Source organism: Cucumis sativus, unplaced genomic scaffold (genome assembly GCF_000004075.3).
Source record: "Cucumis sativus cultivar 9930 unplaced genomic scaffold, Cucumber_9930_V3 scaffold41, whole genome shotgun sequence".
Lineage (NCBI taxonomy): Eukaryota > Viridiplantae > Streptophyta > Magnoliopsida > Cucurbitales > Cucurbitaceae > Cucumis > Cucumis sativus.
Genome location: NW_022279549.1, coordinates 313,808 through 385,896, shown reverse-complemented (window position 1 = coordinate 385,896; position 72,089 = coordinate 313,808). Strand labels below are relative to the sequence as shown.

General features: G+C 35.4%; 6 long non-coding RNA genes across 7 annotated transcripts; 4 read left to right on the top strand and 2 right to left on the bottom strand.

Moving 5' to 3' along the window:
• Positions 1 to 7,774: 7,774 nt before the first annotated feature.
• Positions 7,775 to 8,434, bottom strand: LOC116405908. Its single transcript, XR_004218992.1, has 2 exons — positions 8,381 to 8,434; positions 7,775 to 7,993 (listed from the first exon to the last, which is right to left on the bottom strand). It is a non-coding gene; the product is annotated as an uncharacterized LOC116405908 (long non-coding RNA).
• Positions 8,435 to 32,680: 24,246 nt separating this feature from the next.
• LOC116405905 lies at positions 32,681 to 34,009 on the top strand. The gene is made up of 4 exons (XR_004218989.1): positions 32,681 to 32,917; positions 33,018 to 33,095; positions 33,184 to 33,234; positions 33,954 to 34,009. It is a non-coding gene; the product is annotated as an uncharacterized LOC116405905 (long non-coding RNA).
• A 4,013-nt stretch (positions 34,010 to 38,022) lies between these two features.
• Positions 38,023 to 39,890, bottom strand: LOC116405903. Its single transcript, XR_004218987.1, has 3 exons — positions 39,651 to 39,890; positions 39,487 to 39,546; positions 38,023 to 38,256 (listed from the first exon to the last, which is right to left on the bottom strand). It is a non-coding gene; the product is annotated as an uncharacterized LOC116405903 (long non-coding RNA).
• Positions 39,891 to 50,269: 10,379 nt separating this feature from the next.
• Positions 50,270 to 51,582, top strand: LOC116405904. The gene is made up of 3 exons (XR_004218988.1): positions 50,270 to 50,558; positions 50,644 to 50,694; positions 51,520 to 51,582. It is a non-coding gene; the product is annotated as an uncharacterized LOC116405904 (long non-coding RNA).
• Positions 51,583 to 56,986: 5,404 nt separating this feature from the next.
• LOC116405906 lies at positions 56,987 to 57,610 on the top strand. The gene is made up of 2 exons (XR_004218990.1): positions 56,987 to 57,274; positions 57,361 to 57,610. It is a non-coding gene; the product is annotated as an uncharacterized LOC116405906 (long non-coding RNA).
• Positions 57,611 to 60,537: 2,927 nt separating this feature from the next.
• On the top strand, positions 60,538 to 64,834 carry LOC116405889. Of its 2 annotated transcripts, XR_004218968.1 has the most exons (6): positions 60,538 to 60,650; positions 62,235 to 62,308; positions 62,429 to 62,489; positions 63,409 to 63,462; positions 64,556 to 64,655; positions 64,775 to 64,834. It is a non-coding gene; the product is annotated as an uncharacterized LOC116405889 (long non-coding RNA). The 2 variants fall into 2 exon arrangements; XR_004218969.1 differs by lacking the exon at positions 62,235 to 62,308 and having other exon boundaries at positions 60,543 to 60,650.
• The last annotated feature ends 7,255 nt before the right edge of the window (positions 64,835 to 72,089 follow it).

The window sequence follows — 72,089 nt, the reverse complement described above, 5'->3', positions numbered from 1 at the left end:
ACCAAAATGTAACACCTTAAACTTAGGATTTGGAATTCGTATCTCCAGCATTCTCTGCATCCCCTGCGACCTGGCAGCATCATCCTTACTATTCTTAAAAACTTATTAGAATGAAATTCCTCTTCACAAACCAACACGAAATCTTTCAGCATGCTTTTCCTCACTCACATGCATCCTAGGAAAATTTCCAAGAGGTCACCCAACATAGAATTTCTTCAAGCTAAGCACGCTTAACTCTGAAGTCCCTATAATCGAGCCACCGAAAAAAAAAGGTTCACATTGTTGGTATAGGTATTAAGTTTTAATTCTTTTCAGTCTTTCTTAACATGACTTTCATGTCCTCAAGGTGCACCTTGTCGGTATACTTGTCGATTTCTCTCTTTTCTCTCAATTCAAACAATTCGACTTATTCCATCACAATGTTCTAAGTTTATTCCATATGAACTAGCAGGGAAACCTAATGGACTTATATATCATGAGCTCCAACGATTCAAGATTAACTGGTTAAACTCTTTTAGACCGAGTTAATCAACATTCGTAAACTAACGGGTCATTCCACTAAAGTCTCGCAGTTGCACTCCCCTCACTATAGATATATTCTTGTCCATTTAATATAACCATGATCAATAAGTTAATCCTTCACATGTTATTCGTAACCTCGAATGGATGAAATTACTGTTTTATCCTTGAGACTACATCTTATTTCTTAAGTCTCATTGATCCACTATTGAACAATTGGTTTAAGGTCCAACCTATAAACTTAATCCCTCTCGGGCTAATGTGAGGGTGGGGCCCCTTGTTCAAGACTTGGATTCAGTGCTTAAGAGAACAACCTATCTACTAACCCTAAAACAGGTAGAAATGAATTTTGTCTTGCATCCTATGTTCCCAGCCATTCATCTGATCTTACCCTTGAAATAGGAGGCTTATTGGGAGAACGTTGATGAGATACCCTCACCTATGCAGATGTAACCCTAAAACAAGTAGAAGTGAATTCAGTCTTATGTAAGTACTTTACAGTGCTTAAGAGAACAACCTATCTACTAACCCTAAAACAGGTAGAAGTGAATTCTGTCTTGCATCCTATGTTCCCAGCCATTCATCCGATCTTACCCTTGAAATGAGAGGCTTATTGGGAGAACGTTGATGAGATACCCTCACCTATGCAAATGTAAGGATAATCTCATGTGAACAGGAGTTCATAGTTAGCTTAGGATTAAGATTAAGCTACCTAAGTCATCAATAAACGAAATAGTCAGTTCTAAACAGTAAACGGTGTTATAACGTAAAAGTGACTATTTCATGGATCAGTCTTATGTAAGTACTTTACATAGGATGCCCCCACTTTCATGTCTCTACATGAACAATTTAGGATCACCTCGTTTGTACTAATTACAAAGCGGGTCACATCCGTAGTTTCTCTAAATAAGGCACTATAGACTATTTAGGCTATACACTCGAACTTGATCCACGTTTATGTCTCGACATAAAGTTCAAATGTATTAAAAAATAGCATTAAGACTTAGTTTATTGGATTTAAGATTATAATTTTAAATTTTTCAATAACGATTTTATTGAACTGAATATGATAACAAACTACGAGTTTTAGGACATAAAATCCCAACATATGTATTTTTGCCTCTAATAATAATGTTGAAAGATGTTTGTTGTCATTTCATATGGGTGATATCTCTTCTGGTTGGACATAGTCAGGTTTTGTAATGGGTGACTTTAACGCTATCAAAATGCATTTTGAGGCTTTTGATAGGTCTTCTGTTCCTATGGATATGGAGGAGTTCGATATGGCTATTTGCGAGGCTTATTTAGTTGAACCTACAGTACAGGGTAACTGGTTCACCTGGACTAGAAAGGTTCATGGGTCTGGTTTGATAAAACGGTTTAATCGTATTCTGGTTAATGGTGTTGGATTACCGCATGCCCTTCGGGTATTTCTGATCACTCCCCTTTTATTTTATCCCAACTTTTAGCAGAGACAGTGGGTAGTTTCTTTTTGTTTCTTCAACCATTGGGTTGAGGATTCTTTGTTTATTGATGTTGTCTCTTCGATTTGGAGTCACCATGTAGGAGTTTCTCTGATTGTGAGTTTCGTGAGAAATTTACATAACCACAAGCCTACCCTCCATAGACAGTTTGGTAAGCACATTTAGAGCCTAAGTGAGGAGGTTCGTATTGCTAAAGAGTCCATGGATAAACCTCAGAGAAAGGTTGGGCAAAATCCTATGTCTGATGTTTTGAGTCGCCAAGCAGGTCTTGCCATTGAGGCCTTTTGGACGGCTGTTAGATTGGAGGAAGCCTTCATGTGTTAGAAGTCCAAGAGGTTTGTGATTTGCCTTAGAACTTGTGTTACCTCCTCGATGTTCTCCATTATGATTAATGGCTCTTTCAAGGGTTTTTTAATGGGAGGAAAGGTTTGCGGTAGGGTGATCCTTTATCTCCTTTCCTTTTTATCATGGTGATGGAGGTCCTCTCTCGTATGTTCAATCGGCCTCCTCCGAGCTATCAGTTTCACAGGCATTGTGAGAAGGTTAGCTTAACTCATCTGACCTTTGCTAATGATCTTATGATTTTTTGTACTGCTGATGATTCCTCTCTGAGTTTTATTAACGAGACTATTCGAAAGTTTGGTGATCTCTCGGGGCTATTTACTAATCTTAGTAAAATTTCTATGTTTGTTGTAGGGGTTAATAGTGATGATGTTTATCGTTTGACTACCAGTTTGGGTTTTGTCCTCAGGCATCTCCCTGTTCGTTATCTTGGGCTTCCTTTACTTTCTGGGAGGTTACGACCTACTGATTGTGCTCTCTTATTCAACGTATTACTAGTCAGATTCATTCTTGGTTTGCTAGAGTTTTATCATTTGCAGGTAGATTGCAACTGGTTCGATATGTGCTTGATAATCTTCAGGTTTACTAGGCTAACGTGTTTGTGTTGCCTGTGAGTGTGCATCATGAGGTTGATAAAATCTTGAGGTCTTATCTTTGGAGGGGTAAGGAGGAAGGTAGAGGAGGTGTTAAGGTGGCGTGGGCTGAGGTGTGTTCCTTTTAGGAGGGTGGTCTTGCTATTCTTGATGGGCCTTCTTAGAATGTTGTGAGTACTATGAAGAATCTTTGGTTGTTGCTGACTAGTTCGAGTTTTCTACGGGTTGCTTGGGTGGAGGCTTATATTCATAAAGGAAGGTCATTGTTCGAGGTCGATTCTTGTGTTGGTCGGTCTTGGTGTCTTTGCGCTATCATGTGTAAACGAGATAGTCTAAAAGAGCATGTTCAGATGGAGGTTGGGGATGGTAGGCATTGTAAACTGTGCCTGGATCCGTGGTTGCAGGGTGGTCATATCCTTCAACAAGTTGGTGAGAGAGCGCTTTATAATGTAACGAGTAGATAGGAGGCTAGGCTCTCTAAGTTTATTGGTTCGAAAGGGGAGTGGAGGTGGTCGAGGGTATCTTTGGATTTGATTAATTTATCGGATAGGGTTCAAGTTGTAAGTTCGTGTCCTAATGTTGGTGATAGGTGGGTTTGGGTTCTTGGTCGTCATAGTGGTTTTTTGATTGCTAGTGCATGGGATACTATTCATCCTCGTAGTGTTAAGGTTCGTTGGATAGGTTTCTTGTGGGGTGGGGATTGAGAGTCTCGTTATCATTTGTTTTTTCATGTCCTTTTGGGTGTGATATTTAGTCTCGGGTCCTTTAGGTTATGGCTTCCTCTCACAGGATTGGGTATTGGGGGGTTGAGTTGTTTGGGGTTTGTCATTAGAGTATTGGTAAGGGTGTGAGAAGGAAGTTGTGGTATGTTCTCTGGTGTGCTACGATTTATTTTATGTGAAAGGAGCATAATCATTGTCTCCATGGTGGTCAAGCTCGTGAGCTCATTGTTCTGTTTCAGCTTATTCCATATTGTATCAGTGCTCGTGTTGTTTATTTGCGTGAGGATGCTCATGGTATTATTTAACTTGTTTTCTTTTGATTTTTGTTTTATCTGCTTGTTCTCGGGCTGTGGGGTTGTTTGGACTTTTTATGTTTTTGTTGCTCTTAATTTTGTTGGGTTTATTATTGTTCTTTCTTTTGATACTTTGGATTCTTCCTGTTTTTGTGAGCATTGTCCGCTCTTGTGAGGTCATCCTTGTTGTATTATGATATTAACTTTTCAAAAAAAAAAAAAGATAATGCAATTCAACTTTAGATAGAAACATGATTCGAATTTTCATTTCAAGAAAATACAAGGGGACAGAACTCAAGGATTATGTGGATCACAAAACTTGAATTACTAGAATCTAAATTTCCATATGTTAGATATCATTAGAAGCAGTTAGACCAAAAGTTAATTATCAATATGTTAGTTCACAGGAACTGCATAATCAAGCACATAAACATCCACATTGTCATTCATTGTAGGCAGCTTTGATACACAAAAAATATGGATATTTTCAGAAGTTCAAGCATACACAAAAAACATATCCTTGTCAGAAAATAGCCAACTAAGAAAGAGAAGTTCAAGATTTATATACAAAGTGCAGCTGCAAAAGGACAAGCAAGATGCCAGAATCTATATATTATGCAGTCGGATATTAATTGGCAAGTACTAACAGCAAAGGTACCAAAATAAAACTGTATCAATTTATCTTGTCTAAAACTAAACAGTATATGTAAATCTTGCAAACAAACAAGTTTTTTGAATCAAAACTGTCAAAAGATTTTGATTCAAGTGATATGTGGATTGTGATCTTTTGTGTCACCCATCCATTCCTCCTGTTTTAACCATTTAAATCAATAAATAATTTTATGTTCAAACATAAGTTGGACAACCTTTGTTAAAGAACTGCTTCCCACAACAAATAGCATTAACCACCCTTTTTTAATTCAACAGATGGGAATAGAGATCGAATCTCTGATTTTTTGGTCTAAGGTACCTTTCCTAAACTTGTCGAATTCCATTTTCTACACCAACTTTAGAACGAGTATATATACATCAAGTAATTTCATGTTCAACTCAAAATTGGACAACCATAGTATTACTCCAAAGCAAACAATACTAATTGTTCCATTAAATGTTTTTTTATAGCTCTTGATTGTCTCACTTTTTTGTATTTTGAATTTACAAGCCTCTTTTTTCTTTCTTTGGTATGAAAGGTGGCAACTAGGCCTTGCTAGAACGAGTGGGGTAACCTTTCTATGGTTCTACACTTAGTTTCGAAGTTCGAAGTTTTCCTCCTACAGTGGATCATCGCTATTGATTCTTCTACTGTTAATTCGACCTCCCACGAATTCTCTTCTTCTAAGGATTCACTTTTCTCTAAGGCTATGCACTCTACTAAAAAGCCTTGATCTTCTTCCCCCAATGTTTTCATAAACTTCTTAAGACAGACCCTGACCTTGGTTAGGCTCGGATCTCCTTGGATTATCACCTTCTTCCCCTGATATGTAAATGTTAACATCATATTCTTCCAATCCACTCCAGTCGTTCCCAAGGAATACAATCACTGCATTCCAAGTATGGCAACTACCCCTCCCAACTTCAAGGGTAAAAACTCATTCACTACCTTCTAGTCTCCCAGCATTAACTCAACATCTTCACAAATTACCTTCCCTTTGACTACAGTGCCCGAGCCCAAAATAACTCCATAATTCGACGTTTCTCTTATACTCAGTTGCAACTCTTTCACTATTTTTTTCTGAAATGAAATTGCGTGTGACTCCACAATCAATTAGTACTATAGGCACCTTCCCTTGTATCATCTCTTTTACCTTCATTTTCCCTAGGTTGGATAATCCCACCACATAATTAATGGATAATTCCACCATCACTTGACTCTCCTCTACGATCTCAGGGGCATTCAATTCTTTCTGATCAATTCCTCCTTCTTCAATAATTTCATACTCCTCGCCTTCTTCCTTCACAACAATCATTCGCAATTCCCTTTGCTCTTTCATCTTGCATTTGTGGTCATGAGAATATTTCTCATTACAGCGAAAGAACAATCCCTTCTTTCTAGATTGAAATTCAGCATCAAATAAGTGCTTCGTCTGTCCCTCTTTCCGTACTTCCTCTTTTGTTGTTCCTCGTAGAGTAATAGTTCTCATCGGCCAATTCATTCCTCCTTTACTTTCTTCTGTATTCGCAATGGTATTAGGCTTGGTGCTATTATGGGAGTTTATCACCTTTTCTCCAGAATATCTAGAAAGATTTGCTTCCTGACATATATCTTCCTTGTTCTCTACCTTTTGCGCGATTCGTATCATTTGTTTTTTTCTTGTCATTTTGGGTGGGAGATTTGGTCGAGGATCCTTTTGCTTATGTCATCTTCTCATAGAATCGGTTATTGGGGGGTTGAGTTATCTTGGATTTATAATCAGGGTATTGGGAAGAGTGTGAGGAGAAAACTGTGGCGCCTTCTCTGGTGTGCTACAATTTATTTCATTTGGCAGGAGCGAAATCATCGTCTTCATGAAGGTGCTATTTGGGAGCCTATGGTTGTATTCCAGCTCATTTGGTCGTGTATTAAAGCGCGTGCTGCTTCTTGGTCGGATGGTGTTCATGGTCTTATTTAATGTTCTTTTCGTTTGCTTGTCCCCGGGTTATGGGGTTTCTCTTCTCTTTATTAACTTTGTTGTCTTTCTCTCTTCTTCTTGTCCTTTTAATGTTTGGAACACTAGTTGGTTTCTTTTGGTTTTAGTTCTTGTTCCCAAGATGTGGGGTTGTTTTGGGTACTTATGGGTTGTTTTGTCTAACTACTTGTTCTGTGAGTGTTGTTCACTCTTTTGTCTTGACCTCAGGATGTGAGGTCCACCTTGTTGTTGTATAATATTATCATTACCTTTTCAAAAAAAAAATCAAACTCAATGCTAAGTTTGACTGCTCCCTTCGAAGTGACAACAAGCCTCATTTTCGCCCTACTGTGGATCGAGGAGGATTCCTCCTCTTTTCAAAGCCCTCAATCAAACTTGACGTTATGTTTAAAACACTATGGTCTAGTTTTGGTTAGGCCAAAAGCGATGTTTTCCCCCAAAAGCTCTAATAGCTAGGGAACTCAACATGTTCTACTTGACCTAACCAACTTGACTCTGTATTTTTTATGAGCTTTTTTTAATGCATATTGCATATGTTTTTTTTATAATTGTTGATTGTCTCACTTTTTTATGGTCTGCATTTACGAGCCTCTTTTCTTTCTTTGTTATGAACTGCGGTAACTAGGCATTGCTAGAACCATGGGGTAACATTTCTATGGTTCTACACTTAGTTTCTAAGTGTGATTGCTCACCTCTAATTTTCAAAACACTTAATTTCTAAGCACATACAATGTTCACCTAGAAAAAAATGAAAATTGTTGTACTTAAGATCAAAACTAAATAGTTATGAAATAAGACATAAGAGATTTGATTTTAACAACCTTCTCGTTGTACTTGGGATCCACTCTGGCTTTGTGCTGGAAAATTGGTTTGGAGCTGATCATAAGCTTTCGGTTGCTCTTCTGTAACCTTTAGATACTCTTCAAAGCTATAAGCTTTGCTTCTGACGAAGAATCTTCTACTATTACAATACATAAGAAAATTCTATTTCATAAACCATGTATCATAATTGAGGCTGATAGAATGATTATTCTATAACCCTACCGATAGTTTCATTCTTAACATTCATAGACACGATGCATGGCAGCTATCCAATTCTATTTCATATTCTCGAGAATGGCTCGGTTTAACAATAATGTTAATTTTTGTTTTCTATTTTAAAATAATAACGCTGCTTACTAATCTTTTTTTTTCCATTTGGCATTCTACTTTTTCTACTCAGCTTTCTTTCCCTAGTGATAACAAATAATACGGGTGATAAAAAACTTAATCACTCACTTGTTTCAGCCACCGAAAGCCCTTCTGCTTTAGAAATAGAAATACGGGTGATACGGGTGTGCTGTTCATTGAACTCTCAATTTCATCAAGACCAATTTCTCACTCAAACATGGTCTTGCATTCTCTAGAAACGTCCTACAAACAAAAATGAAGAACAAAAAATACAATAAGGTCTATGAAAAAATTACAAAGGAAAATCTCAAAAACTGATATGTAAGTCATAACAACCTTAAGTCCTCTTATCATGGGTTAAAATGCACGTAAGGTTTTTCCAAGAGTCCGAGCAACCAGCATGTAAATAAGTTAAGTCAACTAAATTTGCTATAAATTTACTCGTATTAACATTATCATTGTTATAGACTTGACAACTTCAAATTTATCAATATAAAATATGCTTTAACAAAACGTACCTTGAGGTTCCTCAAACCTTATTAAAAAAGCAAATAATACAACAATTTAACAAATTTATAGTGCATATTATGTATATCAATTGATCACAACAAAATAAGATCGAACAAATACCCATGAGTAATATTTAGCCACCAAATGAATAATGATGAAAACCTGAAAACAAAATCGAGAAAAAAAGGGAACAATTCATCAACAAAACAAATTTAGGGGACTAAAAAATTGCTTACCTTATTACACACTTCAAAATATTAAGAAAAGTGGAGGGAAAAAACCAACCAATAATCAACAAATAAACTTCAACACAAATAGCCATAAATTTTCTTCTTTAAAGGTATCACAAATAAGTCCATCAGTAATACCAAAATAAAAAAGGGCAACGTGCAATTGAATTCTGCAGTCGTAAAGCTATGCTAAAGGCAGTATGAAATCAAACTTGAGCACTAACAAGAAAATTTGCAAAACAAAAATTACTAGACATCATTAACTAAAGTACCAGCACAACAATGAATGTGTAACCTCCGCAAGAGCAAACCCGAATGGAGAAGAACATGAAGAAATATATAAATAGAAGAAACATAAAAGACAAACATGAAACACATGGAAATATACAAAGGGGATAAATAAAAGTACAATTATAAAGTGATGAAGCACAAATATAGGTATCAACAGAACCAGAATACAAGTCTTACCCTATCTCGACTGTCGAGGAGTGTTAACCAACCGTCGGAAGGTTGGTTTTATTTTTTAGAAAAAGTTAATGTTGTCTGAACTCTTTTCCAAGCCACTAACCAGCCCCTCCTTATCTATGATCGACGATCAACTCCTCAACCTCTAATTACATTTAAAAGAGTGATGCGAACATTGTGTGAAATCCCAAACCTTTGATGGATCCCACCATCACTCTCTTTCTATCCCCTTCAAAACCTCATTATTTTCAAGAGAGGCCTCAAAGCTTTCTTCCAATTAACATAAAAGAAGAATGAAAGAGAAGGAGAGAAAGGGAAAGTGGTTCAAAAGCTATGGAAAAAAAAGTAAAAGAAAATGGTCTACTCATTGGCACATCTTACACAGCGAGATATTAAGAAAAAAGTTATGATATGGGTTGATGTATCTTTTTCAGGTAAAAAATAATTAAAAGCTAATAAATGCATAACATAAATTAATTACAACGTAGAAACGAAAAAATTACTGTTTGAGAAGGTGAATATTTTGGTATTTTATAAAATATCATGCACACGTGCAAAAAATTCTATTTGCTAAAATTTAAAAGAAAAAGTAGTTTTGCCATTTTTCAAAATGACCCATAAAAATGTTGCTATATCTCTTATGACAAAGAGTGTGCATCTACTGTACATATTCGACTTGTTTTTGTTCGTAAAATTGGATAAGACTGCATTATATTGAAATAATTACACTAATGACACTTTTAAAACAATATTGATAGAAAATTATAATTTAATTAGCGTTATTAAGTCAAATGAACATGGTTTAAAAGTCTTTCTAAACACAATTATTGTAGTTATTTTTTAATTTTAATTCATTTATACATCTTTGTGCATATGTGTGTGTGTGCATGCGTGTGCGCGAGTGCGTACGTGTGTGTGTATGCACGTGTCCACGTGTGCGTGGGTGTGAGTATCCACGTGTGCGCGTTTGTTCGTGTGCGTGTGCGTGTGTGTGCGTATACGCGCGCGTGCGTGTGTATATGACTAGGCGTGTGAGCTTTTTCTGCTTTTCTTCCAATTTTAAAATAATAATTTAATTATCTTGATATTCAATTCATTAAAATTATTTTGAGATAAGGTTATTTTAATATAAAATCTATCGTTGAGATTCTAAAATTCTAAAAAATAATAATTTAGTAATTTTGAAATTCAATTTGGTTATTTTGAAATTCAAATTCAGTTAGGTTATTTTGAAATTAGTAAGATTGAATAATGTTATTAAAATGTTGAATCAATTAGTTGAGTCCCGAGATTTTAAGAGAAAAGTTATGATATGAGTTGATGTATCTATTTCAAGTAAAAATTAATTAAAAGTTGATACATACATAACATAAATTAATTATAACGTAAAAACAAAATAATTATAGTTGGGGAAGGTGAATATTTTGGTATTTTATAAAATACCATGCACGTGCAAAAAATGTTGTTTGCTAAAATTGAAAAGAAAAAGTAATTTTGCCATTTTTCAAATTGACCCTAAAACGTTGGATTTTTTGTATTCCCTTGGGCTTTCTTGTTCAATATTTAGTCAAATTGCAGTATACATAAAATTTGCATTTGTTACGTCATAAGATTTCATTCACTATTTGTGTCTGTATTATTTTATATTTTACAGGAGACTCCGTTTGAGTGTTGAGCTAGTAATGAGAGGGACTACCGTTGACCCCAAAATTACAAGGTTTCATGTTGCTTACTGGATCATTAATGATTTGTCTCTATCTTTGGCTCATCGAGTGGTGGAGTTGGAACCCCCTGAAAGTGTAGATTTAGACTCTCTACCGTTGTCAAGAGCTGTTAAGTATGCAAAAATGGCCTTGAGAAATCCTATAAACTCTCTAAACAGGAGACATTCTAGTGTAAGAAGAAATGCTCAAGTCCTTGAAGAAATTGAGACACAACTCCAATTCCTAGCATGCTTTCTCCCTAAGACTATGCTGGTCCTAGTCGGGAGTGGCATTTACATCCCAGAAAGACACACATGTATCACCTCGTGTTGGCACTTCCATTGCAATGCACAACTCTGACATATATAGTGCCGACATTTCCTTCCTTAAGCTTGAAAAAAGGTGATTTGATGTCCATAAAAAATTAACAGAGCAGTTAGATATTTTCTAATACGTATCTCACGTAATTTGATTGCTCATTGATACTGCATTACTGTGTCAAAGACGTGTTGATGTAAAATCTTTCAGTTTTGATGGATCTTATTACAAGTTTTCAACTCTTCTTAGCACGACTTCTGACAGAACAAAGGTTTTATATATCTTTACACGATCGCATATCACATATGAACGATCGCATATCCCATCTGAAATATCGATCACCCCTGGCAAAACAACGTTTAGATATTCTACACGATTGTTTGCTTAAGGATAACACGATCATTTTGTAACTATTTTTTTTTTATCCTTTTTTCTTTCTATACTAGAATCAGAATCAATTGTTTGATGATATTAACAACATGTATGATGATCTTCGTGATGATTCTAGTCATCACAATCTGGACAAGAATGATGACCATCAAAATAACAACATTGATCATCCATGAGAATCCATCTGTTCAAGAGTCACATCTTCAAGAATCTACTGTAGAAACTCAACAGTTAGTGTTTAATTCATTAGTTCCGCTTTGTATTGTTTAAAATTTCTTAGATTATAAATAAACAACAATAATTTTTTTTTATGTGTAGGGAACAAAAATGAACAACGCCTCAACATCAAGAGCACTTAGCAGTGATATTAGCATAGATGGCAGAGATGCACATTTGATATTAACTATAAGTATATAGCAGAAAATATGGAAGGTCATACTCAACAGAAACGGGACTGCTAGAAATGATGATTGAAAATCTTCCGTTTGTAAGCCAACCACTTCCACTTTGTGAGATGCTACCATTAACTACTGTCAAAGTCTTGCATTAGTTTAATTGGTATGTGTGCCCTAAAGGATAAAAGCTCTTGGCAGTGAAAGACTTTACAAAACCATTCATCAGTTTTAATTTGAAAATTCCAAAATACCAGTACATTACAATATTTAGAATCAAAGTTTAAATAAAGAACTAAATATGCTTTTAAATTAAAAGATTCATAGAACTTACTCTTGTTGACGTCTCTGAATCTATAATCCACCGAATTGGGGACACCACCCGTTGGAGACCTTCCTATCTTCGAAGATGAGATTGGTTTGTGGAAAACAATTGGAATGAAAAAAAAATTTAGAGAGAAACTATGTAACACCCCCAATTATCAAAGGTATTTCTCTCAAGCTAAATTTTTTAAATTTTATTAAGATTTTAAGGAATTTGGTTGTGGTGTGGATTTAGCAGAAGTGAAGGGGGTTTTATGAAAAAATATACTAATACTAAAGGTTAAATAATAATAATATATAATAATAATAGAATTAATCTTATTATTAATTTAAAATATCAATTCTTTATTGATTCACGTGCAACTCCATCTCTTTCTCCTTCACTCTTCCTCTTCCCCGTGCCACGCGCGCCTCCTTACCATTTTTATATTACTCTTGGATGTCAGCCGACCACACCGTCACCGAATTCTTCGTCTCCGTTGAAGCCGAAACACCATTCGTCGTGAGTTCGAACTCTCGGCATCGTGTCTTACCTCTGTTTTCCAGCCAAGCTGTGATTCATTCGCGCGTAGCTCCTTCGACGTTCGCGCCACCACATTCTGCTCCAGGTGACGAGGAACGTCACCGATTGACCTATCATCTCACCGACGTTGTTACTTAGTTGAAGCAGCCGTCGACCAGACCTACATTGATTCTTGAATGTAGCGTTTGAGTTCTTTGGATTCACAACTAAATTGTAGATTTGTTGGAGTTCGATTCGCCAAAACTTTGGTAAGCTAGAATTTACATTGAGGAAATTAAATGAAAGAAAGTATTGTGAAAGTAATTGAGTTCCATATTCTTATTATTAGGTTTCCTTCGTTCGAGAAATTTGAGTAACATTAAAGTAAGGGGTTTCTATTACTGGACTCTTTGAAAATTTTGAAATGTGTTGACTGTTTGGATCTCTAGACTTAGTATGGTTTACCAATATATGTAGAAGTAGATATGATGACAAATGTATATTATGCCAGACTGGTATAGAAGTAGATACGATGGATAATGTATTTGTAAACTGAGAAAGGTGTTATGTATATATATATATATCTTGACTGTCTGGTGTGTTGTTATAGTATCAACTAATTTTGTGATAGATTGAATAGATTGAACGTAAGTGTGTTAAGTTGGATTGATGATATGATGGAGTAGTTTGACTATACTAGGAATGGATTGATTAAATGTTTATAACGGACTAAGGGAAAATTGTTAGCTTTGTCGATTGGGTAGTGTGCCTTGCAGGTGTCCTACGAGATCACCACCTGTTGTGTATTCTTCGAGAGCACTAGAATGACATGTGCATTCTTCGAGAGCAATAGACTGACATGTGCATTCTTCGAGAGCACTAGACTGACATGTGCTTTCTGCAGAGCACTAGACTAATATTTGTGTCCTTTAGGGCATTGGACTTATTATGTGTATTCCTACATGATCACAAGACTTTTAAAGTGCAGGGCACCTCCAATAGGAAGTTAACAATTTATTTTTCTTCTAACAAGATCAGTAGTGGGTCTATTACTGGGTATGTTTATACTCACCCTTTTATGTTTAATCTTTTTCCGCGAAACTGCCATAGGGAAATGTCCTTCAAATTGCTTCTACTTTATATTTTTTTTATTTTGGTTTTCTTTAGTAATTGAGACTGTTTTGGATTTCATGATTGAACGACTTTTATTATCGATACTTTTACACTTTCAAAATTTTATTTGAAATAGAGCCCGAATAAAAACTCTTTAATGTTGTTAAAAAATATATATTTTTTTAAATTATAAAGTCTTATGGTGATAGAATTAAGTCATGCACAGCGGAAAAAGAATCGAATTTCTACCCTAATTGCCACAATTAACATGTAACCATAAACTAATCAAATTAGGGTTTTAAGAAGTATTACCTTTGAAGCTTACAAAAGGTTTGATGTCTTCTTACCAATTCTACCCGAGACCACCACTAGTACTCAACTGCTATCCTCTAGACAAAGAACCGGGTTGTGGGACCCAATTTTGGTGTAGAAAGTAATGGAGATAAAATGAGATTGGAAGCTTTCTTTTTTCTTTTGTTGAGATTATGAAAATGATAAAAGAGGCAAAAGTCCTTCAACATTTGAAAACATCTCTATTTATAGCCTAATTACATGCAAAAATGCATGCAATTCAATTGCCAAATCTCAACACCTAATATTCCACTAACAATTAGTGGAACTTAGTGGGCTAGGTGTCTATATCTCATATAGCCACATATCCCACTAAGAGTTAGTGGGATTATCCAACAAAATGTTGGATTTTCCCACTAACTTAGTCCAAGGGTAAAATGGTCATTAGATTTTTCTAGTCAAAAGTCAAACTTTGACTTTTCTAAGTCAAAAATCAATATTTTGACTTTTACCATTTTGTCCGTCTTGACTAATTCCAACCTCCCGAGCATGAATCCGCATTCATTTTTCCAAAATTCAAATCACATTTGAATATAAGGCCGGTCAAAGTTTGACTTTTCAAAGTCAAAAGTCAACATTTTGACTTTTTACTATTTTTGACCAATTCCGAGCTTCTTAGTATGAATCCGCATTCATACTTATAGTATGTAAAACATAAAACTCTATTTCTAATTAGAAGACCGACGATTATATCACTGTATATGTCGGTTTTCCTTTCTTCTCCCTATTCGAACAATTCGACTTATTTCATCACACTGTTCTAAGTTTAATCCATATGAGCTAGCAGAGGAACCTAATGGACCTATAGATCATGGGCTCCAACGATTCAAGATTAACTAGCTAAACTCTTTTAAACCGAGTTAATCAACATTCGTTAACTAACGGGTCATTCCACTAAAGTCCCGTAGTTGCACTCCCTCACTATAGATATATTTTGTGTCCATTTGATAAAACCATAATCAGTAAGTTAATCCTTCACAGGTTGCTCGTAACCTTGGCTGGGTCAAAATACCGTTTTACCCCCAAGATTACATCTTGCTCCTTAAGTCCCACTAATCCACTATTGAACAATTGGTTTAAGGTTCAACCTATAAACTTAATCCCTCTCGGCCAATGAGAGGGTGGGCCCCTTGTTCAAGACTTGGATTCAGTGCTTAAGAGAGCAACCTATCTACTAACCCTAAAGCGGGTAGGAGTGAATTCCATCTTGTACCCTATGTTCCCAGCTATCCACCCGATCTTACCCCTGAAATGGGAGGCTTATTGGGCCAACGCTGATGAGCTGCCCTCACCTATGCAGATCTAAGGATAATCTCGTATGAACAGGAGTTCATAGTTAACTCAGGATTAAGACTAAGTTACCTAGGTCATCAATAATTGAGATAGTCAGTTTTAAACAGTAAACGGTGTTATAACGTAAAAATGACTAATTCATGGTTCAGTCTTATGTAAACATTTTACATAGGATGCCCCCACTTTCATGTCTCTACATGAACGATTAGGATCACATCGTTTGTACTACAAAGTGGGCCGCATCCATAGTCTCTCAAAATAAGGCGCCCAACCTTTATTTCATATACTATAGACTATTTAGGCTATATACTCGAACTTGATCCACGTTTATGTTTACACATAAAGTTCAAGTTTATTCAAAAAATAGCCTTGGAACTTTGATTTATTGGATTTAAGATTATAATATTTAATTTCTCAATAACAACTTTATTGAATAGAATATGATTTACAAACTACGAGTTTTAGGACAAAAAATTCCAACATATGGTTAAAGGATGAATCTAGTCTTAAAGTAATAACTTCAGCTTAATTAAAAAAATTAGGTCGTTACAATCTATTTTGTAGAAAAGAAAATCATCGATTTTATTTTGGTTAAGAAAAGCTGTTTTTCTTCTACATATTTATAACTCTCTTTCTTTCATTGAGTAGGAGACGGGGTAGAAGAAAATCATAGGATTCTATTAACTTAAAAAATATTAAATTAATAGAAGTTTCCAATCAACTAACTAATTAACCATTAATCAATTAATTAATAATTAATTAAATCATATTTAATTAATATTTCATTTAAATCTTATTGAATGAATATCTCTCCAATACCTTATAGTTTCATATTAATTTAATTAAATAATATTAAACTAAACTATTAATTAATTCTTCAATTAATTAATAACTAAATTAAATATTTTATATTTAACTTAAGTTAAATTTGAATCATATTCAAATATAACTTTATCTCATAATTAATAATTTTAATATGAAACAAATCCACATTAAATTAATATTTGAACTCATTCAAATATTTTATCTCATAAATTAATTTTGAACTTTATCTAAAATTAAATTTATATAATAAAGTTTCATTAACATATAAACTTTATATTATAATGTAGCACTATATATTATACTAATTAAACTAATTTCCAAAATAAATTTGAATATTTCAAATTAGAACCAATATAAATAAATCACATTACCATTTTGTATCATCCATTATTTTGTATTCAGTCATACTAATTGGATCAACCTAATACATAAAACAAATATAGAAAAATTAAAAAAAAAAGCATGCACAAATAGAGACAAATAGACATTGATAGCTATCTATCTCTATCTATCTGAAACAAGCACACATAAATTTTTATATTTCTCTATTGGATGGACAAAAATAGAAGTCTATTCATATCTACCTAAGATACAAACATTAAAAAAAAAAAAAAAACCTTACCAATAAAATTCTTGACTTTTCATGTTATTCTAAATGCAACACGTTCTCAGCCCAAGAAATCAAACAACTCTTCATTGTAAAAGTAGCTTTACTTCTTTCATCAAACCACTTTTGCAATACATCTCTAATTGAACTAAGCATGGTAGCTACAGGTAGTTCTCTAAGATCTTTAAAAACTAAATTTACACTGTCTACACAATTTGATGTCATCATTCTATATATGAAATTCATTATACCTGAGATAGATTCAACCAATTTATCAAAGAACCTTGGAATCAACATGTATGATTTAACTGTGTCACCTTTTAATATATTTACTATGTGTTCTTTTGCCTACCAAGCTTTCTGCTAACTTATATTAACTCCAAGATTTGTACATGCCTTATGCACAATTGCTTTTGGAATGAAACGATCAGTAGGCATGAACCTGAACTCATCTATCAAGCAACTGTCAATTACTGTTGAAGAAGCTTGCATGTGACAACTAGTATTCAATGAACAGTCATGTTCATAAATGTATTTTCATAGCATCCACAACTCGCTCTTCTTATCGTGTAATTGATAATGGTAACTGATCGTGTAATTCCATGTAAATTATCGTCAAAAACTTTAAACTATCGATCTTTATAATGAAGTACATAATTCTTACATTAATACTTAAATTTTTTCGTAACGACCCAACTTTTCTAACTAAGTTGAAGTCATTAATTTTGACAAAGAGACCGTGATTGACACAAAATATAGTAAAATTCACTTGAAAATCATACGATCAAAGAAAACAAACTTAAGTTCGGGCCCTACTTCAAATAACCAAAACTTTAAAAGTACTATTTACAAAACAACAATTCGTAAACTCAGTTCCATCACAAAATTTTTAAACAACCTCATGTACAAAGGAAAAACAAAAACATAAAGCGAAAGCATTTGAAGGACATTCCCTTATAACAAAAAACTAGTATTCAATGAACAGTCATGTTCATAAATGTATTTTCATAGCATCCACAACTCACGCTTCTTATAACGAGATGTCCTAATAAACCATTTGCACTCTTCTAGTAGGCATCTAAATTCAAGAGACCTCAAATTTGATATTGTAGTTCTAAATTGAAAGTTGTTATTCACTTCTATTATGCCAAAACACTTTGAAAGCACATGCTATTCATGTGCACGTGATATTTTTTTTTTTAATTTCTTTGTCCCTCTTCCGCTGTACAGATGTAATATAGGGGGTCTATCAGATTCCTCCTCTTTTCAAAGCCTCCAATCAAACTCAATGCTAAGTTTGACTGCTTCCTTCAGAGTAACGACCCTCATTTTCCCCTTCCGTGGTTTGGGAGGATTCCTCCTCTTTTTAAAGCCCTCACTCAAACTTGATGCTATGTTTAGAACGCTAAGAATAGGTGGTCTAGTTTTGGTTAGGCCAAAAGTGAAAATTTCCCCCAAAAGCACTAATAGTTAGGGAACTCAACACATTCTACTTGACTTAATCGACTTGACTCTCTAATTTTTATGTGCTTTTTTCAATGCATATTGCATATGTTTTTTTATAGTTGTTGATTGTCTCACATTTTTATGGTTTGCATTTACAAGCCTTTTTTTTCTTTCTTTGGTATGAAATATGGTAATAGGCCTTGCTAGAACCGGTGGGGTAATCTCCTTATGGTTCTACACTTAGTTTCAAAGTTTGATTACTCCCTTCGAAGTGACAACAAGCCTCGTTTTCCCCTATTGTGGATCAGAGAGGATTCCTCCTCTTTTCAAACCCCTCAATCAAACTCAATGCTAAGTTTAACTGCTCCCTTCGAAGTGAGAACAAGCCTCGTTTTCCCCTATTGTGGATCAAAGAGGATTCCTCCTCTTTTCAAAGCCCTCAATCAAACTCAATTAGAGTAAAAAGGAAAAAATTTCATCTCGGGTGCGTGTCCCTCACACGTGTCTCTCTAGGATTTCCAAGTTCTCTCACTCGGCTGGTGAAGGAGGCGAACGGCTGGTGAGTGCTGCGGTTAGCAAGGGATCAAATTCGAAGGTAATTCGTTCGGTTTTGGCAGATTGAATGTGAAAACTAATGTCATTTGGTATCCATTTCAAAATTTATTACAATTGATCAATTGAACCATTACGAATGATATTCGTTTTGATTCGGGAGAAGTAACGTCTGTCCAGAAATTGTTTAAATCGGTTTCCAAGCTGAATTGATTTGAACTATCTTGAAAGTATTGCGTGTGGTACGAATCGATTTATTGGCTATCAGTTTTGGGTTTGAAGACCGTGATTTAATTCACTCGCTGGAGGGATCTCACATGAATCTCCTCAGTTGAATTTCAATTCTTTTTAGTTCATTCGTGTTCCCAGATTGGGCCGAAAAGATCATCACTTGATGTCCTAAGCATGATGAAGAAATTCTCCAGTGACGTTGAGGAGGTGAAGAAACGCGTGATGTCAAGCCTTCAACGCGTACATGATATGGCGACGAACGACCGAAGGGCGACGACTGCAAAGGCTGACCTAATTTCTGTGAGGAAGAAATGGTCGGACATGAGTGGACCCGAACTGGTTTACGTGAATCGTGAAACATATAAAAACGAAATACAGGAAATTGACCGAGCGAGATGGTCCCATGAAGATTGTTGGGTTGAAACATATAAAAACAAGTGGTCTCTTTTCGTTTCTTTAACCATTGGGTTGAAGAAGCGACCTTTATGGATGTTGTGTCCTCTGCTTGGACCAAAGATACTAGAGTTTCTCCAATTGTGAATATTGTGAGGAACTTAAGAAATCTCAAGTCGATTCTTCGCAGGCATTTTGGTAGGCATATCCGGACCATCAGTGAGGATGCTCATCTTGCCAATGATACCATGGACTGAGCTCAAAGAGAGATGGAGACGAAGTCTCTGTCGGAGGAGGCGAGTAATCACGCGAGCTTAGCCAGGGTAAACTTTTGGAAAGCGGTTAGAGTGGAGGAAGCCGCTATGTGCCAGAAATCGCGAGTCAGATGGTTGAAGCTAGATGACCAGAATACTGCCTTTTTTCATCGATCTGTTCGATCAAGGCAGAGCAGCAATGCTTTGAAATCAGTTATTGACCCAGATGAAAATCGATTGACTAACCATGATCAGGTGACTCAGGTGGTAGTTAATTATTTCAAAGATAGTCTGGGTTCTCAGAATATTAGCTACAGAGAGCTCTCTACTTGTATTGAGGAGATTGTTCAGTTTAGATGGACTGAGGAGTGTTGCCAGGCCCTTCAGTCGCCTATTGGCAGGGAGGAAGTGAGACGTGTTCTGTTCTCCATGGATGGTGGAAAGGCTCCAGGCCCTGATGGGTATTCAGTTGGCTTCTTCAAAGGAGCACGGTGGTTGGAGAGGGTTTATGTGATGTCGTCTTACACTTCTTTGAGACCAATTACTTCCCTCAAGGGGTGAATACGACTGCTATTACACTTATTCCTAAAAGGAATTGTGCTGATCGATTGGAGGATTTCAGCCCTATATCTTGTTGCAGCGTTATTTATAAGTGCATTTCAAGAATATTGGCAGATAGGCTTCGTGTGTGGCTTCCTTCTTTTGTTAGTGGAAATCAGCCAGCTTTCATCCCTGGGAGGAGTATTATTTACAATATTCTTCTTTGTCAGGAGCTTGTATGATTCTGTTAATTGGGATTTCCTCTTTGGCCTGCTGATTGCCATAGGTACGCCTTTAAGATTTGTGAGTTGGGTTCGAGCGTGTGTGACCTCTCCGATGTTCTCCATTATGATTAATGGATCGTTGGAAGGTGTTTTCCATGAGAGGAAAGGACTTAGACAAGGTGACCCTTTATCCCCGTTCTTATTTGTGATGGTCATGGAGGTGCTTTCTCGCATGTGAACAGCCCACCTCAGAATTTTCAATTCCACCAGTTTTGTGAGAAGGTCAGATTAACTCATCTTACTTTTGTAGATGACCTGATGATCTTTTGTACTGCTGATAATCATTCTATGAGTTTCATAAAAGAGACTATTAAGAGGTTTGGTGAGCTTTCGGGACTGTTTGCTAATCTTGCTAAAAGCTCAAATTTTCTTGTGGGGGTTAATAGTCGAAAGCTTCTTGGCTTGCTGCTAACATGGATTTTTCCATTGGTCATCTCCCTGTTCGTTATCTTGGGCTTCCTCTCCTCTCTGGAAGATTGCGGAGCTCTGATTGTGATCCCCTTATTCAGCGTATTACCAGTCATATTCGGTCTTGGTCTGCTAGAGTGTTATCTTTTGTAGGTAGACTTTAGCTTGTTCGCTCAGTCCTTAGGAGCCTTCAGGTTTATTGGGCTAGTGTGTTCATGCTTCCTATGAAAGTCCACAGAGACGTTGATAAGATCTTGAGGGCTTATCTGTGAAGAGGTAAGGAGGAGGGAAGAGGTGGTGCTAAAGTTGCCTGGGATGAGGTTTGTCTTCCTTTTGATGAAGGAGGTCTTGATATTCGCGATGGATCTTCTTGGAATATAGCAAGCACGTTGAAGATATTATGGTTGCTACTTGTTAAATCTGGTAGTTTGTGGGTTGCTTGGGTGGAATCTTATATCCTTAAAGGGAGATCGTTGTGGGAGATCGATGCTGGGGTGGGTCGATCTTGGTGCTTTAGGGAAATCTTGCGTAAGCGGATATCCTTAAAGCTCATGTTAAGATGAAGGTGGGCAATGGAAGGAAGTGTAGAGTGTGGTTGGTTCCATGGATTCAGGGTGGGCCGATTATCCAGCAGTTTGGGTAGAGGGTGATCTATGATGCGGGTAGTCGGTGGGATGCGAGGCTGGTGGATTTCATGGGTCGGGATGGTGATTGAGGTGGTTGCTTGTTTCTTTGGATTTGATGGACATTTGGGATAGGGTTTAGGGAGTGAGGCCGAGTCCGAGTGTTGAGGATAGGTGGTCTGGGCGTGCTGGGGAGTCATGATAGTTTTTCGATCACCAGTGGTGGGAGACTATTCGTCCTCATAGTAGTAGGGTTGACTGGTCGGATTTACTATGGGGTGGGGGAAATATTCCTAAGCACTCCTTTTGTGCTTGGTGGCCATCAGGGATAGGTTGGGTACTAGAGATAGGTTAAGTCGGTGGGATAGGTCGATTCCTTTATCGTGTTTGATTTGTGGAGGGAACTATGAGTCTCGTGATCATTTGATTTTTTCTGTCATTTTGGGTGGGAGATTTGTCGAGGATCCTTTTGCTTATGTCATCTTCTCATAGAATCGGTTATTGGGGGTTGAGTTATCTTGGATTTATAATCAGGGTATTGGGAAGAGTGTGAGGAGAAAACTGTGGTGCTTCTCTGGTGGCTACAATTTATTTCATTTGGCAGTAGCGAAATCATCGTCTTCATGGAGGTGCTGTTCGAGAGCTTATGGTTGTATTCCATCTCATTCGGTCGTGTATTAAAGCGCGTGCTGCTTCTTGGTCGGATGGTGTTCATGGTCTTATTTAATGTTCTTTTCGTTTGCTTGTCCCCGGGCTGTGGGTTTCTCTTCTCTTTATTAACTTTGTTGTCTTTCTCTCTTCTTCTTGTCCTTTTAATGTTTGGAACACTAGTTGGTTTCTTTTGGTTTTAGTTCTTTTCCCGAGATGTGGGGTTGTTTTGGGTACTTATGGGTTGTTTTGTCTAACTACTTGTTCTGTGAGTGTTGTTCGCTCTTTTGTCTTGACCTCAGGTTGTGAGGTCCACCTTGTTGTTGTATAATATTATCATTACCTTTTCAAAAAAAAAAAATCAAACTCAATGCTAAGTTTGACTGCTCCCTTCGAAGTGACAACAAGCCTCGTTTTCGCCCTACTGTGGATCGAGGAGGATTCTCCTCTTTTCAAAGCCCTCAATCAAACTTGATGTTATGTTTAAAACAGTAAAAATAGATGGTCTAGTTTTGGTTAGGCCAAAAGCGATGTTTTCCCCCAAAAGCTCTAATAGCTAGGGAACTCAACATGTTCTACTTGACCTAACTGACTTGACTCTGTATTTTTTATGAGCTTTTTTTAATGCATATTGCATATGTTTTTTTTTATAATTGTTGATTGTCTCACTTTTTTATGGTCTGCATTTACGAGCCTCTTTTCTTTCTTTGTTATGAACTGCGGTAACTAGGCATTGCTAGAACCGATGGGGTAACATTTCTATGGTTCTACACTTAGTTTCTAAGTGTGATTTCTCACCACTAATTTTCAAAACACTTAATTTCTAAGCACATACATATCACCTAGAAAAAAATGAAAATTGTTGTAGTTAAGATCAAAACTAAATAGTTATGAAATAAGACATAAGAGATTTGATTTTAACAACCTTCCCGTTGTACTTGGGATCCACTCTGGCTTTGTGCTGGAAAATTGGTTTGGAGCTCATCGTAAGCTTTCGGTTGCTCTTCTGTAACCTTTAGATACTCTTCAAAGCTATAAGCTTTTCTTCCTGACGAAGAATCTTCTACTATTACAATACATAAGAAAATTCTATTTCATAAACCCTGTAACATAATTGAGGCTGATAGAATGATTATTCTATAACCCTACCGATAGTTTCATTCTTAACATTCATAAACACGATGCAAGGCAGCTATCAAATTCTATTTCATGTTCTCGAGAATGGCTCGGTTTAACAATAATGTTAATTTTTGTTTTCTATTTTAAAATAATAACGCTGCTTACTAATCTTTTTTTTTCCATTTGGCATTCTACTTTTTCTACTCAGCTTTCTTTCCTAGTGATAACAAATAATACGGGTGATAAAAAACTTAATCACTCACTTGTTTCAGCCACCGAAAGCCCTTCTGCTTTAGAAATAGAAGATGGGTTTGAGTAGGTAGATTTACTTGCATTGTATGTGCTGTTCATTGAACTCTCAATTTCATCGAGACCAATTTCTCACTCAAACATGGTCTTGCATTCTCTAGAAACGTCCTACAAACAAAAATGAAGAACAAAAAACTACAATAAGGTCTATGAAAAAGTTACAAAGGAAAATCTCAAAAACTGATATGTAAGTCATAACAACCTTAAGTCCTCTTATCGTGGGTTAAAATGCACGTAAGGTTTTTCCAAGAGTCCGAGCAACCAGCATGTAAATAAGTTAAGTCAACTAAATTTGCTATAAATTTACTCGTATTAACATTATCATTGTTATAGACTTGACAACTTCAAATTTATCAATATAAAATATGCTTTAACAAAACGTACCTTGAGGTTCCTCCAACCTTATTAAAAAAGCAAATAATCCAACAATTTAACAAATTTATAGTGCATATTATGTATATCAATTGATCACAACAAAATAAGATCGAACAAATACCCATGAGTAATATTTAGCCACCAAATGAATAATGATGAAAACCTGAAAACAAAACCGAGAAAAAAAAGGAAACAATTCATCAACAAAACAAATTTAGGGGACTAAAAAATTGCTTACCTTATTACACACTTCAAAATATTAAGAAAAGTGGAGGGAAAAAACCAACCAATAATCAACAAATAAACTTCAACACAAATAGCTATAAATTTTCTTCTTTAAAGGTATCACAAATAAGTCCATCAGTAATAACAAAATAAAAAAGGGCAATGTGCAATTGAATTCTGCAGTCGTAAAGCTATGCTAAAGGCAGTATGAAATCAAACTTGAGCACTAACAAGAAAATTTGCAAAACAAAAATTACTAGACATCATTAACTAAAGTACCAGCACAACAATGAATGTGTAACCTCCGCAAGAGCAAACCCGAATGGAGAAGAACATGAAGAAATATATAAATAGAAGAAACATAAAAGACAAACATGAAACACATGGAAATATACAAAGGGGATAAATAAAAGTACAATTATAAAGTGATGAAGCACAAATATAGGTATCAACAGAACCAGAATACAAGTCTTACCCTATCTCGACTGTCGAGGAGTGTTAACCAACCGTCGGAAGGTTGGTTTTATTTTTTAGAAAAAATTAATGTTGTCTGAATTCTTTTCCAAGCCACTAACATGCCCCTCCTTATCTATGATCGACGATCAACTCCTCAACCTCTAATTACATTTAAAAGAGTGATGCGAACATTGTGTGAAATCCCAAACCTTTGATGGATCCCACCATCACTCTCTTTCTATCTCCTTCAAAACCTCATTATTTTCAAGAGAGGCCTCAAAGCTTCTTCCAATTAACATAAAAGAAGAATGAAAGAGAATGAGAGAAAGGGAAAGTGGTTCAAAAGCTATGGAAAAAAAAGTAAAAGAAAATGGTCTACTCATTGGCACATCTTACATAGATGATAATGTTAGGGCAAGGCAATGAGAGACAGAATGCATTTGGAGCCTTCTCCTCTACTTTCGACAGAATAATTGGTCCATTGTTTTGTCATTTTTTTTTCAACAAACTAAATGTTTTAAGCCATTTACAAATTAGATTTCGATAAATCGATAATCATATTTTTTTACAATATAGGACTAAAAAAGATAACTAATTTATATATATATATATACATACAACAGTATTTAGTTAAATTACAAAAAAAAATTCTTTTGAATTTTGTAGTTTGTGTAAAAAAATAACCTTAAACTTTGAAATGTTAAAAAAAATTATTTTGAACTTTAAAAATTATTCATAAATACATCTACATACGTAGGATGAAGGTATTGGCATGCTTCTCTAAAAAAACTTTCCAAAAAGATGTTGTGTGACTTTTGAAAAGAAAAATTACAAATGGGGTCGTTTTTAAACAAATTAGATATATCGAGTTATATTTCTTTAATTTTTTTTCCTTTTTTCACATATTATCAATCACATCTTACTTTTTTCTTTTTTCTCTGGAACCATGCAAAAATAACAAAAACATTTATAATCACATGACTCATGTCACTACATTTTCTAAATTTTAAAAGTAGTAAATTTAAAAGTTGATAACCCTATGATTATCGTTTGATAGTCATCTAATATCACTAATTTTGTCATATTCGTAATATCCAAATAAGGTTTCTTGGTGAGTCTAGAGTCAAACGTGAGGACTTATACTAAAAATATATTTATATTTTGAAATTATCATAAGGTGATTAATAACATACGCCTAAGAACAATAGCGGTATCATCCACTTGTAAGGGGGGAGGGGAATCATCCACTATAGATAAGGTCCACTTGTCTCCCTCACCCAACTTCATAAGGCTGCCAAAAGAGTTAGGCATAATCATATCCACACGTTTACCCTTCTCTCGAACATAAACCAACTCTCTTTCTTCCTAATAACGAGTAATTTCATCTCGATTACCTACCTCCTTTTTCTTAATATGCCTAACGGGGGAGCTATTAGTCTTACTTTCTCCAACTATTTAAAGTCTAACACCACATCCACAAGACACAATTGTCCGTTCCTCCTCTTTGTTTGAAACCACCTTACTCACATCCTCCTCTCGATGAACTTTGTTTTCCACAATCTTAGGACACTTACCACTAGAATGCCCAAAAGACCGGCACAAATTACACCTTCGAGGCTTCCACTCATAATTCATAGCCATAACGAAATCCTCTCCCCTAAGGTGAATTGTAAATTTAGCAGGCATAGGAGAGTCCACATTTGATTCAACACATACTCAAGCATGTGACAACCTTCGTCTTTCCTTAGTAGCTAGATCTAAAGATAGAGGTTTGCCTATAGCACTAGCCACAACAGTCAAACTGACATCTGTCCATAACTCCATTGGAATCCTACCTAGTTTAATCAATATAGGAACATAATAAAAAACAAAGGATTTAGGGAAAATACCTGGAGTCCATTTACAGAGGAGCATACTTTTGCCAGCAAGATGTCGCGATCAACGTGATAGGATCCATTCAACAAGTTTTGGGCATCTGAATTGGAAACAGATGAGTCCGTTCTCAGAATTGTAATCGTTGGCATTTTAATTTTATCAACAATAACAACAAGCTAAACAAAATCCTCTATCCAGGACGCACTAATGAAAACTAAAATGTAAAATAAGTACGAAGTAATTAATTAAAACAGAAGACAAAAGAAACCCAAAGTAAGTTGACAAAATGCCCACAATAAGCTTCAAGATGAGTAAGAGGGAACACCAAGAGAAACATGAATAGCCTTGCTAACTTTTCACTACTAGCCAACTACATATTTTTTTACAATACGTGTTAGGGAAATCTTTTGTAACGACCCAACTTTTCTAGGTAAGTCGAGGTCATTAATTTTTAACAAAGGTAATAAAGGTGGCAAACCGGCGAGGGGCAGGAAGGAAGCGTGATTGCCATAGGAAACGTGTCATTTTGCTTCCGCTTATGGTTTCTTTTGAGGTTTAAGATGTATTAAAACTTATTTTAAAACTTTTATTTGTAAATAGTATTATTTTTAAGTTTTCTTGAATATTTGAAAATCAGGCCTGACATAAATTTGTTTTTCAATTGACTTACGTTTCATTTTGTATCAACCAAAGTCTTTTGTTAAAAATTAATGACCTCGACTTACCTAGAAAAGTTGGGTCGTTACAGTTGGTATCAGAGCCTAAGTTTTAGGTTCTGTAAACTGACTTACGATGTAAGTCTATGTTTTTGTGTTCCTATGGCTAACGCGACCCTTCGTCTCTCGTCAGGTATGCTTGATGCTTATATGTATGGTTTATTTGCATGACTTTGCCTAAATTAAACTAGATTGCATGACGATAAAGACTTGCTTATGCTTATGATTAAGACTTTTTTTAAAGAGTGTTGTTGGTGGATAATAGGAATTATGCCGCCAAGGGGAGGTGTACGTAGAGGAGGTCGTAGAGGCCGAGGTAGAGGCAGGGGCCGAGGTAGAGGAGCAGGTCGTAATCAGCCTACTGAGGGTCAAGCTGAACAGCGAATTCCTGCTGCACCCGTGACTCACGTCGAGTTTGATGCACTGTCTGCTCACATGGAGCAGAGGTTTACGGAACTTATGACGGCTATAGCTCGAAACCAGCAGGCACCTGCAGTTCCACCTGCACCTGTGGTTCCCCCTGTACCAGCAGCTCCACCTGCACCAGTAGCCCCTCCTGCACAAGGATTGGCTGCACAACAGCTGCAAATATTACCGAACCAACTTTCTGCTGAGGCGAAACATTTGAGGGACTTTAGGAAATATGACCCTCAAACGTTTGATGGGTCACTGGATGATCCTACTAAAGCTGAGTTGTGGTTGTCCTCTGTGGAAACCATATTCAATTACATGAGATGTCCCGAGGAGCACAGAGTTCAGTGTGCTGCTTTTCTACTGAAGGACAGAGGCATTATCTGGTGGAGGACTACAATGCGCATGCTAGGTGGAGATGTGAGGCAGATTACCTAGGATCAGTTTAAAAACTGCTTCTATACCAAGTTTTTCTCGGCTAACCTTAGAGACGCCAAAAGCCAGGAATTCTTGGAGTTGAAGCAAGGACATATGACAGTCGAGGAGTACGACCAGAAGTTTGATATGCTGTCACGTTTTGCCCCTGAACTTGTTGTAACGAGCAGGCTAGAGCTGATAGGTTCGTCAAGGGATTGAGAGATAGATTAGGGACTTTGTGCGAGCACTAAAGCCACTACCCAGGCTGAAGCGCTGCGTTGGCAGTGGATATGAGCATTGGGAAGGATGAAATACGGCCAAGGAGCTTTGATAAGGGATCGTCGTCTGGTCAAAAGAGAAAAGCAGAGGAGAGAACTATGAGAGTTCCTCAGGAGACTTGAGACCAGGCGATCCTTTTCGCAGTTTCCAGCAGAGTTCTGGCGGGGCAGGAGACACTACTCGAGAGAAGCCATTATGCAATACGTGTGGGAAACGTCACCTGGGTCGTTGTTTGATGGGAACGAGAGTCTGTTATAAGTGCAAGCAAGAGGGACACATGGCTGATAGGTGTCCCTTGAGATCTACTGGGGCTGGACAGAGCAGTCAGGGAGAGAGACCTCCACAGCGGGGTACAATCTTTGCCACTAATAGATCAGAGGCAGAGAAGGCCGGCACAGTGGTGACAGGTACATTACCAGTGTTAGGGCATTTTGCCTTGACCTTGTTTGACTCGGGATCTTCTCATTTATTTCATCGCTTTTTGTGACGCATGCATGCTTAGAGGTGGAACCCTTAGATTATGTTTTGTCAGTGTCTACACCGTCTGGAGAAATTATGTTGTCTAAGGAAAAGATTAAAGCGTGTGAAATTGAGATAGCTGGTCGTGTGCTGGACGTAACCTTGTTGGTATTAGATATGCGTGACTTTGATGTAATTTTAGGTATGGATTGGCTAGCTACTAATCATGCTAGTATTGATTGTTCTCGTAAGGAAGTTGTGTTCAGTCCCCTACTGCATCTAGCTTTAAATTCAAGGGGGTAGGAACAGTAGTACTGCCTAAAGTAATCTCAGCTATGAAAGCTAGTAAACTACTCAACCAGGGTACTTGGAGTATTTTGGCAAGTGTGGTGGATACTAAGGAAGATGAGACTTCTTTAACTTCAGAACCTGTGGTAAGAGAATACCCAGATGTATTTCCAAAAGATCTTCCAGGACTACCGCCACATAGAGAGGTTGATTTTGCCATTGCGTTGGAGCCAGACACTACTCCTATTTCTAGAGCCCCTTATAGGATGACTCCTGCTGAGTTGAAAGAACTGAAGGTACAGTTACAGGAATTGCTTGACAAAGGCTTTATTCGACCTAGTGTGTCACCTTGGGGTGCACCAGTATTGTTTGTGAAGAAGAAGGATGGGTCGATGCGTCTTTGCATTGACTATAGAGAGTTGAATAAAGTAACAGTCAAGAACAGATATCCTTTACCCAGAATCGATGATTTGTTCGATCAGTTACAGGGAGCCACGGTGTTCTCTAAGATTGACTTACGGTCAAGTTATCACCAGTTGAGGATTAGAGACCGTGATGTTCCTAAGACTGCTTTTCGTTCGAGGTATGGACATTATGAATTCATAGTAATGTCTTTTGGTTTGACTAATGCACCTGCTGTATTTATGGATTTGATGAACAGGGTGTTTAAGGATTTCTTAGACACTTTTGTGATAGTCTTCATTGATGATATTTTGGTTTATTCCAAGACTGAGGCCGAACATGAGGAACACTTACATAAGGTGTTAGAGACTCTTTGAGTCAATAAACTGTATGCTAAATTCTCTAAGTGCGAATTTTGGTTGAAGCAGGTGGCTTTTCTTGGTCATGTGGTTTCCAGTGAGGGAGTTTCAGTAGACCCTGCAAAGATAGAAGCGGTTACCAGTTGGTCTCGACCCTCTACAGTTAGTGAGGTTCGTTTTTCTGGGTTTAGCAGGGTACTACCGGAGGTTTGTGGAGGATTTTTCACGTTTGGCTACTCCCTTGACTTAGTTGACAAGGAAGGGAACTCCGTTTGTTTGGAGTCCAGCTTGCGAGGATAGTTTTCAGAACCTTAAGCAAAGGTTAGTTAGCTGCACCGGTCCTTACAGTACCAGATGGATCCGGAAGTTTTGTGATTTACAGTGATGCTTCCAAGAAAGGACTGGGTTGTGTTTTGATGCAGAAAGGTAAGGTGGTTGCTTATGCCTCTCGTCAGTTGAAGAGTCACGAGCAGAACTACCCACACATGATTTGGAGTTGGGCAGTGGTTTTTGCATTGAAGATATGGAGACATTATTTGTACGGTGAAAAGATACAAATCTTTACTGACCATAAGAGCCTGAAGTACTTCTTTACTCAGAAAGAGTTGAATATGAGACAGCGAAGGTGGCTCGAGTTGATAAAGGATTATGACTGCGAGATATTGTACCATCCTGGTAAGGCAAACGTGGTGGCTGATGCTCTTAGTAGAAAAGTATCACATTCGGCAGCACTCATTACTAGACAGGTACCATTGCATCGAGACTTGGAGAGAGCTGAGATTGCAGTATCTGTGGGGAGAGTCACCTCACAGTTAGCTCAATTAACGGTGCAACCGACTCTGAGGCAGAAGATTGTTGATGCTCAGAGTAGTGACCCTTATTTGATAGAGAGACGTCGCCTTGTTGGAATGGGACAGACTGATGAGTTCTCCATATCCTCTGATGGTGGGTTGATGTTTGAGAGACGTTTGTGTGTGCCAGCGAACAGTACAGTTAAGATTGACTTACTAGATGAAGCCCATAATTCTCCATTTTCCATGCATCCTGGTAGCACGAAAATGTACCAGGATCTAAAACGTTTTTATTGGTGGCGGAATATGAAAAGGGAAGTGGCGGAATTTGTTAGTAAGTGTCTAGTATGTCAGCAGGTTAAGGCACCTAGACAGAAACCAGCAGGTTTGTTACAACCTTTAAGTGTGCCAGAGTGGAAGTGGGAGAATGTGTCGATGGATTTTATTTCAGGGCTGCCTAAGACCCTGAAGGGTTTCACAGTGATTTTGGTTGTCGTAGACAGGCTTACGAAATCGGCACATTTTGTACTAGGGAAATCCACTTATACTACTGGTAAGTGGGCACAGTTGTATTTAACTGAGATTGTGAGACTGCATGGAGTGCCTGTATCGATTGTTTCTGATAGGGATGCACGGTTTACTTCCAAGTTTGGAAGGGACTTCAGACTGCTATGGGTACGAGATTGGATTTCAGTACACCTTTGATCCACAGACTGATGGTCAAACTGAACGTTTGAACCAAGTTTAGAGGATATGCTACGAGCTTGTGTTCTAGAGTTTCCAGGTAGTTGGGACTCTCATCTACATTTGATGGAGTTTGCTTATAACAACAGTTTCCAGGCTACCATCGTATGGCACCATTTGAGGCTTTGTATGGCAAATGTTGTAGAACCCTGTTTGTTGGAGTGAGGTTGGTGAACATAGGTTGATGGACCTGAATTAGTTCGGTCTACTAATGAGGCTATTCAAAAGATTAGAGCACGTATGCAAACAGCGCAGAGTAGAAGAAGAGCTATGCAGATGTACGATGAAAAGACCTTAAGTTCGATGTGGGAGAAAAAGTATTCTTGAAGGTAGCACCTATGAAGGGTGTTATGCGTTTTGAAAAGAAAAGAAGTTAAGTCCTCGTTTTGTTGACCATTTGAGATCTTAGAGAGGTTGTGTGTGGCGTATCGCTTGGCATTACACCATCACTCTCTGCAGTTTCATAATGTTTTCCATGTTTCGATGTTGAGAAAGTATTGGCCGATACGTCTCATGTAGTGGACTACGAACCTTTGGAGATTGATGAGCATTTGAGCTATGTAGAACAACCTTGGAGATTCTGGCTAGAGAGGTAAAGATGCTTCGTAATAGAAGCATTCCATTAGTAAAGGTTTTGTGGCGGAATCATCGAATTGAAGAGGCGACATGGGAGCGAGAGGAAGAGATGAGGACTCGTTATCCAGAGTTATTTCAGGATTAAAACTTTCGAGGACGAAAGTTTCTTAAGGAGGGAAGAATGTAATGCCCCAAAGGTATATATATATATATTTTGTTTTTATTTTATATATATATTTTTTAATATTTAATTTAAATAAAAAGAAAAGAAAAAGAAAATTTCTTTATTTTTTTTTCCTTTTTCTTTTCTTTTCTTTTCTCTCTTTTTCTTCCTCCCGTGCGCCGCGACCCCCATCCGTTCTCTTCTCCTTCCGTTCGCAGCAACCGCCGCCTTATCCGTTCTCTTCTCCTTCCCGTTCGCAGCAACCGCGCCCCATCCGTTCTCTTCTCCTTCCCGTTCGCAGCAACAACCGCCGACCATCCCTCTCTTTTCTTTCCGCCGCAGCCCAGCAACCGCCGCCCCTATTCTTCTTTCCGGTCGTTTTCTTCTCTTCTTCGGATCCAAAACTGCCGCTGTAACCGTCGGCCGCCGCGTGACCTCTGCCCAGCGCCGTGTGACCCTCTGCCCAGTCCCGCCGCGCAACATCTGTCTCCGTCGAAGCCAAGCCAGTCGCCGTCCATTCCTCTCCTTTCTCCTCTGTTTTCAGCCAGCCGCCGCCGATTCCTTCTCCTCGTTGTCTGCAATGCCGCGCGACTCTCCGTCCGTCTGTATACGGTCTCTCCGTCGCACGTCGTCTCTTCGCAAAGCTACTGCTCGACTTCTTCCGCGAATAACATCTGCCGTGAACCGAACTAAAGACCCCAGATCCAACTTTCTACGCGTCGAGTTCCTTCTTCGTCCTGCCACAGGATTGGGTCGTTAGCTGTCGTTCCTGCTTTGCCACGAGTCATTAAATTCTGATTGGTAAGATTGAAGTTATGAAATTCGTAACTGTTTCTAAAATAAACTGAAGTAATATTACAGGACTAATTGGTTGGAGAAATCGTTTACTGTTCGATTATAGGTTGAAGGTAACGTTCGAATTCCTTGGGTTCGCAGCAAACAATTGATTCTAGTTAGAACTAGTTTCGCGAAGATTTGGGTAAGTTGTAAAAAAAAATTCACATTGGGTTGAATTTAAATGATTGATGCGTTGAAGAGAATTATTGAGAAATTGTCTTAATGTTTAGGTTCGTTCTTCGTAGACTTCAACGTGGTTAAGGAGCTTAACTAACTTGAAAGTAAGGGATTTTCTACTGGACTCACTTATGATTGTGAATTGTATGTGTTGAATGTATACTGTGGATTGACTGAAAATATATATATGCATATGAATTGAAGTAGACTTAATGTTGAATGCATATTGTGATTGTCATGGAATATATATATGTGTGTGTGGACGTGGACAGGACGAAAAATTGTAGATTGTGTTTGTATGAGATGCAGATGTGAACTTGTGATTGTCGTTTAGATTGGGTGTACGTTACGCTAAAGTATGACTGTGTGCTGGTGAACTGAGGGGTGTATTGACTGTATAGTTTGATTGACTGACGTATTAGTATATTATTGACAGACATATGACTAAAGTGAGATAAGTTGACTGTTAGGACGTTGAGAGAGAGAACTTTATGTTTTGAAGTAACTGAAAGATGGATTGAATGGAATGAGGGGAAAATTGTTAGCTTTTATTGGGATGTGTGCCTTGTAGGTGTCCCACGGGATCACCAATTTATTTTGCACCTTCGGAGCATTAGACTAATATGTGTTTCTGCAGAACACTAGACTGATATGTACGTCCCTCGGGGCGTTAGACTGAGATGTGCATCCTACGGGATCACAAGACTGCGACTGTACAGGGTGTCCCAATAGAACGTTAACAATCTATTTTCCCCTGACGGGACCAGTAGAGGGTCTCTTACTGAGTATTGTTATACTCACCCTTCTTATGTTTAATTTTCAGGTAAAGGTAATAAAGGTGGCAAACCGGCGAGGGGCAGGAAGGAAGCGTGATTGCCATAGGAAACGTGTCATTTTGCTTCCGCTTATGGTTTCTTTTGAGGTTTAAGATGTATTAAAACTTAGTTTACAAACTTTTATTTGTAAATAGTATTATTTTTAAGTTTTCTTGAATATTTGAAAAATCAGGCCTGACATAAATTTGTTTTTCAATTGACTTACGTTTCATTTTGTATCAACCAAAGTCTTTTGTTAAAAATTAATGACCTCGACTTACCTAGAAAAGTTGGGTCGTTACATTCTTTCCCTTTGCAAAACAGACCAATATATAATCAATCATTGGCTCCTTATGGGAAAATACAGAAGCCCTATACATGTCTGTTTCAAGCCTGTGTTGAACAACTTTTAATTCCCTAAGATAAGGAGATTTATCTGAAGGTTCAAGAATAATGACATGTCCTAAACTAACCCACCAGTTCGCAACAGTGAACCAGTTTGATCGTTAGGGGCAACTTTTGATAATAAGCGCACAACCATGCCCCAATTCCAATGTTGCCCAAAAGTAAAGGCCTTTCTTCACAATGCTCCATAAAGAAAAGTTCGACTTTCACATAAAGATCTTATTTCTTTTTTATTGCTCCAAGAGATCTAATAGATCTATTTTCACCACGCAAATCCCTTTTGTTATCATGGAAAATGTGTTGGTTGTGCTCAAACCAAATCTCTGCTAGCAACACTTTTATCAAATTAACCCATATTTTTTTTAAAAAAAAAGAGGATATGAGTTTCACTATTATTAATATTGAAAAATGAAGAGACAAAGCTCAATGTCATGAGGATTATACAAAGAGCAATAGGATAGAGGATCAACAGACGCACCTGGACATCTCAACTAGGTTGACACCCCCTTAGCGCCCTCATCACATCCAAAAAGCGACAACACAAGATCAAAACCAAAAGCCACAAATAGAAGGCTTTTTTTGTGTTTGTTTTGCCTTTGGACATTACTCCTTTGTTATGGGTTTTAGCTTGGTTGGATATGATGAGGGTGCTATGGGGGTGTCAACCTAGTTGAGATGCCAAGGTGCCCCCCTGATCCATGGTTACATATTCATTGTATAACTCTCTTGTACTATGAGCTTTTGTCTAATTATTATTATTATTTTAATATTAATAAAGAGGTTGTCTCCTTTTCAAAAAAAAAAAAACAAAAACAAAAAAAAAGCCACAAATATAAAACCAAACAAAATCATAAAATAATATGTCAAAAAAAAATCATAAATCATAGGTAGCAGGTCGAGAACAAAGAAGAATAAGCCTTGATTGAGCAAAAAATCCCAACAAATATTGAATGTTTGGAGAAGATGGAACCAACATTTCGATATAAAGACATAGTCAATTAAAAGGTGCTAAATATTTTTCATGTTATCAACACAAATGGGGCACATGAGGTGAGAGGACATGGGAGGGAAGTTTTCTTTGAAGTACTAAAGCACAGTTTAATTTTCCAAACAACGTAATCCATATGGGGATATTTATCCAAAGAGTGAGCTAAATAGCCCAATGAGTGATTGTTTTATAAAACATCGTTTTGAAATAATAAGTATTTAACAATTAACTCTTAACATAAATGAAATCAAACTCAAACAACTTATCTCAAACTTTCCCTTTCAGTTGCTATACCTAGAATCGTCGAGACGAAAAACAATAAACTAGGCATAGAAGCCCTATCCCGTGATACGATACTTACGAGATGAAACTCTAGGCATCAATTGTGCCCTATCTCGTTATAACTACAATGAGATGGAAAACTAGGCATTCGTACAGGCTCTCGTCCCTTGAGATGGGAAACTAAGCATCTTTAGAAGTCTTCATCTCTTATCTAATACCAATGATGGAAAGCTAGGTATTTACTGAATATCCAAATCAAATGACCTCTATGCACAAGAAAATCTCTCCCGAAGGGTTGCTATATATCTTAGAATATTTTAGGTATAGACTAAAACATGCTAATATTATTTTCAAGCTTAAACATTTTGAAAACTTAGCACAATCATAATTGCTTATAATTTTCATTAGTAAATTCATCAATAAAAACATGTTTACCAAAATGTTTCTAAATTCATGCTTTGGAAATACTTTATATGTCAGTATCCTCAAATATTCAAACATCAAAGCATGCTTGAAACATTTGATAGTAAATTCATGTTTAGAAATCAACTTTAAACTCATTTTTGTCACTTATAGAGAGTAGCTTGGACCCTTGTCTTATAAACTTGTTCGATCTCCTTCAGATCTAAAATAATAAAAATAATGGGAAATAATTCCATTTAATTCCCGTTGATCATAAAAATATCAAAACTTTGCTTAAAATTTCCAAAAACCACAAAAACAGCCCAAAGACATTAGCTTGCGTACAAAATATTGTGGCAGAAGTTGGCAGGCGCGCGTAGGGCTTGCCTTGCCATGTCTCGTTCTAACCTCATGTGCAGCGTGTCACACTCACAACTTTTCAAACACGGAACAGACTATTGTGCGGCACTTGTTGTAACTCGATGAACACGTCAGTTGTATGAAATTCGATACGATGTAGCCTCCCTACAGGTTTTAAGAGAAATTGGTTTTATTAAACATGAGAGAGAAAGGAAAGCATTGGAAACATCGTTAAAAAAAACTTTGAAGACTGTCCATTGCAAAGAGAGCTTAAATTGCAAAGAGTACCTCTGTGATGAGATTGGTTTGTGGAACCAATTGGGATGGGAAAAAGTTTAGAGATATTTGAGAGAAACTCTTTTCTTTTTGCAAAACAATAGCGTTAGCCTTATTTTTTCTTTTTTTATTAATTCATTTTTTTAAGAAAATTGTTTTCTTCTAGATATTATAACTCTCTTTCCTTTAGAATAGAAAATGAAGTAGAAGAGAACCATGAGATTCTATTAATTTACAAATAATTAAATTAATATATATTTCAAATCTACTGATTAATTAAACATTAATCAATTAGTTAATAATTAATGAAATCGAATTTAATTAAATAATATTAAACTAAACTATTAATTAATTCTCCAATTAACTAATAACACTAAATTATTTATCTTATATTTAACTTAAATTAATTTTGAATCATATTCAAATATAAGTTTCTCTCAATAATTTTAATATGAATCCAATTCACATTAAATTAATATTTGAACTCATTCAAATATTTTATCTCTCATAAATTAATTTTGAATCATCCCCAAAGTTAAATTTATATAGTAAAGTTTGATAAACTTTATATTATAATGTATCACTATACATTATACTAATTCCCAAGTTAAATTTAAACATTTTAAATTACAACCAATATAAATAAATCTCATCACCCTTTACGAGCTAGGAAAGGGACCTAATGGACCTACAGATTAGAAGCTACAACGATCTAAGATTAATTGGCTAAACTCATTAACCACATTAATCAATATTCGTTAGTTGTGTGTACACTCCACTAAAGACTCACAACTGAACTCTTCTCACTAAAAATATATTTATGTGTCCACGGATATAGACCAATAATAGTAAGTTAGTCCTTCACGAGTGTTTGTAACACCAGTTGGATCAATTTACCGCTTTACCCCTATGTTACCTCTAATCCTTAAAAACCAGTGCTCCTCTAATGAACAACTTCACTACTACAAAAACTAGCTCTCTTGACGTTTTAAAACTGTCAAGAATCACTATTCTTGACGGTTTTAAAACAGTCGTTGAAGCCAGTGTCAAGAAAGTGCAAGTTCTTGAAGGTTGATAAAAACGTCAAGAATAGTGAAAGTTGACGTTCTATAAATGTCAAGTATAAATTTTCATGACAGTTAAAAACCGTCAAGGGTGTGAGATGTTCATGACATTTAATAACCGTCAAGAAATTGATTGTTTATGACATTTTACAACCGTCAAGCATGTTTCATAGTTTTTTTTTAAATAATAATTTAATTGTATTTTTGTTTGTGCTCCCATAATTCTGTATAGTAGTCTAACAATAGTTTCATATATATAAATGGACGATATTCATCAAATATAGTTTCAAAACTTGAACATATATAAATAAAACGCTTCACCATATTTATATATAATCATTTCCAAAACAATACATATATGAATATTTCATATCCTTTGCAAAAAAATATAAACAATCTCATTAGATTGTCATAAGTTCAACTCAACTTCCTAAATTAACTAACTTATCTAAAAACTATCCAAAAACTTCCCAATAGCAGTTTGAAAAGCTCCAAGTCGCGACGAAAAAGCTCTAAGTCATCGATTCTCGCAGCCTGAAATTTTTTTGATGATAATTAATATAACATAGCATAATAGAAATCCATCCATCACTATTCAACTCAACATCATAGTAGATTTTGTGTTTGCACATTTATTCATTCACTTCAGCTTGTGTAATTGTTTAGCGATAGACCATAAATAAATTAACTAGAATTTCAATGAAGTTATTAGTAAGCCAGAAAATACTTATAATGCACACATGAGGGAAAGTAAGTACATTGTATAATTAAACAAACACCACATGTTTTTCTACACACTTATAATTATAATGCACGGAAGAGTAAGACATAATGAAATTGCAAATCTAAGGTGGCCAAGCCTCTAACACTTTGAACTATAACTTTCTTTCAACACAATCAACAAAAAGCCAATACAAATAAAATATGCATAAATCACAACTGGATATCCAACCATTGTTGTTTTAAGTTCTAAAAAAATAAATTCTTGTTACCTATTTTTGCAACTATAGTTAATATGAAAGTGTAACACAAAAAAATTAAACAATATTGAAAGTGCAAACATGGTTAAAAAATTAAACAATATTACTCACACATTCATATCAATAATAGCTGAAGCAATATATACAAAAATTCAATTATAAATCACAACGAGCATCATACACCCAATTAATAATTATTAAACCAACTGATACCAATATGTGCAAGGAAGTAACAAATCAAAACCATCATGATCATTATCAAAGAGCACATGAAACACCATAAAATTCAATCCCTAGACAAAGCAAGCAATTCATCATCAATTAACAACAATATTTGAGCAAAAATTCTACACAAAATCCTAGGAGGAACACGATATTGATTTGTAGATTCCAAATTCGTCATCATTTGCCAGAATTCATACATAACAAAATCATCCAAATCCATGAACTGATATAAAAAAAACATCAATGAAGTAGCTATTTACCAAGAATCGCTTGGTAACCCAAATGTCCTTGGCAACATGGTTGGTGACCAGAGACAATGGGTGGTGCAACTATATTTGATAGAGAAATTCCAGCTAAAAGAATTATGCATATAAAAGACATGTTATAACAGAGCAAGCACTGAACATTAGTTACAACATTTACTCAAAAATTAAATCCTAGAACACACCAAAACAACAGAAAAACCTATATTATGCACGCAACTTAAAGCATCAAATATTTGCTAATGATCTGCCCCAAAAAGAGAAGTTAGACAAGAGTAGAAGACAGAACAACGCACCTTCAGTACTGTGGTCAAAGAAGAAAATGGTTCGATGTCCTGAGCTTGTAATTAGACTACCTAATAAAGTCAAGATATCAAAACATAATACGAGATCTAACTAAAGAAATGATGTCGTTTATTCTAGAGAAATGAGTCTTAGGGAAAATAGTTACATTACTCACCTACTGTGTGACAGTAGGTAAATACGGTCCCGTATAAGCCATATCTCCCTTTATCAATCTGTATCTTCTCATATCAATCATCAACTCCATTGGATTTGTAAGGAGAACCCAAAGCACCATGTGATATATCGATTTTATATTAATCAACAACATTTTATGTGAATCTTTTTACAACTTACCCAAATCTTCGCGAAAGAAATCGAGCAGTAGCTTTGCGAAAGAGACGACGTGCGACGGAGAGACCGTATACAGACGCCGGAGAGTCGCGCGGCAGTGCAGACAACGGAGGAGAAGGGATCGCGGCGGCTGGCTTGGACGGCGGTTGTGAGCGGCGGACGTGGCCGGTTACTGCTTCACACGGTGGCTCGGCTTCGACGGAGACAGAAACAAGACGCCGGAAACGGTTGCAGCGCGGTGAGGCTGTGCACGGCGACGCAAATCTGGACCGGCAGCGGCGAAGGGCAACGGCGCGGTCTTGCGGTGCAGATCTGAAGGCGGCAGATCTGGACGCGTACGGCTGCTTTGCGAACTGAAGAGAAGAGGAGAAGGGTCGCGGCGCTCGGCTTCAGTAGGGAGACGCGGCGGTTTGCGGCAGGCTGCGGACGGAAGAAGAAAATGGAAGGGAAGGAGCGACGGTTTGCGGCGGCTGCGAACGGAAGAAAGAGGAATGGAGGTCGGTCGTGGCGGTTTTTGCTTCGCGAACGGAGAGAAGGGGAAGGGATGGGGCGGCTGGGCTGCGGCGGAAAGAAAGACGGAAGGGAAGGGCGGAAGGAAAAGAGAAAGAAAGGAAAGGAGAAGGGAAAGGAGAAGGGAAAGGGGGGGGGGTCGCGGCGCGCGAGGGAGAGAGTGAGAGAGATTTCTTTTTCCTTTTTCTTTTCTTTTTATTTAAATTAAATATAAATAATAAATATATATATATATATTATATAAAATAAAAAAAACAAAATATATATATAACAATAACATATCATTATCATTATTATTATTACAACGAGCGCGCGAGCGAGGAGAGTTCTTGACGATTAAAAAACGTCAAGAATTTTTATAAATTTCTTGACGTTTTAAAACCGTCAAGAATATTTTATAAATTTCTTGACGTTTTAAAACCGTCAAATATTTTATAAATTTTTTGACGTTTTTTAAAAAATGTCAAGGATTTTTTTATAAATTTTTTGACGTTTTTAAAACGTCAAGTAAAATTTTAAATTCTTGACGTTTAAAAACGTCAAACATGTCGAATTCATACGCTTCTTGACGTTTTAAGAACGTCAAAAAATTAATAGATATTTCTTGATGTTTAAAAACGTCAAGAAAAAATTTATTTTTTCTTGACGTTTAATAAACGTCAAGAATGATGTTTCAGAAAAAATTCTTGACGTTTTTTATTAAAAATGAAATCTTTCTTGACGTTTTTCGAAAAAAAAATCAAGAACGAAGACAGCAACCGGTCAAGAAAGCCTATTTTCTAGTAGTGCTTGTTTATGGTCCTACTAATAAACAAAAACCCCTCTCATGTCATAGAGAGGGTACGTGCCCTTTGTTCAAGTTTTGAGACACCATTTAAGCTAACATTCATCACTTACCCTAAAGTAGGAAATGAGTGAATTCCATTTTGTGCAATTATAATCCCAACTCCCCACTCAGTCTTGTCCCATCACTACTACAAAAATAGGCTCTCTTGACGGTTGTAGTTTTCCTTTCTTGATGTTTTGAGAAAAAAACGTCAAGAAAGATGTGATTTCATAAAAAAAAACGCAAGAATTTTTATGAAAGGCCAATTTTCAACTTCTTGACGTTTTTTCTTGACGTTTTTTGTGCAATTAAACGTCAAGTAAGATGTATTTTTTCTTGACGTTTTTTAAACATCAAGAAATATCTAATAATTTTTTGACGTTTAAAAAACGTCAAGAATGTTCATGAATTCAAATAAACGTCATAATATATAGTTTTCCTCGACGTTTTAACAAATTTTAAACATTTTTAAATGTCGAGATAATTCTAAAAAGTTCTTGACATTTTAAAAACGTCAAGAAATTTATAAAATTCTTGACGTTTTAAAACGTCAAGATAATTCTAAAAAATCCATTGAGAGAAATTTTAATTTGTTTTTGACGTTTTAAAAACGTCAAGAAATTTCTAAAAATTATTGTGTTAATATTCTTTTACAAAACACAACGTTTCAATTTGATCACTTCCCCTTTTCTTAATTAAACTTAATTCGCCGCGACTTTGTCTCTCTCCACCCGAAATCAAAAGCGTCGTTCACCTAACCTTCCCTTCACGTTCATCTGTGCATTCATCTGCGTTCATCGCCGAAAAAGACTTCCCTTCGCGTTCATAAGCATTCACCTGATAGAACTAAGTCATGCACAGCGGAAAAAGAATCGAATTTCTACCCTAATTGCCACAATTAACATGTAACCATAAACTAATCAAATTAGGTTTTAAGAAATATTACCTTTGAAGCTTTCAAAAGGTTTGATATTCTTACCAATTCTAACCGAGACCCACTAGTACTCAACTGCTAGCTCTAGACAAATAACCGGTTGTGGACCCAATTTTGGTGTAGAAAGTAATGGAGATAAAATGAGATTGGAAGCTTTCTCTTTTCTTTTGTTGAGATGATGAAAATGATAAAAGAGGCAAAAGTTCTTCAACATTTGAAAACACCTCTATTTATAGCCTAATTACATGCAAAAATGCATGCAATTCATTTGCCAAATCTCAACACCTAATGTTCTACTAACAATTAGTGGAACTTAGTGGGCTAGGTGTCTATATCTCATATAGCCACATATCCCACTAAGAGTTAGTGGGATTATCCAACAAAATGTTGGATTTTTCCACTAACTTAGTCCAAGGGTAAAATGGTCATTAGATATTTCTAGTCAAAAGTCAAACTTTGACTTTTCTTAGTCAAAAGTCAATATTTTGACTTTTTACCATTTTGTCCGTCTTGACTAATTCCAACCTCCCGAGCATGAATCCGCATTCATTTTTCCAAAATTCAAATCACATTTGAATATAAGGCCGGTCAAAGTTTGACTTTTCAAAGTCAAAAGTCAACATTTTGACTTTTTACTATTTTTGACCAATTCCGAGCTTCTTAGTATGAATCCGCATTCATACTTATAGTATGTAAAACATAAAGCTCTATTTCTAATTAGAAGATCGACGACTATATCACTGTATATGTCGGTTTCCCTTTCTTCTCCCAATTCGAACAATTCGACTTATTTCATCACACTGTTCTAAGTTTAATCCATATGAGCTAGCGGAGGAACCTAATGGACCTATAGATCATGGGCTCTAACGATTCAAGATTAACTAGCTAAACTCTTTTAAACCGAGTTAATCAACATTCGTTAACTAACGGGTCATTCCACTAAAGTCCCATAGTTGCACTCCCCTCACTATAGATATATTTGTGTCCATTTGATAAAACCATAATCAGTAAGTTAATCCTTCACAGGTTGCTCGTAACCTTGGCTGGGTCAAAATACCGTTTTACCCCCAAGATTACATCTTGCTCCTTAAGTCCCACTAATCCACTATTGAACAATTGTTTAAGGTTCAACCTATAAACTTAATCCCTCTCGGGCCAATGAGAGGGTGGGGCCCCTTGTTCAAGACTTGGATTCAGTGCTTAAGAGAGCAACCTATCTACTAACCCTAAAGCGGGTAGGAGTGAATTCCATCTTGTACCCTATGTTCCCAGCTATCCACCCGATCTTACCCCTGAAATGGGAGGCTTATTGGGCCAACGCTGATGAGCTGCCCTCACCTATGCAGATCTAAGGATAATCTCGTGTGAACAGGAGTTCATAGTTAACTCAGGATTAAGACTAAGTTACCTAGGTCATCAATAATTGAGATAGTCAGTTTTAAACAGTAAACGGTGTTATAACGTAAAAATGACTAATTCATGGTTCAGTCTTATGTAAACATTTTACATAGGATGCCCCCACTTTCATGTCTCTACATGAACGATTAGGATCACCTCGTTTGTACTACAAAGTGGGCCGCATCCATAGTTTCTCAAAATAAGGCGCCCAACCTTTATTTCATATACTATAGACTATTTAGGCTATATACTCGAACTTGATCCACGTTTATGTTTACACATAAAGTTCAAGTTTATTCAAAAAATAGCCTTGGAACTTGATTTATTGGATTTAAGATTATAATATTTAATTTCTCAATAACAACTTTATTGAACAGAATATGATTTACAAACTACGAGTTTTAGGACAAAAAATTCCAACATCACCTTCATTCATTTGCGTTCATCGTCCGTCACGGTCCGTCTGCTTTGCGTTCCCTTCACCTTCGTTGATTTGCGTCCGTCTGTTCACCGTTCGGAATGCGTAAACACATTCTCTGTTCGAAAACGAGTAAACACGTTCACCATCCTTCTGTCGCATTCCACTTTCGCTAAACCTCTATTCGTTTCCAAATCCTTCATGGTTACTCATTCATTTTCTTCCCTTTCTAAAGGTAATAATTTTCCTTTTTTCCTTTGTGATTAAAATTTGTAATTTGTAATTTAAAATTGGAATGCAAAATTAAAGAAGAGGAAATATGCCTTAGAGAATGGAAGAAAGGTTTTGCATTTTAGGCTTGAAAAGGGGGGATACAAGTTATTATAATTGTAATATATAATATTTTGAACAAGGCTACCAAGCGTGCGAATATGATTCATTGGTTAGTTTAGGGATTGGAAAGAGAAGGATTGTGGAGTTTGTGATAATATTTTGGTACACTGGAGCTGGAAACAGAGAATATTAAAAAACACATACTGTTATACACAGTATTATAATAATATGAATCACTAGCTTTTCTTCTCCTTGAATTTTTGTTATGGGTATTATATTGAGTTTTGTGTTTTAGATTGTGAAGTATGGGGTAGCTAAACTCTTAAACCTAGGGATAGATGTAGACAAAGTTTATGAATTATTCTTTGTAATGCATCTGATTATTTGCTCTTAATCTTTTCATGTTTTTATGTGAATAACGTTCATAATATCTTAATCACAGATTAATTGTTGATTGGCCATGAACCTTAATCTTTGCATGACTAGAGTGGTTATGAACTTGGATAGAGATAATTAAGGATCCTTGAGGAGGTTGTTGAAAGAAGTGGACCTAAAAACTTTTGTTTGTTAATAAAAAGAAAAATGAACAGAGATTCATCTTCGTCAGGGTCTTGATGTTTAATTTAATTTAAATTGTGTATGAATTTTTAATTACGAGAATTTTAATATGTTGCAAGAGCACTATAGCCAAGGTATAGAGTGAGGGAGATAAGGTTTATATGTCTTAGAGAATGGAAAGATGGAATTTGTGCTAAAATCATTAGTGTTCCAAATACAATTATGAATTGGGTATAGTTGCATTCCCCCTTCTGGATTGCATAGCACATAAATATATTCTCATGGATTGCATAGCACATAAATATAATGTCAAAAACAATAACATAAAACACAAACTTGATTTAGTTTCATTCACACTTGTACACCAACATGTTTCAAGGATTGATCATATATTAAAAATCATTTTCAAATTTGGTAATATAAAATGGAAGAAGTGAGACCTTGAGGTTTTGACCACCAAAACTATCTAACTGATGAGTTTATGATTTTTGTTTCTACTGTGTTCTTTCCTTAAGCTTTAACTTGCTTTAGGGGCAAGATGGTGAAGGTCTAGTCCACAACCTTTCCCAAGAATTTAATGATGTTTGGGTTGACCCAATTATTGTTATTGGACAGCGTTTTATGGTAATTGGTTGTTATGGTTTTTAAGTGTGTTTTGATATCTTGTGTTAAAAAATAATTGCAAAAAGTCGGAAAAGTTTGTTAAAGATCAGGTGTTTTTAAGTTTGTCATTCCACTTTAATTCTCACCAGTACTTGCTGAATGGAAGCCTCTTGTCTAAGACAATTCGAGTGGAATAACTCTCGTGACTACCACAACATTTGGGAACTCACCAAATGTAAGACTATTCCTTTATCCTAGCATTTGATCTCTCTCTATAATTTGGTTTGCTATCGTAAGTTTGATTAAAATAAATGTTGATAATTCAACTCCAATGTTCTTATTTTCTTAACTCTCATTCAGTCAGTTAGAATCAGAACTCATTTATTTATCTTGTCTCCATAATTTGGATTCAAAGATTCATCACAATAATCTTCTCAACAACATTCTTGAAAAGGTATTGAATTTTCAACTGTGTGACCTTTATACACAAATTTCTTCAAAGAAATTTACATTCTTTAGAGTTTAGAGCTTTGAATTCTAGTAAACTTATAAAGCTTTTGATACTTGTTAGACTTTTTTGCTTGGTGCGGATAAAACCTTATTTACATTCTTTCTTTCCTGCATGTTCTCTTTTGATATTTGTTAGACTTTTTTGCTTGGTTGTCCTTAGTGTTTTCCTCTTTAGCTGAAATTTCTCAATCTTGAAAAAAATAGAGCTTTAAAATTCAACTTTAACTTTATTTGATACTATCTTAGTCCATACTTATTTTGGTATTTCTTTCCTTTCTCACAAACACATCTAAGAGGTTGCCTTCACAATATGGCCAAATTAACAATATGGCAACCCTTTTCATTGCAAAACATATTAGACGTTGGTTACTTAGTTAGCCTTATTGGGTAAATAATTGACATTTAGGTACTTTTTAGTTTGTATATTTATAGATGCCAAATCGATATGTGAATTTTAATTGTTGCTTATTTGAAACATTGCAACCATTTGATAAAATGTTGCTATGTGAATCCATCTTAACTTGATATATTATTTTATTTTGGTTTGGGTTGTGGAATCCAAGTTTGTATTTGAAGTCAAATTCATCCAAGATCATTGAGTTCATAATACACTCAAGATTAAGACTAAGTTATCTAGGTCATCCTAGTGAAATAGAAACCTAACTAGTTAATGTAGTAACACCAAGTGGTTACTATTTCACAGTCTAGTCTATTGCAATCTCATTGCATAGGATACCTTCACTCGCATGTCAACTACATGAACACATTGGATCATTGTATTTGTATCAAATACAAAGTGAGTCGTATTCATAATGTTACCAGGATAAAGGTACCCAGTCTTATCCGTATACTATAGACCCTTTAAGCTGATCTCGAACATTGATCCTTGTATGTCTCTACATACTATTCAATACTTATTAAACAGTTTAGGATGTTAGTTTATTAGATTTGAGTTATTAAGACAAAACTAATAATATAATCAATAACAATTATTACAATAATAACACTTTATTAACAATGGTCAATGGATTAAAACTTAATTCCAAGTTTATTTATCCTATAATACAAAATAATGATCTAGATTAAAACTTCTAGATCGATAAATTTCTTGGAATATACTCCATTCATTGTAAATTTTTTTATTGAAAAAATTTATCGAAAATTTGTACCGATATACTATATTTCACAATTTCATACATATAATTAATAATATGAAACAAATATACACTCACCGAAAACATTTGAAAGAGATGAACAAAATAAGAAAGAATGGACTGAGAGAGAGATCGTATGGAGGGAAGAGTTTTTTAACAAAATCACCAAAAGAAAAATAATAAAGGGGTAATTTTGATTATAATATTATCATAATAAAATTAATCACATACAATATTTACATATGATATCTAATAAATGCAAGTTTTAATAACGTGTGGTCCACTTTCCTTATTTGATTTTTCTATTAATTTTTTAAAATATATTATTAATAATAAAGATTGGTAGTTTGGTCTTTTGGATTCTACATTTGTGTAAAATTAAAGCATATTAGAATATTTAATTAAAAATTTGTCAACATTAGGTCCAACTTGCAATAAAACACTCACATTTAGGCTATAATAGTTAATAACCCCGTATTTAAATCGAACCCTTTAGAAACCAACTCAACTTCTAAAGGGTTGTAAAAATGAATGTACGGGTAAAGTGTAAATAAAATGACTTCTTACTAAATTCTTATGGGTTTTGAACAAATACCAAGACTACCAAACGAAGCCCCTAAACCCTAAAACATAACATAAACACTCACCTTCTATCATCCATCAAAAGGTTTGACTTTAAAATCTCTTACCTCTAATCCAATTAAAGCATATCATATTATTATAATGATGATGATAATACTAATAATAATAATAAAAAAAAAAGTTAAATATCCTAAAATTTAAGATAAATATTCACCATCACAATTTAGTGTCCTAAGTCATAATTTCTTTTAAAAATGTTCACCACCTTCACACCCGTATAAATCCTTCTTTAATTTCTTTTAAAAATGTTCACCACCTTCACACCTGTATAAGTCACTTCTTTAAATAGAAGGATTATAGTGAATTATACAAAGAAATGCATGAATAAAAAGAGATAACGGTAGAAAGGGTAAAATTGTAAATAGTGACAAAAGGTGACAGAAATAAGAAAAATTGCAAAAGTTAGGTATGCCCATTTATTTGATTATAGTAATTTCGAATCTATCTCTAGTTATAGGATAATTCATAGATTCACACTACCATGTATTTTATTGGCTCCAACCTAAGGTAAGTAATTGCAGATTTCAAAAAGAGAGTATTTTACAAACTATCTTTAACTTTTAGTAAATCCTAATTAAATTTAAAATTTTGTTACTCAACAAAATTGCAACAACCACTCTAATAATGAAAATTATATCTACAAGATTTTTAATTGATTATATTTTAAATCATTTATAAACAATATCGGTAATTATATTTAAATAATGCATAATATTATTTTTAGTAACAATTTGAAATTATATTTTAGATTAAATTCCATAAATTCAGCACAACTTATATTTATCGATATTTTTATTCTTTTTATTTTAAAAAATTATATTTTTATGGCAGTTATATATATTTTTAAAAAATAAATAAATAATCTATATACATAATATTGAAAATATAATTATGTAGATATCCATAACCTAGTTACCCATCTTTCTATAACTCTCCATTTTTTTCTTGTTGTATCATTCATACCATTGAATTTCATATGTAACTCATACCATGGGATGTCTTATAAATCTGTATGTGGTGCATTTGTAAAACACACCACAATTGAGATAATTTGTTCTCTACTTCCTCTCTTCTTCATTCTCTTCTGTGTGTTGTTTCAGGTTCTTATTTAGCCTCTTTATACTTGTTTTATAACACGTTATCAACACGAGTTTCGCCACTTTGGAGATTGTGTAAAAATTGGCTTTGAAAAGATCCACTGGAATCTTCTCTATGGTTTTGAGGTATTTAGAATTTCATTCAAGTACGGTAAGTGTTTTAATTTTGGTGACCTTGCTTATGTATATTTGGTGTATTCATCATTTATCTTCTCACCACCATCATTCATCTTTCTAGAATTTAAACATAAAGTTCAAAGAATGTGGGTACTCTACTTTAATCATACATGTAAAGTTATGTGTTTACAAATTGATTGTTAAAATATATTTATATTTTACTTTTGATCTAATAACATTGTAAAACTCATACAACCTTTTATATGAGCATTAAATTTTGAGTTGTGGCTTAAAAGACATTTGTTAGTTTTTAAAGAAAATCTTTTAGAAATGTTACTTTGTATTTAAGTGAATTAGACCATTGTTTGTCTCCAAGTTTCTTAATCATATTGAATTTGTTTAGACATATATACTTGTTAGATTACAAGCTCCATCCTCTAAAAATTTAGACTTTTAATTAGCTTATTACATATGGTATATGTGCATAGATCTTCATCACAACCTTTTCTTGTCGAGGATAAGCATTTCATGGATTGTGGATAAAATATCTATATATTGTTAGAGGAATAAAATTTATATTTGAGAAACTCAAATAACCTTATTTTGAGTGATTCAAGATAGGAAAATATTGAAAATCAAGTATTTCATGTCATTTCATGTCTTTAACTATAATTTTTATACTTGAAGGATTTGATTTAAATGCTTTCTGAATTAGTATCTTCGAATATAATTGTTTTATATGACAAATTTAATTAGGATATTTATTTTCTTCGTTGGATCACATTCTTTTTGACAAATATTGTGATAGTGTTTATCTTTTATATGTTAAGATTACTTTTCAAATATAAGAATACATTTTTAATATTTTCTTTAATTTTGTTGTTTGCATACTTGCATTCAAACTTATTTGATTGTTGAATATTTAAATTATTGTTATGTGAATTTGTGAGTCTTAAAATTTTATATATAGTGTGTAATGCCCCAAAGGTATATATATATATATATATTTTGTTTTTATTTTATATATATATATATATATAATATTTATTTATTATATATTTAATTTAAATAAAAAAAAAAGAAAAGAAAAAGAAATTCTCTCTCTCTCTCTCTCGCGCGCTGCACAGCCCCCCCCGTTCTCTTCTCTTTTCCTTTCTCTTTTCTTTCTTCTTTTTCTTCCTCTTTTCTTCTCCGCTCCACGGCCGCCGCCTCTATCTTCTTCTTCCCGTCCCGCCGCAGCCAACCGCAGCCCAGCCGCAACCACACCTCTATCTTCTTCTTCCCGTCCCGCAGCTAGCCGCCGATCCTTTCTTTCCATTTTCTTCTTCCGTCCGCAGCCCACCGCGAAGCAAGACTGCGCCGCTGCCAGTCCAGATCTGCGGCGCCGTTGCTCTTCCGTCGCTGCAACCGTCGGCCGCCATCTCTGTTCGCGAAGCAAGGCCGCCGCGTGAACCTGTAACCGCCGGCTGTCTCCCCTCTCCTTTCTCCTCTGTTTTCAGCCCAGCCGCCGCCGATTCCTTCTCCTCCGTCGTCTGCACTGCCGCGCGACTCTCCGGCCATCTGTATACGGTCTCTCCGTCGCACGTCATCTCTTCGCAAAGCCACTGCTCGATTTCTTTCGTGAAGATTTGGGTAAGTTGCAAAAAGATTCACATTGGGTTGAATTAAATGACTGATGCGTTGAAGGGAATTATTGAGAAATTGTCTTAATGTTTAGGTTCGTTCTTCATAGACTTCAACGTGGTTAAGGAGCTTAACAAATTTGAAGGTAAGGGATTTTCTACTGGACTCACTTATGATTGTGAATTGCATGTCTGAATGATTATCTTTGACTGAGTAAAGATGTTGAGATGATACTTATGTTTACACACGTATGGGTGTAGATTCGGTGCTGAATGTACACTGTGGATTGACTGAAAATATATATACATATGCATAGGAATTGAAGTAGACTTAATGTGGAATGCATATTGTGATTGTCATGGAATATATATATATGTGTGTGGATGTGGACAGGACGAAAATTGTAGATTATGCTTGTATGAGATGCAGATGCGATCTTGTGATTGTCGTTTAGATTGGGTGTCGTTACGCTAAAGTATGACTGTGTGCTGGTGATCTGAGGGGTGTATTGACTGTATAGTTTGATTGACTGATGTATTAGTATGTTATTGACAGACATATGACCTAAGTGAGATAAGTTGACTGTTAGGACGTTGAGAGAAAGAACTCTATGTTTTGAAGTATCTGAAGGATGGTTGAATGGAATGAGGGGATAGATTGTTAGGTTGTATTGGGATGATTACCTTGTAGGTGTCCCACGGGATCACCAATTTATTTTGCACCTTCGGAGCATTTGACTGATATGTGTTCTGCAGAACACTTGACTGATATGTACGTCCCTCGGGGCGTCAGACTGATATGTACGTCCTTCGGGCGTTAGACTGAAATGTGTATCATACGGGATCACAAGACTGCGACTGTACAGGGTGTCCCAATAGAACTTTAACAATTTATTTTCCCCTGACGAGACCAGTAGAGGGTCTCTTACTGAGTATTTAAAATACTCACCCTTCTTATGTTTGATTTTCAGGCAAAGGTAATAAAGGCGGCAAACCGGCGAGGGGCAGGAAGGAAGCGTGATGCCATAGGAAACGTGTAATTGCTTCCGCTTATTTAAGATTGATTTGAAATTTAGTTTACAAACGTTTGTTGTAAACAGTATTATTTTATACTTTCTTGAATGTTTAAAAATCAGGCCTGACTTGAAGATGTTTTTTTTTTAAATTGCTTACGTTTTGTTTTATATTAATCAGAGTCTTTTATTTGTTAAAAACTAACGATCTCGACTTACTTAGAAAAGTTGGGTCGTTACAGTTGGTATCAGAGCCTAAGTTTAGGTTCTGTAGACTGACTTACGATGTAAGTCTATGTTTTTGTGTTCCTATGGCAAACGCGACCCTTCGTCTCTCGTCAGGTATGCTTTATGCTTATATGTATGGTTTATGTATATGACCTTGCCTAAATTAAACTAGATTGCATGACGATAAAGACTTGCTTATGTTATGATTAAGATTTTGTTAAAGAGTGTTGTTGGTGGATAATAGGAAATTAAAGGAAGTACGTAGAGGAGGTCGTAGAGGCCGAGGTAGAGGAGCAGGAGGCCGAGGTAGAGGAGTAGGTCGTAATCAGCCTACTGAGGGTCAAGCTGAACATCGAATTCCTGCTGCACCCGTGACTCACGTCGAGTTTGATGCACTGTCTGCTCACATGGAGCAGAGGTTTACAGAACTTATGACAGCATAGCTCAAAACCAGCAGGCACCTGCAGTCCCACCTGCACCTGTAGTTCCCCCTGCACCAGCAGCCCCTCCTGCACAAGAATTACCTAACCAACTTTCTGCTGAGCGAAACATTTGAGGGACTTTCGGAAGTATGACCTCAGACGTTTGATGGGTCACTGGAGGATCCTACAAAGCTGAAATGTGGTTGTCCTCTGTGGAAACCATATTTAATTACATGAGATGTCCTGAGGAGCATAGAGTTCAGTGTGCTGCTTTTCTACTGAGGGACAGAGGCATTATCTGGTGGAGGACATGCGCATGCTAGGTGGAGATGTGAGGCAGATTACCTGGGATCAGTTTAAGGACTGCTTCTATACCAAGTTTTTCTCGGCTAACCTTAGAGACGCCAAAAGCCAGGAATTCTTGGAGTTGAAGCAAGGATATATGACAGTCGAGGAGTACGACCAGGAGTTTGATATGCTGTCACGTTTTGCCCTGAGCTTGTTAGTAATGAGCAGGCTAGAGCTGATAGGTTCGTCAAGGGATTGAGAGATGAAATTAGGGGTTTTGTGCGAGCACTAAAGCCCACTACCCAAGCTGAAGCACTGCGTCTGGCAGTGGATATGAGTATTGGGAAGGATGAAAGACAGCCAAGGAGCTTTAATAAGGGATCGTCGTCGGGTCAAAAGAGAAAAGTAGAGCAGAGAACTGTAGGAGTTCCTCAGAGGAACATGAGACCAGGTGATTCTTTTCGCAGTTTCCAGCAGAGTTCTGGCGGTGCAGGAGACACTACTCAAGAGAGGCCAGTATGATACGTGTGGGAAACGCCACCTGGGTCGTTGTTTGATGGGAACGAGAGTCTGTTATAAGTGCAAGCAAGAGGGACACATGGCTGATAGGTGTCCTTGAGATCTACTGGGCTGGATCGAGCAGTCAGGAGAGAGACCTCCACAGCGGGGTACAATCTTTGCCACTAATAGATCAGAGGCAGAGAAGGCCGGCACAGTAGTGACAGGTACGTTACCAGTATTGGGCATTTGCCTTGACCTTGTTTGACTCGGGATCTTCTCATTCATTTATTTCATCGCTTTTTTGACGCATGCATGCTTAGAAGTGGAACCCTTAGACTATGTTTTGTCAGTGTCTACACCGTCTGGAGAAATTATGTTGTCTAAGGAAAAGATTAAAGCATGTGAAATTGAAATAGCTGGTCGTGTACTGGACGTAACCTTGTTGGTATTAGATATGCGTGACTTTGATGTAATTTTAGATGGATTGGCTAGCTACTAATCATGCTAGTATTGATTGTTCTCGTAAGGAAGTTGTGTTTAGTCCCCCTACTGCATCTAGCTTTAAATTCAAGGGAGTAGGAACAGTAGTACTGCCTAAAGTAATCTCAGCTATGAAAGCTAGTAAACTACTCAGCCAGGGTACTTGGAGTATTTTGGCAAGTGTGGTGGATACTAGGGAAGGTGAGACTTCTTTAACTTCAAACCTGTGGTAAAGAAACCCAGATGTATTTCCAAAAGATCTTCCAGGACTGCCGCCACATAGAGAGGTTGATTTTGCATTGAGTTGGAGCCAAACACTACTCCTATTTCTAGAGCCCCTTATAGGATGGCTCCTGCTGAGTTGAAAGAACTGAAGGTACAGTTACAGGAATTGCTTGACAAAGGCTTTATTCGACCTAGTGTGTCACCTTGGGGTGCACCAGTATTGTTTGTGAAGAAGAAGGATGGGTCGATGCGTCTTTGCATTGACTATAGAGAGTTGAATAAAGTAACAGTCAAGAACAGGTATCCTTTACCCAGAATCGATGATTTGTTCGATCAGTTACAGGGAGCCACGGTGTTCTCTAAGATTGACTTACGGTCAGGTTATCACCAGTTGAGGATTAGAGACCGTGATATTCCTAAGACTGCTTTCGTTCGAGGTATGGACATTATGAATTCATAGTGATGTCTTTTGGTTTGACTAATGCACCTGCTGTATTTATGGATTTGATGAACAGGGTGTTTAAGGATTTCTTGGACACTTTTGTGATAGTCTTCATTGATGATATTTTGGTTTATTCCAAGACTGAAGTCGAACATGAGGAACATTACATAAGGTATTAGAGACTCTTCGAGCAATAAACTGTATGCTAAGTTCTCGAAGTGCGAATTTTGGTTGAAGCAGGTGGCTTTTCTTGGTCATGTGGTTTCCAGTGAGGGAGTTTCAGTAGACCCTGCAAAGATAGAAGCGGTTACCAGTTGGTCTCGACCCTCCACAGTTGTGAGGTTCGTAGTTTTCTGGGTTTAGCAGGGTACTACCGGAGGTTTGTGGAGGATTTTTCACGTTTGGCTACTCCTTTGACTCAGTTGACAAGGAAGGGAACTCCGTTTGTTTGGAGTCCAGCTTGTGAGGATAGTTTTCAGAACCTTAAGCAAAGGTTAGTTACTGCACCGGTCCTTACTGTACCAGATGGATCTGGAAGTTTTGTGATTTACAGTGATGCTTCCAAGAAAGGACTGGGTTGTGTTTTGATGCAGAAAGGTAAGGTGGTTGCTTATGCCTCTCGTCAGTTGAAGAGTCACGAGCAGAACTACCCCACACATGATTTGGAGTTGGCAGCAGTGGTTTTTGCATTGAAGATATGGAGACATTACTTGTACGGTGAAAAGATACAAATCTTTACTGACCATAAGAGCCTAAAGTACTTCTTCACTCAGAAGGAGTTGAATATGAGACAGCGAAGGTGGCTCGAGTTGGTAAAAGATTATGACTGTGAGATATTATACCATCCTGGTAAGGCGAATGTGGTGGCTGATGCTCTTAGTAGAAAAGTATCACATTCGGCAGCACTCATTACTAGACAGGTACCATTGCATCGAGACTTGGAGAGAGCTGAGATTGCAGTGTCTGTGGGGAGAGTCACCTCACAGCTAGCTCAATTAACGGTGCAACCGACTCTGAGGCACAAGATTGTTGATGCTCAGAGTAATGATCCTTATTTGATGGAGAGACGTCGCCTTGTTGAAACAGGGCAGACTGATGAGTTCTCCATATCCTCTGATGGTGGGTTGATGTTTGAGAGACGTTTATGTGTGCCAGCGAACAGTACAGTTAAGATTGACTTACTAGATGAAGCCCATAATTCCCCATTTTCCATGCATCCTGGTAGCACGAAAATGTATCAGGATCTAAAACGATTTTATTGGTGGCGGAATATGAAAAGAAGTGGCGGAATTTGTTAGTAAGTGTCTAGTATGTCAGCAAGTTAAGGCACCTAGACAGAAACCAGCAGGTTTTTACAACCTTTAAGTGTGCCAGAGTGGAAGTGGGAGAATGTGTCGATGGATTTTATTTCAGGGCTGCCTAAGACCCTGAAGGGTTTCACAGTGATTCTGGTTGTCATAGACAGGCTTACGAAATCGGCACATTTTGTACCAGGAAAATCCACTTATACTGCTAGTAAGTGGGCAGAGTTGTATTTAACTGAGATTGTGAGACTGCATGGAGTGCCTGTATCGATTGTTTCTGATAGGGATGCACGGTTTACTTCCAAGTTTTGGAAGGGACTTCAGACTGCTATGGGTACGAGATTGGATTTCAGTACAGCCTTTCATCCACAGACTGATGGTCAAACTGAACGTTTGAACCAAGTTTTAGAGGATATGCTACGAGCTTGTGTTATAGAGTTTCCAGGTAGTTGGGACTCTCATCTACATTTGATGGAGTTTGCTTATAACAACAGTTTCCAGGCTACCATCGGTATGGCACCATTTGAGGCTTTGTATGGCAAATGTTGTAGAACCCCTGTTTGTTGGAGTGAGGTTGGTGAACATAGATTGATGGGACCTGAATTAGTTCGGTCTACTAATGAGGCTATTCAAAAGATTAGAGCACGTATGCAAACAGCGCAGAGTAGACAGAAGAGTTATGCGATGTACGGCGAAAAGACCTTAAGTTCGATGTGGGAGAAAAGGTATTCTTGAAGGTAGCACCTATGAAGGGTGTTATGCGTTTTGAGAAGAAAGGAAAGTTAAGTCCTCGTTTTGTTGGACCATTTGAGATCTTAGAGAGGGTTGGTGTTGTGGCGTATCGCTTGGCATTACCACCATCTCTCTCTGCAGTTCATAATGTTTTCATGTTTCGATGTTGAGGAAGTATGTGGCCGATACGTCTCATGTAGTGGACTATGAACCCTTGGAGATTGATGAGCATTTGAGCTATGTAGAACAACCTGTGGAGATTCTGGCTAGAGAGGTAAAGATGCTTCGTAATAGAAGCATTCCATTAGTAAAGGTTTTGTGGCGGAATCATCGAATTGAAGAGGCGACATGGGAGCGAGAGGAAGAGATGAGGACTCGTTATCCAGAGTTATTTCAGGATTAAAACTTTCGAGGACGAAAGTTTCTTAAGGAGGGAAGAATGTAATGCCCAAAGGTATATATATATATATATATTTTGTTTTTATTTTATATATATATATATATATATATTTATTTATTTAATTATAAATAAATAAAAAAAGAAAAGAAAGAAATTTCTCTCTCTCTCTCTCTCGCGCGCTGCACAGCCCCCCCCCCGTTCTCTTCTCTTTTCCTTTCTCTTTTCTTTCTTCTTTTTCTTCCTCTTTTCTTCTCCGCTCCACGCCGCCGCCTCTATCTTCTTCTTCCCGTCCCGCCGCAGCCAACCGCAGCCCAGCCGCAACCACACCTCTATCTTCTTCTTCCCGTCCGCAGCTAGCCGCCGATCCTTTCTTTCCATTTTCTTCTTCCGTCCGCAGCCCACCGCGAAGCAAGACTGCGCCGCTGCCAGTCCAGATCTGCGGCGCCGTTGCTCTTCCGTCGCTGCAACCGTCGGCCGCCATCTCTGTTCGCGAAGCAAGGCCGCCGCGTGAACCTGTAACCGCCGCTGTCTCCCCTCTCCTTTCTCCTCTGTTTTCAGCCCAGCCGCCGCCGATTCCTTCTCCTCCGTCGTCTGCACTGCCGCGCGACTCTCCGGCCATCTGTATACGGTCTCTCCGTCGCACGTCATCTCTTCGCAAAGCCACTGCTCGATTTCTTTCGTGAAGATTTGGGTAAGTTGCAAAAAGATTCACATTGGGTTGAAATTAAATGACTGATGCGTTGAAGGGAATTATTGAGAAATTGTCTTAATGTTTAGGTTCGTTCTTCATAGACTTAACGTGGTTAAGGAGCTTAACAAATTTGAAGGTAAGGGATTTTCTACTGGACTCACTTATGATTGTGAATTGCATGTCTGAATGATTATCTTTGACTGAGTAAAGATGTTGAGATGATACTTATGTTTACACACGTATGGGTGTAGATTCGGTGCTGAATGTACACTGTGGATTGACTGAAAATATATATACATATGCATAGGAATTGAAGTAGACTTAATGTGGAATGCATATTGTGATTGTCATGGAATATATATATATGTGTGTGGATGTGGACAGGACGAAAATTGTAGATTATGCTTGTATGAGATGCAGATGCGATCTTGTGATTGTCGTTTAGATTGGGTGTCGTTACGCTAAAGTATGACTGTGTGCTGGTGATCTGAGGGGTGTATTGACTGTATAGTTTGATTGACTGATGTATTAGTATGTTATTGACAGACATATGACCTAAGTGAGATAAGTTGACTGTTAGGACGTTGAGAGAAAGAACTCTATGTTTTGAAGTATCTGAAGGATGGTTGAATGGAATGAGGGGATAGATTGTTAGGTTGTATTGGGATGATTACCTTGTAGGTGTCCCACGGGATCACCAATTTATTTTGCACCTTCGGGAGCATTTGACTATATGTGTTCTGCAGAACACTTGACTGATATGTACGTCCCTCGGGGCGTCAGACTGATATGTACGTCCTTCGGGGCGTTAGACTGAAATGTGTATCATACGGGATCACAAGACTGCGACTGTACAGGGTGTCCCAATAGAACTTTAACAATTTATTTTCCCCTGACGAGACCAGTAGAGGGTCTCTTACTGAGTATTTAAAATACTCACCCTTCTTATGTTTATTTTCAGGCAAAGGTAATAAAGGCGGCAAACCGGCGAGGGCAGGAAGGAAGCGTGATGCCATAGGAAACGTGTAATTGCTTCCGCTTATTTAAGATTGATTTGAAATTTAGTTTACAAACGTTTGTTGTAAACAGTATTATTTTATACTTTCTTGAATGTTTAAAAATCAGGCCTGACTTGAAGATGTTTTTTTTTTTAAATTGCTTACGTTTTGTTTTATATTAATCAGAGTCTTTTATTTGTTAAAAACTAACGATCTCGACTTACTTAGAAAAGTTGGGTCGTTACATAGTGATTATATATATTTGATTATTCTCTTATGATAAAGTTTATGAAAGTTATGTATAATAGTTAATTACTTCTTAAACCCAATTTTGATTTAATGCACCTATAGTTGCATAAATCAGTTAGTATTTATTGTTTTGCGTGCACTCGTAGTTGCACATGTCAAAACATCTTTACTCTTGGCAATAACAATTTGGGAGAGAAAGTTTGAAACATTATATCAGCAATTGAGCATTTGTTTCTATAAAAAAAATGGTAAATTTCGATAAACTAATTTAATAGCATTCTTTAAAGTGAATGTTACGATATTTAGTAAGATCAAAATTATGTTAACAGAAAAGAAATATTTATTTGATTAGATTTATACATATTTTATGATAATTTTATTTTCTAATATATTTTGCGAAAAGATACAATAATCTAGTACTTGTCGTACATTAAGAGTATATTTGAAAAATTAAACTTTTTAACGATGAAAATGAGAGCAATGTATAAAAGCCAATTTTGAGAAATTATTTGTATCTTTGGAAGAGATCATATTTTTATTTTAACCTTATAAATATGATATTATTGGATATCATAGATTACTTACGATCTCTTGAAGAGATGAGTATTTTTTTTTCTCATTTATATGAATAAAATTTTGGATTTCTTTTATCTCTTAGAGAGAATAATAATTGATATTTATGTATTGCATACAATACATCCATGCATGTTATACTTAAAAGTAAACAATATATCTTTAAGACTTGATAGTCTTGATATACTTTACTATCTTTGTAAATCTATCAAAAGAGAATTTAGTAAATTGGGAAGATATATGTTCGTAATCGATATCATCTAGAGAGATTGATTATAAGAATAATATATAATATGCATATATACATAATCTTATGTGGGTAGTGCATATAGAAAATTTGTGTGCTTTTACTTCTCAATTATATTATAAGCATTCGTGTATTGATATATATGCAACAATAAACCTGAAGTTCATTCATCCAAATATAATTTTATTTGACATGAGAGTCATTTTGGTCAATAATTGAAATTGATGCATGATTGGAAATATACAATTGACAGATCTAGAAGATTCTTTTATGTAATAATTGGCAAGGTTTCTTGTTCTCAAGAGGTTAAATATCAAATTCTCATTAGCGAAAATTGAAATTGACACTCTCATGCTTTTGGAAGATTAAATTCATGGTTTATTAATTCTTGCTGGCGCATTTTGTTGATGGTCAAAGATATGCTTACTATTTTGTTTTGAGAATGCTAGTGAGTTTGCATCTCAAACATTTGATAATTGATTGAGATAAGTGAACAAACATCCTGTAGCTTATGTTTGAATAGCAAAGCTTCTAAATCTACATAAGATCATGTAAGATAATGGAACAATTAAACTCCGGATGGATGGAATATTTGTTGTGCAGTTTCCTAATTCTCATTAATGAGACAATTTTTCCAACATTAGGGGGAGAAATTAAGAAAATGTTGGAAAATCAATTGAATAAAATGCATAAGTATTGTCCCATTTTGATGATTATACAGATTACTTTGAACTAGAAGTTCAAAAGATATCTCATTTGTAATAAAATGATATCAAATCAAATGCAAATACATTTATGAAACATTTACAATAGTAAGAAAGTAACTGAGTTATAGTGGTTACAAAGATACCATCTAAGAATGATATCCCACACTATAAGAAAAAGTACATATTATGACAGTTGTATATATCTAAAATGGAAAGTAGTAAAAAAAACTGTCACAAAAGGTTAAAATTTGCGTTTTTGGCGGGAAAAGACGAATTTTTCGGATTCCACTTTCCGCGACAGTTATTTGTTGTCATATAAAATAATTATATTTATTTATTAAATAAAATTCATTTTAATAAAAATATTAAATCACAATTTCCTCCAATTCTTAAACCCTCGCGCAAACTTACCCTCACCTTCGCTCACGATTTTGACATCCATCCTCAATCCGACCACCACGTCCATATCCGAACATCGTCGACTCTCCAACAGACACATAATGGGAATCAACAGATCAAGAGCTTAGAGATTCAAGAGTTTAAGCTTTTACAACTTCCTTCTGTTTGTCACTTGAAAAGCTTCGGTATTAGCTATTGCCCAAGTAATTTCTCTTCCAATCCTCTTTCTTTTCTTTCTTTTTTTCTTAAATTTAATTTATATTTGTTAAGTTGCTTGATTATTTAGCAGCTATTTTGTTTTTGGTGTTTGGTTTTTTAAAAGTAAGGTTACTTTTTTTTTTTTGAATCATTGTTTGAAATTCAATTTCAAGTATAAAAGTTCCATTTTTGGTCAAACTTCATTAAAGAAAGAATAAAATTTGAATAACTATTTTTTCTTTTGTATTTTGGTTTGGTTTTTATGAAAGAGATTTAGGAGTTTTGGCTTAGTTTTTGAACATGAATAAAAAGTAGAAGAGATTTAGGAGTATATAATCATGAGTTTAATTTTAAAGAATCTGTAAATAGGTTTCATCTAGTACCGAAATATCTAATTTTAAAGAATCTGTAAATAGGTTTCATCTAGTACCGAAATATCTGTAATTAATAGTGCAGCAAACCCAGGAAGCTGAAGATGAAACATAGTAGAACTTAGGTAGCTGACAGTGGATGAAATTCTTTTGTAGTGGAAAGCAAATGAAGCAACCCCACTTGCCCTGATGAAATCTATACATAGGGAGGGAAGGGGAGGGATGTTGCTTTTTTTTTTTTTTTTTTTTTTTTTTTGTTGGGTGTAGCAAAAAAATGGTCATACAACCCTGATGAATGATAGGGTTAACCAATTTTTTTTGCTAGTGTAACAGAAGGAGAAAAAAAAAAGAAACGAAAAAGGATGGTAGTTTAGTTTGGTGAAGGCTTGTGGAGGAAGAAAGTGTTTGGGTAAAGAAAGCTTTCCAAAAATTTTGTTCTCTGCTCGCTTTAAATTCCATAGTGTATTTTGCTATGACTTTATTGTGTTTTTTTTCATCCAGAGGATGTAATTCTTTGAATTTGTGATCATGGATGTTTTAAAATTTGAACATGATTGTGGGTTGAAGAGAGAAATTGAATATAGCAGTTATAATGTTGAGTTGGTAGTTTAATATCAATGTTAAATATGTAGAAAACATTATGTTTGCCATTGTTCTAAAAGGACGTTCTGTTAGTAAGATGAATAGATAACTCTTGAAGGTTCAAATTTAATATTTAAACGGTAATTCATTATTTGTGGTAGGAGGGGATCAAACCTCTGCAACCTTTGGAAAGACGTGTCATTTACCATCAAGTTATACTCTTTCTTTTTTAGATGTAGTAAGCTGCAATAATTGTGGAACGTTTGCTCATTATGCTTTTTAATTCAAGTTTTTTGTTTTGTTGGAGAATCGAAAAAGTTAAATTTTGAAAAGTTGTATACAAACATTTTTAGAAGTTATTAGGGAAGAGGAAAAAATGTGAGTTTCGTTTACTTTTCCATAAGCTAAAATACTTTAAAGTACAAAAATTAAAAAAAAAAATTCCTTACTGCGATACACGTGGCTAAAAATGATTGGCCGACTTTGAATTTCGTTTACGTATTTATATAAATACTATGCCCTTTCGTCGGGTTCTGGAGCCCTAGTTGAGGCTTAAGTTCACTATTCGTACGTTGCTTCATTTCCCCGATCAAAACCATTGAATCTGCTTCGTTGTATTGTAATTCTCTCTGCAAGATGAATACCACACAGTGATAGATGGATCAGATTCAGTACTCTGAGAAGTACTTCGACAACATTTATGAGTATAAGTATTGTGTTCTTACTCTCAGTTTCCAACTCCATTGTTACTCGTTGTCTTGAAGGATTGTTTGAATTTGGAAGTGTTCATTCTTATTGTCTTCGATGTCTAATTGGATTCATTGGTGCAGGCACGTGGTTCTCCCACCCGAAGTGGCAAAGTTGCTTCCTAAGAGTCGTCTGCTCTCGGAAGTAAGCAATTTTGTTTTCTTAGTTTCAAATTTATGTGTCTTGATTTTGTTACGAAAGGAAGTATTATCTGATTGATTGGGACGGAACTTAGTTTAGTAGTTGAATTCTTATTTCCGGTTTAGATATCACTCTTGAGAGATCCTATGAAATAGATATTATTCCGTGGACAGTTTTTTCCCCTATTTCTAATATTTTATATTTTCATATGATCTTGATATTCTCTCTTTGATTTGGCTGATGGTTGCATGAAGTTGAAACAATGTTTTTGAGTATTTCAGATAGAAGTTAAATGAAAAAGGATTGATAATTTAGGGTCTCGAACCTCATATCATGCTATTCATGAGGCCCCTAAACTACCAACAATAGCAGGAGAATCGCACTCAACAAAATGCGTTCGCTGTTAAATAATGATTGCTTCATTTTACTGATTTTGTGAAGTGCTACTATCCAGAAAGAAAGAAGTTAATATTCAGTCATAAGCATATAATGGTTTTAAAATGAAATATCTTGGTGTCTGTGGTCAATTTTCTTGTTTAGTAAATATGCAGGAGTTTCTATGTTTACCTTGAACTCTGTATGTTTGTAGAGGAGGCTTATATATATGCATATGCTCTGTATCTTTGCTGGACACTGCGGTTCCTTGAATTTAGAAGGAAAAATGGGTTTTATGGATCTTGATCCTTAACTTTCTGTGTAGAGGTGAATTATTTTTATGTTGTGTAATAGAACAAAAGATGGATTTTGTTGATTGTGAATCATGATCGTGCTCCTTTTCTTTTAATGGGTGTATGCTAGTTTCTCATTTTTGCAACATCCAGTCTTGAGTATTTGTACCACTTTAGTGAACTACTTGCTGCCACATACATCTATCATTTGGATGGTGTGAAATTTGTTTTAAATTCTTTGGCTTATGATTTAGGCCAAAGAGATTGGAACGGTATAAATGAATCTCAATGGCCTGGGTATTGAGAAGGTTAGATCTCTTTCAAATCTTGATTTAGTACGCTTTCTCAATTTACTTGCTGCAACTTTGTTTCTTCGTTCTTTTATTCTTCATCTTTATTTCAAATAGGGGACGTCCCGACTTTACCTTTTTTACCTTAGATGAATGCTACTGAATCAATTAATGAATTGTAAATAAGAATATTCTGCATGAGCCAGTTTCTTTTTGTTACGAAAAGGGCAGGATTTCAAAGATAATAGGTTTGGTTTTCATGAAAATCACCCAATAAAATTATTGGTTGAATTAATGAAAATTAGTAGCACCAATCTAAACTTTTTTATTAAGTGCATCATTACTTTGAGTCGAAATTCTAAATAGGAACCTATTTTGTTTAGAGCCTTGAAAAAAGAACAAAAATAATCTCAAACTTAAATCTCTTGGTAACCTCATTGTTTGGTCAGAAAATCTTCACCATGCTGATTTAATAACAATACAATTATACAATACAAGTGCACCTAATCTAAGTTCTACCATTACTTCATAATCGAAAATACAAGGAACAACTCAACAACATTGACAATAAGAAAATGCTCTCTGTCTGTAACTATCTATTGTAAAAATCAGAAATGAAATCATAATTCTAATTCACATCTTCATTAGTCTCTGTAGTTCTAAGTTGCTGCTTTAATAAAGCAGTCTTTCTTGCCTTAAGCTCAGTCCCTTCAATATGCAACAAAACCCATTTCTCATTCATATCCTTCAAATTCTTCTCTTCCATTCTCCTCAGCCCATCTCTCCACACCCCATTCCCCGAAACTGTCGAGAAGATTCAGCCAGAAGAACAGGAAAGTTCTTCAGATCAACATCAACATCAACCCCACCCCTTTGTCAACTATTCGAGTATTAGGCTGACTGGTTTCACACTGACCAGTTGTCATGACCCACTATTTTGAGAGGGTGGTTTCTGTGTTTCCAACAATATACCTGCTAGGATGCTACAATTATTTTCCCTCTCTTACACTTTCTAGCATGATCATTGCGACATATTATGGTTTGTTATTGATACACCTTTCTTTTTCCTTTTAGTTTGGCTCTTTATTCATTGGAACTTCATTTTGTGCAGATATTGTGTAATTCATTTGGTACAACTTTTGGGAAAAAAATTTCTTCTATAATATAACAAGCTAAAGACAAGATCAACCTCCCAAGATCCTAGCTAAAAGGTGAATTTTAGACATCTCCATGATTGAAAATCATTGTTATCGATTTTCTTCTTTGTTGTGGTAATGTTGGTTCACAAATGTATGTGTTATGGATGCTTATATTCATGTTGTCTTTGTAGGTTCAACCGGAGTCGACAACTTCATGAGTTTTCTTTCAAAGAATATTTTCAGAGACGAACATTCTCGGTTGGTCGTTTATGCTTCTGTAGAAAATCTTGTTAGATGTATTCTAATGCTATTTAAAATATTGTTTGATTAAGGGTTGGGATTCCGTACTTGTAAATTGTTGACACTTGATTGGAAATGTACGAATATTATAAATTGTATTATATCAAATATATATTAAAGTGTTGGCTACTTTTTTCTATATGGGTGTCAATATTATAAATTCAAAATTGTCATTCTTAGCTATATTATTGTCATTCAAATAGTTCGTGTAATGGTGGAGCGACAAGGAGAACAGGAAAAAACTAAAAACTGTAGTAAATTGAGAAATTTGCAAGAGAAAATAAATAAATAACCTAATAAATGAATTTGTGACAGTTATTAATTGTTGTCAATCCGAAAACGATGACAGTTGTTTAATAAAATAAATTGTCACGATTGCCCTATATTTGACAGGAAAAAAAAGTCGTCAATAGCAAAACAATGACATTTTTATACAAAAAAAATTGTCGCGATTAACATATTCATGACAATTAAAAACTGTCACAATAAATGAATTCGCGACATTTATTTAACCGTCGTTAATACACAAATGATGATAGCTATTTGTTGTCATAAAATAAAATATGACAGTTATTCAACGTCGTTGAATTCTGATTAACGACATTTATTTCATGTCATAAAATAACTTATTGCGACAATTTTTTAAAACTGTCATCGAAGGACTTTCCATGACTCCCGCTTCTATGATTAAAAATAACTGTCGCGATTTTCGTTTACGACAGTAAATAACTGTCGTCGTAGACCACTTTTCTACTAGTGCCAGTACAACAAGTTGTCAATACTATACGCTTGAAGCGTGATAGACAAATGCGAGTTCCAAGGAAAAGGATCCTCGAAGAATAAATCGATTAATGGCTCAGTTAAAAATATGGATATTCTAGAAGAAATCCTGAAAAGGAGTACTCATAAGAACCTTAAAGTAGATAAGGATAGTAAGGAGATCTCGATAAAATTATATGTCATGGCAAGAAAAAGATTGAGTCATACTTAAATAACTTGACAACATTTTTGCATACAATGTTACTCACGATATTATTTATGAAAATAAGTAATATGTACTTAGACATATTGAACAATGTCGCGACGACACATAAAGGATTGACTTATGTGAAAAGAAACAATCCAATCAAAATAAACTTATGTTTTCAATTTTGAGAACTAGTAGTAATAATTATTGCAAAGAACTGGTATTGGTTATATGAGAGATACATATTCTCCTATGGTGGATACAATACCATTAGATATCTAACATATGTTACTATGTATGAAAAACTTAACATACATCTTATGGATGTAGTCATTATACATTTATATGAATCTATTATTAATTCTATCCTTGAAGGATTAAAGGTTCGAAAATCATATGATTCAACAATAAGAGAGTTATAAAAATATTCCAGACGAATATCATCACCTTATTACATTCTTGTTGATATGAGGGTATAAAAATAACCCCTATTTGTCCATATGCTTTTAACAGAAATCACAATTGAGATTTATTATACATTATTGATGATTTGAGTAGAAACTCCTGAAGAGATTTCAAAGACAACAAAATTTCTCTCGAAAGAATATGAGGTTATATGTTTTGTCTTAACTTGCAAAAAAATCATAAAGAAAATGAAATCGAACTAGTTAAATCATTGAATGTTTTTAGGGTGGTTCATTCTCTTGGCCATGTGAAAAGCTTGACATGCATCTTATAGATGTAGTTACAACATGCCTGTATGGATCTTTGCAAAATGAAATCTATATAAAAATCTTTGAAGGATATACCTGAATCATATAATTAAAACTCTAGAGAATTATGTTCAATCAAATTACAAAGATCATTACATGGATTGAAATAATCAGCACGAATGTGGTACAATCGCTTAAGTGAATATTTATTGGAAGAATGTTATCAAAATAACCCAATTTGTCCATGTGTTTTTATTAAGAAATCAGAGTTAGGATTTGCTATTATAGCTGTATACATTGATGATTTAAATATAATGGGAACTCCTGAAGAACTTTCAAAGTCAATAGAATATCTCAAAAAGGAATTTGAGATGAAAGGTCTTGGCAAAATAAATTTTTTCCTTGGGCTTGCAAATCGAGCATTTAGCCGATTGAATTTTTACTCATCAATCCATATACATAAAAGATTTTAAAAAGATTCTACATGGACAAAGCACACCATTGAACATTCCAATGGTGGTTCGATTACTAGATATGAAAAAGGATATCTTTCGACCTCGAGAAGATAATGAAGAATTACTTGGTTCTGAAGTACCATACCTTAGTGCAATAGGTGCACTAATGTATCTTGCTAATAACACGAGACCAAATTTAGCATTTTCGATAAATTTATTAGCAAGATATAGTTATTCTCCAACAAAAAGACATTGGAATGGAGTTAAGCATGTACTTCGTTATCTTCAAGGGACATTGATATGGGTTTGTTTTATTCAAACAAATAAAACTTTGATTTAGTTGGTTAAGCAGATGCTGGATATTTATCTAACCCACATAAAACAAGATCTCAAATAGGTTATCTGTTTACATGTGGAGGAACTGTTATATCTTGGCGATCTGTAAAGCAAACCCGTACGACCACTTCATCGAATCATGCAAAAATTCTTGCAATTCATGAAGCTAGTAGAGAATGTGTATGGTTGAGGTCAATGACTCATCATATTCAAGAAACATGTGGTTTGTCTTTTAATAAAAATCTACCAACATTATTATTTGAGGACAATTAACACAAATAAAAAGAGGGTATATAAAAGGAGATAGAACAAAACATATCTCACCAAAACTCTTCTATACACATGACCTTGAAGAAAATTGTGACATCAATGTTCAACAAATTTCTTCAAATGACAACTTGGTGAACTTATTCACAAAGACATTACCCACATCAACATTTGAAAAGTTAGTGCATAACATTGGAATGCAACGACTCAAAGAACTCAAGTGATGTGTTCATAAGGGGAGTAGAAATATTGCCTTCAAGGAATAGAAATACTGCACTCATTTTCCCTTGACTATGGTTTTTCCCATTAGGTTTTCCTAGCAAAGTTTTTAATGATGCAGTTATTAATATATAAAATGATGTACTCTTTTTCCTTCACTGTGATTTTTTTTTCCATCGGGTTTTTTCCTAGTAAGGTTTTAAGGAGGCATTTATTTTATATTATATGGATATCTAGAGGGAGTATTGTAAATATAATTATGTAGATATCCATAACCTATAATATGTTACCCGTCTTTCTATAACTCTCCATTTATTCCTTGTTGTAACATTCATACCATTGAATTTCATATGTAACTCATACCATGGTGTGTCTTATAAATCTGTATGTGGTGCATTTGTAAAACACACCACAATTAAGATAAATTGTTCTCTACTTCCTCTCTTCTTCATTCTCTTTTGTGTGTTGTTTCAGGTTCTTATTTAGCCTCTTTATTCTTGTTTTATAATACATAATACATTCTTAATTTTAAAATTTAAGTTATTTATATCTATTTTAGAAAAATATTTTGGGATTATCCACTTTTTATATTAGTTTGAAATATCAATCTTCATGTTATTTGCATTTTAAGTTTTAAAATGTATGTTGTATCTATTTTGAAAAATATTCCAAAAATGTACATTTTTATACATTTTTATATCTATTAGTATACATGTTATTTGTTTTTAAGATCCTAAATTCCAAAAATGTATCTATTTAAGATTTGTAAACTTTATTTTATTTGTTTAACATTTTTTTTCGATTAATTACAATGTTTACGATACATCCTTTTGCATTAGTTTTTGAAGACAATAGAAGAATCATAACAAATTTTTGATAGGACTTTACAACGAGTAAATACTATTTTGGGTGGTAGATGGATTGGATCTTTCTGTTGGATCGGTATGGCAATTATAGAGGGGGTGAATAGGGTTTAAATAAACTTTTTGACAAATAAAAAGTAAATTCAACTAATTAGATATTTTTTAATTTAAATAAAAAACTTTGTAAACTTCGTTAAATAAAAAGATTGATAAAAAAATATGAATAGAAGTATGCAATCAAACTCAACCAATAAGAATATGTAACTAAAAGTAAATTAAAAAATAATTAGAAAAGAGTTAGAGAAGAAGACATCGTAATTTTATAGTTGTTCGGTTAAACTCAACCTACATCCACTTTCTCAAGCATCTCTTGGGATTTTGATTGAAAATCTTCTTTTGACTCTTTCCACGGATTTGAGCCGAATCGATTCTTGCTCCTTTTTCTGGTTTAAGAGCAAACCCGATCCTTTCCACGGGTTAGGATCCAACCGTTACAATATGTTGAAGTTTTTAAATCACACAAAAAAAAACTCTATAAAAGAGTGAGTATACAATTTGAATCTCACAAATTTAATCCTCACAATACAATAAGAAGCTCTCAAGAATAAGATGAAAAGAATAAAAATTGGAAGTTTTAGAGAGAATAACAATGTTGGCTTTTTTGCACTTTTTGAGGATTGTAAAGTTTTAATAATCTTGTTACTTTAAAATTTGGGAAAAGTGAAGTATTTAAAAAGAGAGGAAAGATAAATTCAAAATCATTTTGGGTCATTAGATGTAAGTAAAAGAAAAATGACTGGTTGAGATTTAAACTCAATTAGCCGTTAGACACAATACAAATAATAATATAATAATATATCTTTTCAAAGTATTTTGTTTAAAAAAAAAAACCAATAAAGCAACTTCACCGTCTTTTAAAAAACTAGCCATTAGACACAAGGAAAAATAATAATATTAAAGTCATTTTTTTTAAAATTGTTTCTTTATAAAAGCCAATAAAACATAACCAAAAGCCACATTTGTTACTTCTCCATTGCTCCAAGTGGCTTTTTCTAATTGGTTCAAATTAAATGTTTGGTCGCCACGTCACCATCTCGGGTATTTTTCCGCTAAGCTTCTTTTAGAAATATTTTCTTCGTTTGAACTTTAATTTAGGTGATTCAAAAGGCGTTAGAATCATTTTTTCAAGCTCTACGATATGGTTTGTTCAAATTAATAAAATTGTCAATAAAAAAATTAGATTTGTTATCATCAAAACATAAATTAATTAAATAATTAAAATAAATTAATTTGAGATTAAGGGCCAAAAAGCCAACACTTTTTAGTATCTTGATTATCGTATTGTTGTGGTATATGTTCCATTTTCATCTTTGTTTCAAGAAATTGTAGAATGCATTCAAGGTAGACTTTTTCTATTTTCAAATCTTTATGTCTCGTTTGATCGTGTATGGGATGACTACAACAATTCAAACCTCATTTAGATTGTTGAGGATAAGGATGTGTCTTGGCTTATGTTAGTTTTGTTGAAATATCTTGATACAAATACTTTTTGTGGTGGTTGACTATGTATCGGCTGGTGCTGCTGGAAATACATCATATTTGAACAGTGAAGTATCCACATCTCAAGATTCACATCATGATACAGAGGTTATTGACGTTGATGCATTTGAATCGTCGCATGCTAGAGTACCTATTAAAGTGGGATTAATGTTTAGAAGTAAATCAATATTGAAGAAAACCATTTATTTGCTTGTTGTGAATAATAGTTTTGAATTTGTTACTATTAAGTCCAACCGTACCTCGTTTGATATTCATTGTATAGATTTTTCTTGTTCTTGGTATATGCGTGCTTTTTTATTAAAAGAAAGTGATATTTAGATAGTTCATAAATTTATGGATACCCATCATTGTGCTGTTGTCATCGTTAAAAATGATCACAGGCAAGCAACATCTTGGGTTTTTTTTAGTGAATGAAGTCATTTTTTTAAAACTAATGACAAGGCTCCATGTTGTCCTTATGATATTATTAATTATATCAAGATTTATCACGAAGTGAATGTAAGCTATGACAAAGTTTGGAGAGGGCGTGTGATTGCATTGAATTTCATTAGGGGTACTCTGGAGGCCTCATATGTCATGTTGTCAGCATTCTCTGATGCACTGATATAAAACCAACCTAAATATACTAAACCACAAATATACTGTATTTCCTTTATTTGAAAAAATTACATTTGGTAAGTATATAGAAATATATTGTAATTTACATATTCTCCTGTCCACTTTTAACAATATCTCATTTTTTATTTTACTGTTTATAGGAACATATACGGCTAAAGAAGTCAACGATGAAGGTCGATTTAAGTATTATTTCATGGCATTCACTACTTCAATTGATGCATGGAATTGTTGTCTACCAGTCATTTCAGTTGATGGTGCAGGCATGAAAAATAAATACCTTGGTACACTCATTTCTACCTGCACTATTAATGGTAATTCTCAAATTGTGTCTTTAGCTTTTGTTGTTGATTTCGAGAACAACTTGTCATGGACATGGTTTTTTTCATAGTCTTAAAGCTGTTTTTGGAGAACATAATGAATTGGTAATTGTGTCTAATGCTCACAAAAGTATAGAAAATGGGTTTAATGTTGTGTATGAAGTAGCTGAACATGGATTATGTGCATTCCATTTGTATAAGAACTTGGAAAAGAATCATAAGTCGCTTCTGATTGAGGATTCCTTCCATAGTTGTTCTAGAGCATATACACCATTGGAATTTGAGTACTACATGAGACAACTTGATCATCTCTCTCCATCAATTAGGCATGAGTTGGAAGGGGTTTGGAAGACATAAGTGAGCTAGGGCATTTTTTAGGAGAAAAAGTTACTCGGTTATTACAGCCAACATCTCTAAAAGTATGAATTCCACTATGAAAGAAGCATGAGAATTGCCCGTAATTAAACTTCTAGAATCAATTTGTAGTTTGGTTCAAAAATGATTCAACGAACGCCGTACCAAATGAAATTTTCAACACATGGGACTTTCAATATATGCAAAAGATATGATTCAATAAGCTTTAATTCAAGGGAAAGTTGATCAATGAATGTAAGTTGTTTGATATTTGAATAATATATGCAATAATTATTTACGCACTTATTTGTACATGACATTTATTTTAATGATTTGGCATATATATCCTATAATCCAACATGAATTTGAAATTTCACCATCGTAAGGAACAATATGCTATCAATATTTTAGACCGTACATGCTAATGTAGTCAATGGGACCTTGATATGATCCCTTGTTTCTATGCATGTATTGCATTATCTACGTACAAAATCTTCATTTGCATATGTACACTGATAAGTTCTACTATGTTTCAAA